This window comes from Pinus tabuliformis, chromosome Q (genome assembly GCF_031772625.1).
Source record: "Pinus tabuliformis cultivar Carrire ecotype Pingquan chromosome Q, CPIR1, whole genome shotgun sequence".
NCBI lineage: Eukaryota > Viridiplantae > Streptophyta > Pinopsida > Pinales > Pinaceae > Pinus > Pinus tabuliformis.
The window spans coordinates 1320879624-1320951712 of NC_142296.1; the positions used below are offsets into that span (position 1 = coordinate 1320879624).

Here is a 72089-nt window from a genome sequence, read left to right on the forward strand (position 1 = left end):
ATCACCCCCCCAACACGCAGTTGGCCTCCTCGTCTCATATGGCGGGGTTCGCCTACAGGTCGTAATGGCGCCACATCTGTGTTAAGCATAAAGCTTCATGTCAGTACTTGTTCACCCATAAAAACATCACATAAACATTCAAAAGCTAAAAAATACTTGAAGTACTTTCAAAAACCATTCTCACCTTGAGGACCCCAATTGGTCCTGGGCGGCAGCATCAAGTCAGGGTCACCGGTGAAGTCCATGCCCTCATAAGCATAGTCGTCAATCATCACGATCTGGCCATGAAGCCACTGGAAGAAATCTTCCTCGAAGAAATGTCGGATTGGTCCTCCTCCTGTGCAAGGATCAAGTGATGACCATCGCCCCTGTCTTAGCTCCCTTAGATCAAAGGGACCTAAGCTCATCCTTGGGCGCATAACAAGTACCCTCTCAAGAATGAATGATACTATGAGAGTACCATACCCAAAACTTTGTTGGGTTCAAGTCTTGCATGCGGTTAACTCTGCCTTCAACTGGCGAAGCACTGCTTCACACCAGTTGAACATCTATGGCTGGACACAGTCAACTGCAAGCAACAGTTGGGCCTTTGTCACAACGTGGGGACTCTTTGACCCCGCCAACCGCACAATCAACCATAAAATGGCCCTCATAGACCTGGACCTTATCCTCTCTATGGGGACCCTGTTGCTGACAAGTCCACTCTCAAGGATGCAGTAGGATTGCACCAACTCTAGGGTAGATCGTGGATCAGGCCTACCCCCGGTGAGGTTTTCCTGTGCCCCATGGCACGACAGACCAGTTAAAAAGTATATGTCATCACGGTCAATAGCCAACTCATGATCTACAATCCTGAACACTTGCTCGTGTTCATCCCAACGTTGGATAATCCATCTCAATAAATCCTCCTGCCCTTTCATCAGCTCCAACTTTGCATACTTCAATAAACCACAGTTGTGCAAATAAAGTATGCATGTTGGATCATTTCGCATCAGCAATTCCTGGCTATCATGGGCCTGTTCTCTCCATAGGCTAGTCATTATGGCCTGAAACCTATGCAAAATAACCCAAAAATCAGTCAAAATGGGGCAATACAACTTCAGGAATCACTGCATGAGGTTTTAAACTACGCCCTCAAGCTCTAACGCTCCCCCCAGTGGTACACAGGGAGGATTAATGCCCTCCAGCAAGTCGTATAGGGCGTTTAACGCTCCCTACAGACCATATAGAGGGCGTTAATGTGCAAATATTGCTTTAGGGCACCTCATATTTGCAAGAATCCACCCCATACACTGATAAGAAAGGTTAAGGAATGCATATAGCAAGGTTTTGGCCTCTACCTGGGATTGATGGCACGTCGAATGGTTGCCCGGATCTCCTGCAACGATCCGTAGAAAATCTGCTCCTCTTTGGCTCCAAAACGCTTTTACAGTTCTCAAATAGTGAAAATGGTGAATGTGAAAGCTCAAATAAGTTCCTTATATTTATTTTTGGAGACATGATTTTTTGAAATAATTAAAGAGGAAGTAATCCATTCCCCATGAATTTTTATCATGCATGAACCCATATGGATAGGAATTGTTGCTTTTTTATACTTTTTCTGCTTTTGATGAAAGTACCCTCAGGAATGAAAAGCAATAAAGCACTGCATGCAATTCTCAATGAGCCCTTTCTTTTATGGGATATTTTCTCACTCTCAAAAACTGAAAAATCCCCGAGTTTGTAATCATTGGACTCGTTAAACACATACGACGACGGTCCGAGAAACTCTTTTTCGCTCTTTTTCTAGCTCGTTAAATTAAAAAAGATCATTAAAGCATTCTTTTTAGGTGCTTTTTTCTCGCTCATAAAATCAGAAAAAAAAATCCCAAGTTTTTTCTTTAGGATTGTTAAACATTTATAAAGATGACCCGAGAATTCTTTTAGGTACTTTTCTCGCTCGTTAAACTGTAAAATCTCGAGTTTTTGTCACCAGGCTCGTTAAAAATCTACGATAGCAACCAGAGCACTTGCTTTTTTGGGACCAGTTCTCACTCTTAAATCAGAAAAATCCCCGAGTTTTCCCCTTCTTTGTGCTCGTTAAAATCTACGAAGAAGGAATGAGCAGTTCTTTTACCTCTTTTTCCTCAATTAATAAACTAAAAAATTTACTTTGAGTTTTCTTCATTTGACTAGTTAAAATTTGATGAAGGTATTGAGTTTGTTGTAGCGTGACTCATTAAAAATTCAAGACGAAAAACGAGTTTAGTCCATCTCCTCGTACTCGTAACAAAATGAGGTCAACATCAATTGAACATAGGTTTCTCTTTATCCAAATTCAATAGATTAACTCACGGAGAAGTAACTGATCCGGGTGTACTATTAACCTTTTGTCGCACCCGGTTAAACGACAAAGGGACCACCCTACAGTCATTCTTTACAATCATTTCGGACTCTCTAAATATGAAAAGACCACTGAGTTGTCTCATCTGGACTCATTAAATTAAGCATACAAGATATAAAGTTGCTCTTTTTACAATCCTTTTCAGACTCTCAAAACATGAGAAGATCGACGAGTTTGCCTGTCTGGACTCATTAAACTAATCAAATAGGGCATAGAGTCGCTATTTTTGCGGTCCTTTTCAGACTCTTAAAATATGAAAAGATCGACAATTTTACCCATCTAGACTCACTAAACTAATCAAACGGGGAAAAGTAGACAATACAACTGCATTCAGTATTAGAAAGCGTGGTTTGGCAGCGGTTGTTCCCTTGAACATGGCACTCCCTCAGATAAACCTTCTTTGTGACAGCCTCTCAATATGAATGCTACCATCCTATGAGTTTAGCCTAAATACCCTGATGTTATTGCATCTCTGTATCCTAACACTCTTTGGTGTTCATGAGTCTAGTGTTGCATGGTTAAAACCATGTTCATGCCTTCTATTGTTCAAGGGTTAACCTTTTGTTTCCTCCATCAACCCATCAAGCATATCCTTTCATCATTCCCTTTGTCGTTTAGACCCAATGCTCAAAGGTTCCTCAAAAAACAAATCATTCTTGTCCCGTTTTGTGTCAATTGATGTAAGACACATTATTGCCTACCTGTCGACAAGTATCTTCCTATCAACTTGAACACTCTATCTAGGAAGACAACCTTGAAACAAATTCAGTGGTTAGTGGCAGGTCGCATTGTGTTTGATCATGGGTTCTCATTATTGGCTCTTGGTTAGGCGATTCTACGGGTGTTCGATGACAAAAAAATCTTTTACACTCGTTAGATTGTACTGTGCATATTGGAGACCATCACCGTTATTGGTGGCCTTCCTCGCGTCTATTAACGGTCTCCATTATTAACTAGTAATCAGAGGATTTCGTGCATGTATGACAAAAATGCATATATTCACATGTATCAATCTATGTTGTTCGGTGGAGTGGAAATCAAGACTTTGGGAAGAGGCTTCCATCACTCAGCCTTGCTTCCTCTCCCAAGTTGCGTATATCGTTTTTTGAAGACAACTCGTTAGAATGATCCTATTATGACACCGGATCCGCATTATGCTTATTAGCGACCAACATCGTCATATCTCTTTTATGAGAAAATCACTCTGACATAGCTACTGAGCGTGGGAATGCTCGACTCAGGACATGATTTTAGTTGTTTTATATATGTGTTGTATCAGGTTTCTCGTACCCCCTGAAGCTCCGATCCTCTCCCTCTTTTTGTCGAAGAAGGAAAATTACAGTTAAGTAAATTATTTCAGCCACTGTCGCAGCCTCTTATCTCACACTTTAGGGGGCATATGTTATACAACAAAATGACCCCCTCATCATCTCAGAGGGGAAAGACATGATAGCTGAAGCAAATACCAAGATCACAAGCCTTGTTTCCACACTAACGTTGGCTGAACACTGACAACATGCTTTATAAAGCTTCTCTGTAAGCCTAAGGGAGCATTAGTGACCCTAATAACTCTACTTGTTGGTTTGGAAATAGTGTTAGTGGATCCTAATGAGAATCTAGAGGTCAAAGGAGTGAATTGACTCATAAATATCTCTCTATTCCCTCCTAAATATACTCAGAAAAGCAAGGAAACATCTAAAGTTCGACCTATTTGTGGGATTTCTAATCCTAATGAAGGAGGCAAATGGGAAAGAGCTCAAAAGCATGGAAACATCATTTCTTTTACCTTAAGAGACTCATGGAGGAACTTGGCAACCCTAACTCAATTGCTACATAAGCAAAGCTAGGGCTATGGTGAAGGAGTTCAGATCATTTTAAAGGATAGCTTACTTGATTGTCGAGCATAGTATCAAATCTAAGCATAAGAAGTTGGTAAGAAGGGGGAGATAGAGAGAGAGGAGCTAGAGGGGTAAGGGAAGGTTGATGCAACAGATGGTTGTAATCACTCTTCCGACATTAATATAGAACTGCAGTTGTATTGTCTACTCCATGGTGTTGGTACTATCATTCATTTAGTTGTTTGTCCAATACCTTTTAGCATGAGTAGCTTAGTTATGTGTAGCTAGATGTCTTTTATATATTCATGTATTAGTTATCAAGGTTGTATGTTGTGATTATGCTTGTCTCTTCTATGTGCAGGGCTTGATCTGGAGTTGGCTCGGGGGACTTCCACCTAGCTGCATTTTGCTCTCCAGCAAATCTACATGGAGGCTTAAGGTAATGAATTTGTCTTACTTTGATAGTTAGTTATTGTTTATGGACATGCATGTAAACTTTGTGACACTGCAGATAATCTTACAGTCTGCTAAGGGTCCCGAGAAGACCCTTGAGGGTATCTCTATTCTCCATACACCGTGCATTTTATCCTATAGCAGTCAATAAAGACACGAAGTTTACTTGCGAGTAGGATGCATTAGGGCATGTACTCAGCCAAGTCTATAGATATAAGGAGTAGCCTCACACCCAAGAGCCTCCCTCTTCATTCCCCCCAACCAAGTCCATGGCTAGTCAAAAGACTAGGGAAAGAGAATATGCTCAATGTTCTCGATCAGCAGTGTTCCCTCTCAAGTAGAGATGCATTATCCTACACTCCAAGTTGCTTTCTAAAGAATAAGAACTTCGTTTTCTGATGAGTGCCAGTATTGTAGCAAGGATGCCGCAACTCCTGGGCTACCAGCTTTACTTATCAACCAGGGGTTCGTACAAACTTGGAGGTGACAGTGCTATATGCATAAGTAAAAGTGAAGGTCCTGCCTATTGTCACTGTTCATCTGGAGAGAGACCCAAGGGGTTCCAAGCCAAACTTCTATAGAGTCAAAAGATGCTTGATTATTTGATGGAATAAGATCAAATCTACTCTAAGGGAGCTACTCCACTGCAGTAATGAAAAAAACAACATGTAATGCTAAATCACACCATATCCTAACTAACCATTTAAACAGTTATGCTAAGCAGAACTTCTAAATCAAGACTAACCTAATGATGCTATCTAAGTTATAGAAGTAAAGAGCATCAAACCATACTAATGTGTAAGGAAACTAAACTAAATCTGTTTTCACTTTTTTGGTTTTTTTGGTCAAATCAAGCATGCAATTTAATTGTTCTTGTAGATATGACAGGTGGATGGAAGGTGGTTGAGGATGGATAGAAGGTCTATGGAGTGTTTGGATGGTGTGGAAGGTCCTAGGAGGCCTTTTGTGAAAGGAAAGGCCACTGATATAGAATATCAGGCCGAGAACGAACTCATTGTGTAAATATTTATTTATTAATACAGAAGTGCAATTTTTGAGTTTGTGTGGTGTGTATTGAGTAATTGAATTATGAATTGTGTGTGGATTAGAGTAATTCTACATAACATAAGTGTGCAGGGAATTAAAAAAGAATCTGAGAGAGAGGACAGTGCTCAGAGGAGTATTGCGATGATTGGACAATGTTGGAGTCTGATTGAATAACCAAATCAAAGCTCAGGAGTGGTGGCGTTTAAATAATACACAGAACAAAGTTCGGAAAGGAGTCAAGCAAAAGAGCAATCGAAGATCGAAATCAGTGAAAGGAAGAAGTAATGAAGCAGCAGTGCACAAGAACCGTTGGATCCGTCGGATCAACAAACAAGATTAATGGAAGATGGGCAGCGGAGATCTTATCGCAGGAGATTAAGTTAATAGATCGATGGATCACATCAAGTCACGTTGATCTGTAAATGGGGAACTTAGGATTTTTGTCTAACTTACAATAACCTCTCCCACTTTTAAAGCTTATTTGTTCCCAAGTATTTATGATTAACCAATGCGGAATTAGTATGTGCTTGAAAATAAGGCATATGCTTATGTCTATTTAGAACTGTTTATGTGCTTTTAATATTCTGTTGTTTATGCTGATACAACATATATATAACAGTAAACAATGCAGCAATAAAACAAAACACACAGAGCAGCAATTTAATTAGGAGTTCACCCAAAACTCTTGGGCTACGTCTCTGTGAGCTCTATTCAACTCAACTAAGCTAGCTGGGATTATGGCAAAGTCCTTTTTACAGGCTCTTGGCTCAACTCCACTGTTTTACACCAAAACAATGGGTTTAGACACCATTTTATCCCTGGCTCTTGAAGCTCTCGGATTTCTAGCTCTCTGCTCTCGCTATGGCTCTCGACTCTGGCTCTGGCTCTAGCTCTTCAGCTCTGGCTCCGGCTCTGGCTCTTCAACTCTGGCTTCTTTGGCTCTCTGCAGCTCTCTAGCTTATCACTTAACCTCCAAGTGACTCCCTCGGCTGCTCTGCGCAGTAGCTTTGGCTCTCTCTCTGCTCTCTTCCTTCATCTTGCAACTTTCTCTCTCAATTGAGCTCTCTGCCTCCTTTGAGGTACTTTTCCGGCTTTTTGGCTTCCCTGGTCGTTTCTCTGCGTTTCATCATCTCTTTGTGCCTCTTCGACTTCCCTGCTCCTTGTATGTTCGACTAGACATCTCGCTTGGTGGCTCTGTGGCTTCTAAATGCATCATTGCCTATAAAAATTCCTGCTGCAGTGTGGCATGATGATTAGGAGCGGTTACAGAAGGAATCGGGGCTATTTCATAGGAAAAAACCCGAAAACTGAGAAAATCCCATCACACAAAGAAAGACTGCAAAATACACTATCAGACGTGTATTTCAGACGTGAAATTACATTCAATCGCCCCTAAATCCCTATCAGGTCCGCCATTAGGCATCATATCACATCGCATTAGTGTATTGGGTAAAATCCTAAATACATGGGAAAACCTTCAAAAACCCGACAAAATCCTTTTTATCGGATTTGAAAATATATCGCATCGACCTTATAATCATTTCGGGTCTGCCTTTGGCTGTAGTTGCAATCTCCACCGTTGATCTGCGGGATCTCTGATCCAACGATCCATATACGATCTCAGGCGGCTTAGGAATACGAAGGTTACCCGCCTGAAAAGGCGGTTTTCCTCTCTCCTCCGCCAGCCATGCATCGTTCACTGTATGGGATCGGGCGGAGCCAGCCTAAAACCGCTTTCCGCCTAAGGCCCGCCCAAAATCCCGCCTACGGAACTCAAATTTCATTAATCGCGCCTTTATTTCCCCTTCGGGTCCGATTTTATCGCTTTCAAGTGTTTTCCTTTGTATTTTGGTTTTATAGCGGAAATGCGTAAATACACAGAAAATCCCCTTTTACCGGATTTCAAATTTTATGAATTGCGCTTATGAAATCCGTCGGGTCCGACAATCGCCGATCCGATTTAATCCTAGCCGTCCATTCCTCTCGCAATCCAACGACTGAGATTTCCCATCGCAATCGCTATCGCATATCACGTCGCATACAGCCCAGGGGTTTTGTACATCGCCGATGTCGATTCACCGATCCAATCATCGGCTATCGGCGTATCGCATGATCGCAATCGCTAGGTCCAGGGTCTCGATATCGCACATATGTCTGCCTCTGATCTAATACATCGGATCGGCAGATCAGAGTTTCTTCCGCCTCCGCTTAAGTCTAGCCCTTTGCCTTTTTCCGATGCGATTTCCCTTTATAAGGGTTTTTTGCCATTTTTAGGGGATTTTGCCTCTTTTTCTAAGGAACAAAGGGCATCTTCTTTGAGTGATAACTTCTGCATCCTAAGTCCATTTTTTCCCATTCAAGTTGCAGTAGATTCAGAATGAAAAGATATCTGCAATGGGGCTATGTCCAGGAACTTCCTTGGACTTTCATTTTCTTCTGTGAGGAACACTTACACTTAAGAGTCTATCCAAAATCCATTTTGGATCACACATGTCGACAGAAGGGTGGAAAATGTGTGGAATGATGAAGCGGTCTTCGTAGGTGGTAAGCAATATCTCGCATGCCCTAAGCGTTGTAAGTGGTATTCCTAAATTTCACGTTATTAGCCTAAGTGGGTGACACATAGCACGGGAAAACCACTTTTCTCGCGCCCTCTCAATCGGATATCGGTCGTGCAAGAATTCACGCAAGATTGCGCAATAGTCGTTGGATCATGCGGGATTGATCAACGATGGAGGTCAACCAAGCTAGTTGGTGAGCGGGTGACGCGATAGTCGTTGGATCAAGCGAGATGGATCGATGGTGGAGATCGGCCAAGCTAGTTGGCGAGCGGATGACGCGATAGCCATTGGATCAAGCGAGACAGATCGATGGTGGATATTTGGAGAACCTAAAGTCAAAAGTTGAAATGAATATGTCAGCCATGTGACACGCGGTTGATGGTGATTGGTCAAGTTTGTTGTGGATCGAACGGTAAGGAAATCCACGGGTATAATTCGATTAAGTTGTGATTTATTAGCTTCCGCTTAAGCATTTCAATGTGTCTAGGGGAATTTCAATGAAAAAGGACAAAAAAAACTAGTGAGGGTGAGGGTGGACCAAGAGATGGTTTAGGTGCATGAGGTGAAAGATGGATGTTGGTGATGAAGTATAAACCTCCTCCTAAAGTACTTGCAATGCTTAAAACGTGTGTGTCTTCCAAGAACTATGCAACAAGATACATTCTCATAAACTAGAAAAGCATGAATCAGTTGCCCATATTATGCATGAAGAAAGTGCTAAAGGAAATGAGAATATGAGTGAGATCTTATTACAGAAAGAGAGTGATGGAAAAATATGAAAATGAAATGAACCAAGTACTAAATCAAGACAACAAACTCCAAAGCTCATGCAAGAACTAGAAATCTGTGTTTTTGGGGTTGCTGAAGGGTCTCTTCCTCAAGTCATGGTCCCAGAGGGAGGAGGTGAGGCCGAGACACCTGCTGACAACCTTATGGTGATCTTTTTCTCCTTGCTAACCTGCTAATTGAAAGAAGGCACAAATGGAAGCAAACTAAAACACAACCAATCTACTCTACATTGTTGTAATGGAAATGCAGCTACTTAAGCAAATGAACAATTAAACCATGAATCTATGCTAGCATACATGTACAATAAAGAGGATCCTTGGCTGCTAGGGTTGGGCCCTAACCCAAGAGCTTCATCCCTCTGAGTTAACTCAGTGTTGGCTCAAAACAAAACTCATTCTTATTATCAAAACCATGGATTACATCAAAAACTGTCACAAGTCTTGTAGCTCGAAAATAGAGTAGAGTTTTACAATCAAAAATCTGAATCCTACTGAGGTCCTAAGCCTCTCTACTTATACATTTGAAGTCTCCAATGACTTCCTTAAAATTAGGGAGGCTCGGCTCCCAAACTCGAGATAAATTGGTGCTTTGACTTTCACTTGCTCGGCTGCCTTCTAGTCCTCATGATTTGGTTGTTTGTACTCCGAGCTGATGGAGGAATATTCGAATGGAGGGGTAGTAAATGATGAGGATTTACCTGCTATAATTCCTCTCCCTTGTCCCATTCGAGTTTTGACCAAGGTCTTTGGCAGAATTCCTTGCTTTTATCCTTTAATCCTGCATTAAATGCACATTAGACCACAAAGCAAAATATCCAATTCTAACTCATCTCATAAATAAAATATAATCAAAAGTATGCAATAAGTTGTGAGAATAGTTGGTTTGACTAAGCTAGGAGGTGAATTGAGGCCCATATAATTACCTAATGATGAGGCTCATCACTTTCAACAAAGGCTTGGTGAGAATGTCTGCAACCTTCTCATCGGTCAAGATGTATTGGAGCCTCATTGCTCCTCTTTGTACCATGTCTCTAATGAAATGGTACTTGATCTCAATGTGCTTCGACCTCTCATGGAATATTATATTCTGTGAAATTTTGATCTGACTTTATTTCCACAGTATATCACATTCATATCTAGCACATGGTCAAACAACTTTGAAAAGAGCTTCTGCAACCACACTGCCTCACATCTAGCCATACTAGCTACAATATACTCTACCTCGGTTGTACTGAAAGCGAAAAATTAATGCTTCCTTCTCATCCAAGAAATCATGGTAGATCCAAAACTAAAGAAAAATCGTGATGTTCTCTTCTTATCGATAACATTCCCAGTACAATCTACATCTATATATCCATGCAGTCTCAAATCATCATCGGAGGCATATCTCAGTCCATAATTGAGCATCCCATGTAGATATCTCAACACATGTTTTACGACCACCCAGTGAGCATGAAAATGTTCCACCATGAACTGACCTAAGGTATTAATAGTAAAACATATATCAGGGATGGTGTTGAAGATCAAAGAGTAGTTTTTGAAAGGCAAACGAACGCTTATACATAACTATCTATGAGGACAAAGTCCCTGAAGGCATCCAAGGATCTGTGGTTCCTTATTTTTGGCTTTGTATGGCCTCAGTTCTACTCCCTTTGTGCCATCCAAACTCTTCTATGGAGCCACAGTGACCTGTAATACAGACCAAATCTGAGGTATGTAACATTATTTCCTTGTGGATATATGCGAGCTTTTTTTTTGTGTGCAAGCATATCTATGATATTGTATGAGCTTCCTATGGCATGCAAAGAAATATGGCATCATCCTTTGGTTACTTTATCAAAGCCCTGCAACACTCCATTATGCAATCTTTGTAGGTCCTCTTATGCGAAGATTTAAGGGCTAAAGAATTCATCGTTTAAAAGAATCTATTATGGATTAAGTTTTGGTATGTTTTAGTCCTATAAGAAGGGGGGCAAATTCTGTAATAAATCTCCTTTGCAATAACTCTTGAGGACAAAGGTCTAAACTTGTGATAGAGGACTAAGTATCCTCTGAGATGCTAGATTACCCCTATAGTACATTTCTATGCATTTTCTAATGCGAAGTCATGCGAGTTGTTTTGTGGTAATTACCAATTTCATTGGAGACTTAAGAAATGTGAAGGTCTATTTGTGGAAAATTAATTTGAGTTTCAAGTTTGAAGCCATAGTATGAGTTATTGAGGTGAAGGTCAAGGTGATATGTCCTTCTTTGAGGTAGATCTGACAATGGGAAGTCCAAAATAGTAAGTTACATTGTTTTGAGGAAAAGGTCGAAATCCTCCTCTATTGAAGGGTTATTCTGTGGCAATCTCAGGAATTAGGCCAAGGCTTACAATTATTGATCTAAAGTACCTTGTCAACTGTATCAGAGATCATATTCCTGTCTATTCTCTATGCATTCTATTCTTACCCTCAGCTTACAATAGTTGAGCCAAATCATGTAAAGCGACTTACTATGGCTTGGTTTGAGATCATTGTGGGAGGATCCAAATGGTTTATCCAAATTGAAAGAAATCCAATTTTTGCATAATCAAGACCATGGCCACAAGTTTGATCCTCTCAAATTCGAGGTTAGGAATGTGAATTTTTGGGTTTTCCCTCGTGTGTTTTTCCCTAACCTCAGGCCTAATTTTTGTATCTCTTGTCTTATGGTTTCATGGTTATTTTCTACTACTCTTTCATGGTTTACTAGTTAATATTTTCATCTGTATAACTACTTAATGGCCTTTGAATAGATGTTATGTGGAATTTATGCTAACGGTATCATTACAAGTAATTATCATGTAGAAGAAAATTATTTCTAATCTATTCCCTAAAAAATCAATAGACTTCGACCAAGATTTTTTCTGAGGAATTGCAGGGAAAAATTTGTCCCTTTGAACAGATTGTTGACTGGTAACAAATTTTTCAATTTTGAGTAGTTTTGACTTGGTTTGACTCTCATTCTCTTGGTAGTCAAAAGATTGACTTTCATTGGTTTTTGGATGTATTATTATACTATGTATCTCATGTTGAACATTGATTGATTAAAAAGAAGAAGACTTAATTCTAGGTTTCCCCCTTGTGGGGTTTTTCCCTGGTCTTTGACCAAAATTATTTGTGTCTCATTGTGCTTGGGTATATTCTATTATGCATTACTATTTATTATTCTATCTATAATTGCTTAACTGTTACTAGGGTGAATTAAATTGTTTTAAGTAATTATTGGAGCATAGAACATTGTTTTCCGGGTGTTTACCATAGGGTTGACTATTGACTTTGACAGAGTTGCAAGAGGTTGACCAAAATTCCACAGGCCAAATTTCGACCCTCTATTCTAGACTGCGATCATTGATCAAATTTGACTCTCCCATTTGACTGATTTTGTCTTGGTTGAGTTAGAAAGTCAAAGGGTTGAGTTGGAAAGTCATTGGTTTATGGATGTATCATTGGACCATGTGTCTCATGTTGAACATTGATTGACTAAGAAGAATAATAATTGATTATGGGTTTTCCCCCTTGTGGGGTTTTTCCCTAGACTTTGACCAAGATCTTTGTGTCTCATTGTGTTTGGTTATCTTCTATTGTGCATTTTTTTTTATTGTTCTATCTATAATTGCTTAATTTTTACTAGGGTGAATGAAATTGTTTTAATTTATTATTGAAGCACAGAATATTGTGAAAATTAACATTGTGTGTCTCCCTCGGTGACCCCTGGTCGTGTTAACTTGCACGCAGTTTGGCGGTGCAGAGCATTCTAAACCATGTTATCTCTCTTGTGCATGTCATCCTATCATTGATTTCGCACCTCGTGTGGTCATTGTTCTTGAATTACCACCAGAACCCGTCATTGGCATCGTCGAGTGCCCATTGTTGCACCTGCTAGGTGGCCTTCTGCCTAATACCCGCGCGCTCTGGTGCTATGGCTTGGCGTGCTCTCCCCTTTGGGCCATTTGTTTACTTTCGCCTTGGGCCTTGGGCTCATTTGGGGTTCCTTGACTTGTTCTTCAAGTTTGCTTGAGGCCTCCTCTGGATTTGAAACATTGAATAATAGCTTCTTAGGGGTGGTGCATTTTGGCATCAATAAATGGAAATTTCCATGGTTAATAGGAAGGTTTATAGTTTGTTAATTTAGGTGGACGCCTTAATAGACATTTTATCCACCTATCATCTACAGATTCATGAGCTCAACCTTGAACTCCAACGTCTCCAGCCTCAACTGCAATCTGTCCATACAATGAAGCAAGGAGAAATTCAAGGTCAAGGAATCCAAGTATCCTCAAACAATTCAATGCAACTAGCTCAAAGAGTTTTTTGTAATCTTAATAAATTAGAGCAATTTAATCATTATAGATTATTAAGAGACTAGTGAAGATTATAATTTATCATATGCCATCTAAAATTGGATATATCTTGGGCATTTTCTTCAAATTATATCTATATAGGCTCTTCTAGAGCATAGTAGTAGACAAAGAAGTAGTTTGCATGGACAATATATTCTAGCTTTTTAAACTTTTGTTGCATATAGCAACAAGAAACTATGGATGTACTCAAAAAGATCTTTTATTTTCAAGCCATGATAGATCTTAAATCTTTTCATTAAACTAACACATAAGACATCATCAAGCTCAAGAAGAAACTAATCCCATCTTTTTAATTAGATAATGGCACGTGGAAAGAAACCAATGTCATCCTTATAATTAGAGATATGGCATCATCGCCAAGCTCCCTCTACATGCTAGCCTCCTATTCTTAAACTTTATTGAACAATTTCTTGTTTAAGATTATGTATCCAAATGCTACATTGTCCACATACCACCCTATAGTAAAGACAATGCTAGTGGAAAGACACAAAACCATGGAGAAAGTTGTCTCAAGCTTGGTAGATAAATCATCCACTCCATCTAAATATTCTGCACTTCGTGCAAATTGTTTCTGTAATTATTACTTTCCCTTCCCCTTCTTATCTAGACACTAAATCATATTGACCCATCTTATGGCACGTGAATCACTTCACATGACTCAAACATTTCTTGCCCCAGTTCTAGAAACCTAAATTGTCCTCCTCCTAACCCTTCTTGGGACCTCCTTTCTTACCTCCTCTTCTCATCTTCACAATAAGGGAAATGCTCTAGATCTCCTTCAATTTGGCTAAAATTATCTCAACCTTGTTCCTTTTTTTATGAAAACCATCCCAAAGGTGGGTAGTATCTCATAATAAAATGCACCCCAAACAAAAGACTCCCATGTGTTGATGGTGTTGGAAATCTGCCAACCAAGGGGTATCCCCGATGTGAAGTCCCAATTAGACCTCACACCATTTGGAAAAGGAGCCCCATCTAGAGTATCAGGCCAACTGCCATGTATTCTTACACATTTTCCTTGAGTGCAAAGGTACTTTTGAAAAGCAAGGTGGTGTGCCTGGTGAGTATTTGATTGTAGGTGTGTCAAAGTTCTTCTATTGTGGAGGGAAAGAGTAAAGTGAGCCTCTAATAGAGAGGTAATAGTACCACCATAGAAGAGACACTCACAATCAAGAGGGATCTGTCTAACATCCAGCGAAATAGTCCACAAAAGATGCAACGGCCATTACAACCAATCAATAAGAAAGATTTTTCTAGTATCATGCAGAATAGTCCACAAGGATGGGACAAAAATAACAACCATTACAACACATTCTCAATAAGATAAGCACTAAAATAACCGAAATAGTTCAACTACTTTAGCACAGATGAAAGAAAACATGAAATACAAACATATGTAGAATAGTCTTACAAATATTCATAATCCATGCATGAAGAACGTGTTGGCCTTGAAGGCTTCTTATATTAAATAAAATTTCCAAGACACATGTATACAATGAACATCATTAGCTCCAATAGTGGAGCGTTGGATCCACTCCTTTCTCCTCAAAAGAACTAACTTATCTCTCTAATGCCCTGCCAGAGGAGCCAAGGTGAAAAGTCCCTTTCTCTTACAATGAGGGTGTATATATAACAATGAGGAAGTGATGTGTCATCTTCCTTATGACTCTTCATCTACCCTTATGACTATTTGACTTCCTATGACTTTTCAGCGTTACATGACACTTCGTATTCCATACATGTCATTTGGACTTCCACTTTACAATACATTTTCGAAACATAATTTGCATCATAAACCACAACGTTGTGGCATGTGACAACTCATGACATGACACTGCTGACATAGACATGCTTGATAATGTGGCAATGTCAAGCTATTATTGCTACTGTGTGTTGCAAGTCTTCTTCTTTTCACCTCCACATGGCTTGGTGATAAGGGATCTTCAATGATTTCAAGTCTTGAATGGTGATTGTGAACTGGTGTCCCTTTTCTTTCTCTTGATTGATCAGCTTGTGTACTCAACTACAAGATGGTCTTTCATCATGTTGCGCTCCTTCATATCCTTATTCATCATATCGCCATGGCATAATAAGGTACATGTGTCTGCAATTCACTCATGATGAGACGACATCAGTCCAAAACCCCCTAGTCTAAGATTGTGCATACAAATCCGTTGATTGAGCCAGATCCGAATGGAGATTTGGGAAAGGGGCTCTAGATCCAGATGAAGATTTGGGAAAGGGGCTTAGTGACTATGCAGTTCAAGCAATCAAGGGGAGCCTTGAGCCTTGAGCTTGTGCAGTGCAGACTTCAGGCTGGGCTGAGGGGACAAACTGTGTAGTTCTAAAGGTCAATGTGACAAGCTGAGGGGATGAGCACTAGGTGAGAAAATTTGTGCAGTTCTTGGAGACAAGAAAGGTTGGTCCATTCTGAATTTCAAGAGCTCAAGGATGAGCTTGAGGTTAGATACTACTTAGTGCACAATTAAGTTCAAGTTGGGAGAAAACTTTGCGCAATTTTGGGAGTCAAGGTTAGGGCTTGAGCACAGAAACTGCACAGTGCAACAGTCTCAGGAGGCAGGAACTGCGCATTTCGCAGTGCCAAGAGGCAAGGTCATAGTAGAGGAATAATACTACCCAGTGTGCAGTTCATGGAGGTCAGGGGAAGCTAGGCTGCTTGATCAGAAAGTTTTGAGAAAAATGACTAAGTGCGGGATCAGTGAGGCTAACGTGAACAGTGATAAAACTTCGATTGTGATCACACACTTATAATACTTGATGATGCAAAAGCATCAATCATCTAGGACACATGACAATGCATTTCCCTCTGTGCGACATCTTTACGATAACTTTACGACAAGTGTGACACTTAAGATACACTTTTCAACGACTGTGACGACACTTGTGCGACAGTGCTTAAAACTTTGGAAATGAGTGTGATAGGTGTTTACATGGTTAGAAAAACTCATTTACACAAAGGTGACCTCTTGAAATCACTAGAACATGCTTATGTACAGGATGCAACAGCCGACATGCGAAAAGACGACATTTTTCCTATCTTGCAAAGGGGACAAAAACTCCTCAAGAAAACACATGGAATGAGTTTCAAAGTTTGCAACAATAATGTACAAGACCAAGGAAGGCTCTGAAATTGAGTGTAAGCCAAAATTTTGGAGGGTGTTGTAGTAGCAACAACACTTGGTGACACACTAGTAGAATTCTAGCTTCTATGCCTTGGTTAACACTTATGTGCAGGGTCTTGGTTCTTCGTGGAGTATTGATTCATCGTGTAGATTACCTTGGTCTCCCCAATTGTCCCGTGAATAAACATGGTCCCCTCTATAACTCTCTCGGTTGAACACGCCATAAGATTCAACGATATCACAAAGTTTCGAGTTGGGAAGGGTGGTGAAGTTCGCGAACTTATGATTTTCAGAGTATGCATTTTCATCTCTAGCGTTGCTCCGCTGCCAGCAAGCCTAGACAGTACCCCGACAAAGTCACTACAGGAACACGAACATTGCTCTGCTGTCAGCAAGCTTGAATAGTACCCCGGCGAAGTTGCTTGCTTCACCTCTCTGCATAGGAGGTCTTTCTCTTCTTTCGCCTTTATTTATTTATTTTATAGGACTGCACATTGGCACTTATTCATTTTATGGGCAAAAGAGAGATCCCGACTTATTGAGAGAAGAAGAGGTTGTTCCTTTAGAGAAGCATATAGATACCTCTGATTTATGTTTTCTCGTTTAGATTTTTCCCTTTCTCCTCCTCTACTAAATGGATAGGCATGAAAACAATGAAACATAGAAATTGAGTGTGGGCGTGAGGTTTTCTTGAATAGATGTGGGTTCATGGTTTAACCAAAACTCTCCTCACAGATGGATCATATTTTCTATCGGAACTTCATCGACCAAAAGGTATAACTGACACAAGGAAGATGGACAAAAGGTCAGCCAAATGTTGAAGTGTCACAAAGTCCTTTTCTATTTTTCCACATTCCCTTTGAGCCAACAAAGCATCTCCATGCACAGTCTCACAAAACGAAAGGAAAGACAACACACAACAAGGAAACAAAACCAGAAGACAAGATAGAAAATGGATAAAGAAAAACATGATGTGAAACCAAAACCAAAAAAACAAGATAAACTATGGGAAATGAATGCAAAATGGATGTGTAGGTAAACTAAAATGAAACTAGACCTACTCCTAACCTAACCAGCTAGAAGTTCGGGGTCACATAAAATGGAATTTATAATGTATCCACCGTAATTGTTCATGACCTGCAATCACAAAGATGTGATCAATTAAAACAAATATAAAACAATGTGCAATAGAAAAGATAAGAACTTGAATAGCTCGCACAAAATTTTGAAGGTATTTCCTATCAGCAGAAATATAGGCCATAGCCACTGCTTCTAACCAATTTATATTCTTACCCTTTTGACGAGAACCATCATTCAACAAACTTCTGAAGCTTCCAGTGAATGTGTCTCCATCTGCACCAAACTCCTTAGCAAGCATGAGGAAAGAACGAGACTTGTTATTTGTGACAGAGCTTGCCAAGTAAGATTGTGCCAACCATTCCTCAATTGGATCATAAAATTCATGATAATCCTCTTGAAAACCCCGAAATATTTGAAAAGATGAATTTTCGATTAGAGGCACAAAATTACGATGGGAATCTTATGAGGGAAAATAGATTCTATCGTATTAGCAGTCATGTCAAGACAGTGAGGACCTGACATAACCATCAGCGAAGGTGGGAGTTCCTCAACTTCTCGACAAAAATCTAAAAAGTGAGATGTTGAACGATGAAAATCAAAGGATGTAAAACAACTATCATTGAATATACTTATGGGAAAATGATAATTTGGATGGAAGTCATTAGAGACAAAATCATGATTAGATGGGTTGATTAAAGCATCAGATTCCTAGTTTGTAATTAACAAAGATAAATCAATTTGAATAGCTCTGCGAATGCTTTGAACAATAGAACCAACTGTTTTCCTATAACTTGTGAAAAAAATGTACAAGCATCGTAATTATTGAAAGAATTTAAAAGGAATGTCAACACAACAAGCACATGAGACCAATCAGGACATAGTGAACAGAGAAGAATTTGATTCACGCAATAACTCATGCATTCATTATCACTCAAGAGGACTTCAGGTGTAATGAAGGGAAAGGTTTGTGATACAACATTCACAAGAAAAACTAGGAGCTGACTATTAAGAAATGAATCGGATAGGCATGGTCCCTTTGGCCAAAGATAGTATTTGAAATGATCATATTCGCAATTCCATGACTTTATAAGAGATACACATTCCAAACCTTGATGCAAGAGATTTTAATAAATATGAATCAACTGAAGAAGATTCTTGAATCCGATCATAAACCAAATCTTGAAAGTTTGAAAGATTACATATGAAATACCAAACATCTTTTAGAAATATATTTACATCAAGTGAAACCATGCAAAGAGAAGGATTGTGTGAGAGAAACCATATCTGACTTAGTTCTGGGGGCTTACCAGAGTCGTGAGATCCTGACATAATCATCAACAAAAGTTGAAGTGCCTCAACTCCCTAGCAGGTCCCAGAACGTTCCAGGATTGTAAAATCGCATTTTTGAAGCTTGAACCAGATCATGCATGGTTTGAGGACAGCGACTACCACTAGTTTGAATAATACCACTGCTCACCGGATGGTAGCCATCTCTGTCACTAACTTGACCGAATTTTTCAACTTCAACAACCATATTACTCAAGTTGAAAGATTCATCTGATCACAAATCTGAATATGTATGAATCAAAGAAATTTGATGAGCAAGCTGGTTTGGAGAGTTGTCTTCATGCAAGAGAAGAGATGATAAGGGATGGAAATAATACTCAATGATTTCATTGTTTTCATTTTCATCATGGATAATCTCATCGCCTTGTGTCAATTGAGAAGTGAACTCATCGAATGAAGAACTTGAAGAGCATGGAGTATCTTCGTCGCAAGTAGATGCATCACAAACGATAGAGCACAAGGGATAGTGAGATGAAGAGGAAGTTGCAATAAGGACATCTTCTAGATCTAAAGCAAAATCTTTGTGACAAACTGAAAGATCAGATGATGCACCTTGGCATTCGTGATTGCATACATTAACAGAGTCATCATCATCGGAATGATTGTTTCCCAAGGCTATGGATTGATTGAAAGAATTGATTGCATTTGATCCACTACCGAGATTATCATATTGAAAATCATCCAAGAATGGAAGCGCATCATCTTCACATGGAGGATTTTGGAAAAGGGAAGAAAGATTGAAAGCATCTTCACCTTCCTATTCCCCTACCTATGTAATGTGACTACCTTGTATCTGATCACAATTTGAACCAGCAACTCGAAAATTGAGAGTGTGTGAAAAACTAGTTGGTGGAGCAGGTTGATCGAGCGGATCATGGTACAAAGAGTCATGGCGAGGATAACATAACTCTAGATAATGTTCGAGACTAGAGTTATAAATAGTAACATCATCTTGTAGAATGGAGGAGTTAGTATTCACCATGGGCTTCATGAGCCATTATGGGATTTTCTCCATTGAATTTGAGTCATGACAAGCAGAAGAAAAATAAGAAGATGGATTAGGAATTTGATTTGCAGGTTTCCCAACTTTATTATCATCGCATGGAGACACCTTCATTGAAACTGGAAAAGGAGGACAATAGACATAAGGAGCAGTGAATTCCTCCTCTAAAATTAGAGGTGTCTCATGATTCGCAAGAGTTGGGGAATTAGAAACATCAAGGGGTTCAAGTTAATTGTGCAAAGAGACATGAACCAAACTCTTAAACTTTTTTTTAAAGAAATCCCAATCCGCATCTTCTTCGGGAAATTCATAACAAAGGTGAAGGATTCATTAGATAAATCCTCAACTAATTCATCAAGCTTCATTCTTAATTGATTGATTCTTTCATAAACATCTTGGTAACCATACATATCAAAGCCTTGATAAAGCTCCTTGAGGAAATTATGGAAATAATTAATGGAAGCAAGTGGCAAGGTATGGCACCACTAATTAACACGACCTTCAAGGGTGAGGAAGAAAATAACACAAGCAAACTCTTCCTCATCGATTTCGTAAGATTCACAAAATTTCAGAAAATCATAAATGTGCGCAGTTATGGATGTTCCATCCTCACCATCAAAAATTAACTGAGACAAGTGATAGAGAGGCTCACCAGGGATTGAAAATTGATAAATGGATAAATTAGAGAAACACCCCATGAGTAAGATTTGAGGATGAGCCATTTGAGATAAGATGTTCAAAACAGACTCAACAGGGACAACTTGTCATCTAGCCCTCCTTCTAGCACAATTTGTCAACGGTGCTGGAAATATTTCAACCAAGGGGTCTCCCCAAATTGAAGTCCTAATTAGACCTCACACCGTTTGGAATAGGATCCCAATTTGGAGTATCGACCCAGCTGCCATGTATTCTTATAGAGGAGTGAAGTGAGCCTCTAAGAGAGAGGTAATAGTACCACCCTAGAAGAGACACACGCAATCAAGAGGCATTTGTCTAACATCCAGCGAAATATTCCACAAAATATGTGACGTCATTACAACCAATCAATGAGAAAGATCTATCTAGTATCATGTGAAATAGTTCACAAGGATAGGACAGCAATAACAACCATTACATCACATTCTCAATAAGATAAGTACTAAAATAACTGAAATAGTTCAACTAATTTAGCACAAATGAAAGCAAACATGAAATAAAAAAAATCCGCAAAATAGTCTTACAAATATTCATAATCCATGCATGAAGAATGTGTTGGCCTTGAAGGCTTCTTATATTAAATAAAATTTCCAAGACACATGTATACAATGAACATCACTAGCTCCAATAGTGGAGTGTTGGAGCCACTCCTTGCTCCTCAAAAGAACTAGCTTATCTCTTTAATGCCTTGCGGGAGGAGCCAAGGTGAAATGTCCCTTGCTCTTAAAATGATGGTGTATATATAACAATGAGGAAGTGATGCTTCACCTTCCTTATGACTCTTTATCTACCCTTGTGATTGTTTGATTTCTATGACTTTTCATCTTTACACGACTCTTCATATTCTATACATGTCCTTTGGACTTCCACTCTACAAGACATTTTCGAAACATAATTTTCATCATTAACCACAACAATGTGGCATATGAAAACTCATGACATGACACTGCTAACATAGAATTGCTTGATAATGTGGCAATGTCAAGCCACTGTCGCTACTGTGTGTTGCAGGTCTTATTCTTTTAACCTCCACATGGCTTGGTAATAAGGGATCTTCAATGATCTCAAGTCTTGAATGGTGACTACAAACTGGTGTCCCTTTGCTTTCTCTTGATTGATCAGCTCACGTACTCAGCTACAAGATGGTCTTTCAGCATGTTTCACTCCTTCATCTCCTTCTTCATCATCTCGTCGTGGCATAATAAGGTACCTATGTTTGTAATTCACTCATCACGAAACGACATCGGTCTAAAACCCCCTAATCTAAGATTGTGCATACAAATCCATTGATTGAGCTGGAGCCGGATGGAGAGCTGGAAAGGGGCTCAGTGACTACGCAGTTGCACAATTCAAGCAGTCAAGGGGAGCCTTAAGACTGCGCATTGCGTAGTTTAGGTTGGGTTGAGGGGATAAACTGCACAGTTTTGAGGGTCAATGTGACAAGATGAGGGGATGAGCACTGGGTGAGCACATTACACAGTTCTAGGAGACAAGAGAGGATGGGCCATTGCATAGTTTCACAGTTCAGGAGCTCAAGGATGAGCTTAAAGCTAGAGACTGCACAATGAACAGTTAAGGCCAAGCTAGGAGATAAAATTGCGCAATTACGGGAGTCAAGGTCAGGGCTTAAGCACAAAAAATACGCAGTGCAGCAGACCTGGGAGGCAGGAACCGCACATTTCGCAGTGCTAAGAGGCAAGGTCGCAGTAGAGGACTTAGACTGTGTAGTGCGTAGTTCAGGGAGTTCGAGTGAAGCTAGTTTGCTTATTCGGGAAGTTTTGAGAAAAATGACCAAATGCGGGATCAGTGAGGCTGACTTGAACAGTGATAAAACTTCAACTGTGATCACACACTTAGAATACTTGACGACACAACAACATATATCATCTAGGACACATGACAATGCATTTCCCTCCGTGCGACAGCTTTACGACAAGTGCGACACTTAAGATACACTTTGCGACAAGCATGACAACACTTGTGTGATAGTGCTTAAAACTTTGGAAATGAGTGTGCCAGGTGTTTACATGGTTAGAACAACTCATTTACACAAAGGTGACCTCTTGAAACCACCATAACAAGCTTATATACATGATGCGACAGTCGACATGCGAAAGACAACATTTTTCCTATCTTGCATAGGGGACAAAAACTCCTCAAGAAAACACATGGAATAAGTTTCAAAATTTGCGACGACAACGTACAAGACCAAGGAAGGCTCTGAAATTGAGCATAAGCCAAAATCTTGTAAGGTCTTGTAGCAGCAACAACACCATGATAATGAGAAATCGATTAATGCTTGTTAGTTTTCCCTAAGCATAGCGAAATGATTAACATGCCAACAAATTTTTATACATAATTTTTATTTTTACTGAAAACCTAGAAAATTCAAATATGAAATCTATACACAATTAACATAGTTGAACTTCTAAAAAAGTCTGCACTACCAAAAGAAGAAATCCAATCACATACATTTACATAGCTTTTACCTTGGAAAACCCTGGTGTGGGGAAAAACTAGCAAAGAGGGATTTTATTAGGCTTCAAAGAATAAATCAGGAAAATATTACAACAACAATTCCAAAGAATTTATAGCCAAGAACAACCCTAGAAAATGACCCCTCTCCTTTGCACGGAACAACAAATAAAACGGCCTCTCACTTTGCAGCGTACGATCCCTTTCTCTTCAATGAACTCTACCTAGTACACAACCCCTCCTCCAGCATAGAACTCGGCCCTAAAGACTCAGCTAACATGGTCCCTTATCCTTAGTTTCTTGAACTTCCTTCTTCTCTCCCAAAGTGGCCCTCTTCTCTCTCACTTGATGCAAATTCCAAATTGTGTCCTTCACCCACTCATTCCAAAAAAATATCATTTCTCTTATAACCTTATTTCCTCCTTCAGATATTCATGTTGGAAATACTAAGAGGGGAGGTGAATCAGTGTTTATTTTACAAATTTTACTTTTATGCCAGTTAATATCTCTTATATAGAACACAAAAAGAACCCTAAAAAAATAAATACTTTTATTAACAAGAATTGACAAGGACTCCAATCCTCTTCACAACGAATCAATTGCAATAATAGATCAAGGATCCAACCTTAGATGAAGACTCCAATCTTCAAATGAACCAGGCTCCATCCTACACTTCATCCAGCACCAACTTGGTCTTCTTGAGGACTCCAATCCTCTAAGGCTCCAACCCTCTCAATTGGTTCAGGCTCCAACCTGGTATTTTTGAGGACTCCAATCCTCTAGGGCTCCAACGCTATGCTTTTTTTCTTCAATATAGGTTCAATACAACTTCAAGACTTCCTACATCATCTTCAACAAGTCCTAAATGATCTTCTCCAATTGGGCTCCAAAGGTATCTTCAATAGGACTACACGATTAGCTTCAAAGGGTCTCCAAAGATGTCTTCAATATGTCCTCCTCAGGTCATTTTCAATCTAGCTCTGTGAAAGTGTCTCCAAAAATGCTACTCCATATATGTCAATGGTCTGCACAGCAGATTCTCTTCAAACTGCTTCAATAAGCAAAAAAAGGTATTCAAATGATCTTCAATATACTGCTACAAGAGCCCTCACAGATGCTTCAAAGACCTATGCTACACAGGTTGCTTTAGAACATATCTCCAAGACTTTTCATCTACTTCAAATGTTATTTTGTAGGGCTACATTACTAGGTTATCTTCATGGTCCTTCAAAGTTATGGCACTACTCAACAATCTTTTCAAGGTGATATTCTAAATTCTTTAAGGATGCTTAAAGTCAGAAGCTTCAAATAGACTACAAATGGATTGCTTCCAAATCTCAATAAGGCTAACTAGGTGTATGCTCCAAAAGATTCTCAAGAGGTTAGCTCCAAGGTTGTCCACAAGCCTTCAAGTCATAGGTCTAAGTGTTATGAGGTTACAAAGCCACAAGAATGTTGCTTCAAATTCAAGAGCCTTTAATACTTCATCAAATAAGGATGCTTCATGTGGATGAGAACCCTGCTGCTACAGGAGATATTGTTGTTGTTTGTTCCAAATAAGATGTTCAACACAAGATAAGTTGCTTCAAGAGTGTCTTCAAGGGTTGGTTCAAAGATTGCTTCAAGGATATTTAATGACAAGTCTAAGCTACATTTTCCCAATGTATAATCCAAGATCAAGCAGTAGTGGTACAATAAGGTCTGTGCTCTACTTCTATGGAACTCAACCATGGTTAGGGTTGTTGTAGCAGCTTCAAATTATGGAGAAAAACTCTCCTATAGACCCTATATTCATGTGTTGGTGCTTCAAAAGAATGTAGCCTAATTCTAGCAGCCCACAAGGCTACTCAACCTCTCCAAAATAGGGCTTTGTCTAGCTATAACAACACAAAGATTTCAGCCAGTATTATAGAGAGACTTTCTAGCTCAACTACTTGAAATTTCTAGCCTTCTTCACAGAGTATCAATTATAAAGAAATTTGTCCTAATTGCACAGTGATAATCCACATAAATTCACCTTCTTGCACTTCCTTTTATCTTTACTTCAGGTTCGAATTTCTTTCTATATAATTGACCGAATTTCCTTACTCTGTTCTGCACTTAACTTTTGTGATCCAAAATAAATGCCTAACCAAACAACACAAGGTTTATATTTATAATTGTTTGTCATAATTGAAGGGTCGCGACTTTTGGAGAGGCATGTCAAGCCTACATAAGTCGACTTGGCAGATTGTCAATTTTTGATATATTTTAACTTTAAAAATCAATTTCTCTTCAATGTTAAGGAATTATAGGGCATATGAATACTCATTAGAAATGTTATGACCTCCTTTATAAGTTGATGTAGTATTTTCCCCAAGAATTGATCTCCATTATTGGAAATTTAATTTTCCTTTCAACATTTGCATATTTTTCATAACAAGCCTTATTGAAGAATTTATTTTATGGAATTAGAGCATCAAGTGGCTTAGGGTTTTTCCACTATTTTGACATGCTTGGAAAATATTTTTATAGATACATCTAGGGTTGCTTATCTAAATACCAAGACATATTCTTCAACAATTTTGGAGTTTTCCAATCAACCTTCTTGGGTTTTCCATCCAACCTCCATCATATTCATGGGTCATGTTTCAACACATTAGGGCTAGGGGAACATGTAGGCATACCATTACCTAGGGCTTTATCCATTTATACACTACTTAGGCCAACTTAGGCTTTCATGCATATTAAGGTTTCATCATATGAATATTAGGGCAAGGACCTAGGGTTTCATCAAATGGTTTTATGGCAACTTTTATACACCTAGGGTTTTCATCTTCAACAAGCAATGTTAGGGTTTGTACTAGGGTTTTCACTTAGGTTTAGGGTTTAGCACTAGGGTTTTCTCTTAGGGTTTGTTTCAACAATGCACTTAGGGTTTCCATCTTATTGACATCAATGACAACTTTACCAACACTTCATAGATAAGATCAAAGGCCAAAGTTTGATTTTATCACTTTCTTTGATTTTGTCAAAAAAGAAATATTAATTTTCAAAGTTATAAATTTTTGAAACCTGAGCTACAAAACCAATAATAACTAGGAAATTAATTATCATGCTTTTCCCAAGTTTGGACTTAGGAAGAATTAAAAAATGTTGAAATAAGTAATTTTTTAAGATATCTTCTACATGCTTGGACACAAGGTCTATGCAGAGACACTTATCCAAGCTACAATTTTAACACTCCCTTTTAGTGAGGAAGGTGTTGTGCACCACCCCCAACTTGTCCATGAAGAATACAAACTTTCCTTTCATCAAAGCCTTTGTGAGGATGTCTTCAACCTGCTCATCTCTATGTACATATTGCATTATACCTTTATGCACACAACCTTAGATGAAGTGGTACCCGATATCTATGTGTTTTGACCTATAATGAAACACTAGATTTTTTAAGATCTTGATGTAACTTTGATCATCACAGTGTATCACGGTCAACTCCAACTCCTAGTCAAACAACCCCATGAGTAACATGATGCCAAACTTGTATCCATGTATTTAGCGTCAGCAAAACTCAGTGCAATAATTGACTTATGTTTCATGTTGAACCAAGAAATGGCTCTAGACCCCAAGCTGAAACAAAAACTTGAAGTACTTTTCATATCAGCTGCTCTTCCTTCCCAGTCGGCATTTGAATAACCCACTAACTTCACTCCATATCCCCGAACATAACTCAACCCACACTCCACCATACTACGTAGATACCTGAGTATGTGTTCCGCTACTACCCAGTGCACTCACTTCAACTCAACTATAAATTGACTAAGTGTATTGACAGCAAAACATATATCCGTTCTGGTGTTGACCATATACATAAGAAAGCCAATAAATTTCCTATATAAAGTGGGGTCCTCTTCCTCTGACTTGGAAGCATCAATTTTCTTCCAATTGGTCACCATTGATGCAGTCATATGTTTGCAGTCCTGCATCCTGAATCATTTCAATATCTCCACAACATACTTTCCTTGTCCAAGGAAGATATGCCCATCTCTCTGCTACACCTCTAGCCCCAAAGAATAGTGTATTAGCCCCATATCCTTCATCTCAAACTCTGAAGCAAGATCCCTTTTCTAATATGAAATGACCTTATCTGAACCTATAAGAAACAAGTCATATACATATAACACAATAATGAGTGGCTCTCCCCTTACGAATATGAAGTACAAGTTTGAGTTGAGTCAGCATCACTCTTAGTGAAGTTCATCCCCAACAGATAGTTGTATATCCTGGAATATGACACACGTGGTGGTTGCTTGAGTCGATATAGTGCTTTCTTCAATCTACATACATGAGAATGCCTCCCATGAACTTCAAATCCCTCTAGCTTGCTCTATATAGACCTCCTCCTCAATCACACCATTAAGAAATGACGCCTTGACATCCATCTAATGGATCTTCCAACCCATCTTTCTAGCAATGGAAATCATGGCCTTGATGGAGGAATACATAGCTACTAGGATGAATGTCTCATCATTGTCAACTCCCTCTATTTGAGAGAACCCATTAGCCACAAATCGGGCTTTGAAATTCTCAACACTGCCATGAGCATCCTATTTGATCTTAAAGATCCACCTAGATCTGACCATTGATTTTCCTTCCAGTCGTGGCACAATCTCCCATACATCATTCTTCATTATGGAAGAGTAATCTTCCACCATGGCATCCCTCCACACCTACTACTCAGATGCCTCCTAAAAATTGGAAGGCTCGGCCTCAATCAACTCACTTAAAAGAGTCATGTAATTGGAAGTTATTATGGTGGTTTGCGCTCCCTGACTAGATTCCCAGGAGCATCCACTTGCTCCTAGGCTTCCATTAAGATACGATCTACCCAATTTGTCCTCTTCATCTTGGAAGTCTCGGCCTGGGTAAATGGAGCATCTTGCTCCTCCTCATGCTTATGGTGCTCATATTTTTCTAAAACAGATGGGGAATCAGGTGATCTGTCACCCCATCCAAGATGATCCTATGTGCCCTTGCTTCTTTCAGCGCATGAAGATCTAGGGCAAGAGAAAACAGTCAGAAAACAGTCGTCCTGATTCCCCATCTGTTTTAATCAATTAAAACTAAAATAATTAATAAATGAAGTACAAAATTAATAAAATAAATTAAACTTATTTGTTCATGATTAAAATAATTAAACCTGGAGGTAAGCTAAATAATAACAAGTGCATGATCTACACATGGAATGTCCCGAGGCATATCATTCAGAGAATTTCCACAATCTTGGACATCCCTGCTCAAAGGAACTGGACACATTTCATGTACCTGGGGTTACCATTAGCCAAGGAGACGATCAAAACTGAAATCTGGGTCAAGCTAATTGAGAAACTGAGAGGGAAGCTTCAAAACTGGGGGGTGTCTTGGCTCAACCTGGCGGGCAGAACAATTCTTATCAAAGCCATCCTTTCAGCTCTTCCAATCTATCAGTTTGCAACTACTCTCGCCCCGGCCAGCATTCATAAACATATGGAACTAATTATCAGAAGCTTCTTGTGGCAAGGAGGAAGGCAGGACTCAAAAAAGTTCAGCCTTGTAAAGTGGGATCAGGTCATCTTACCCTTCGAGAAAGGAGGGCTCGGAATAAGAATCCCAAGATTAGCCAACATGGCCATGGGCTTTAAATTGATCTGGAGAATTCTCAACGAAAATGGAGCCTGGTGGACAGAGGTCATCAAAAAGAAATACTTGAATGGGGCCAACTCCAATATCCTTTCAGAAACTATTATTGATAGGCAGTGCACCCCAGTATGGAAGCTTATCAAAAAAACTCTTCCTCACTTCAAAGCTTGTATCTCAAGAGTCCCGGGCAATGGCAGAAACATCAACATATGGGCGGACAGAATAATGGGCTCAGAAGCAAGGGAAGCTCTTCCAAATTTCAGGCCCCTGCAACGGTGGATGATAGAGGAAAATCTCAAGACCCTTTATGACATCTCTTCCTGGGACCAAAACAGTTGGATAGGCTGGAAGTCTATCTCCCTTCCTAACAACCTTAAGAATCTTTGGGTTGATCTTAAGATATCACTCATAGGCTCAGCTCCCCTTAACAGAATGTCAGAGGATAAATATGTTTGGGACTCCAATGGTGGCAGCTACACAGTCAAAGAGGGTTATAAAATCCTTCAAAATGCCTCAGCAATAAACAACTGGCCTCTCCACAAAGTGGCTTGGAATATTGAATGCCTACCAAAGGTAAAATTCTTCAATTGGACCCTCCTCAACAGCAAAATTCTCACAGCGGAAAATCTAAGGAAGAAGGGTATCCATGGCCCCTCAATCTGCTGCCTGTGTAGGGCAGCGGAAGAAAGCAGTAACCACCTTTTTCTAGAGTGCTCCTTTGCGCGAACTTGCTGGAAGCTCATCACTAGCCCGCTGACCATAGGCGATCTCCCCAACCAGATTGCACTCCTTCAGAAAAATTGGGGAAATAGCTACCCTCATCCCAAAAAAGGCAAGACCCTGGCTAAAAGGTTGTGGAACAGCATTCCCTCAAACCTTTGCTGGCAGATTTGGAACGCCAGAAACAAAAGCATTTTCAATAATAAGAATCCCAGCATCTCCAGCACCATGGCAAAAACAATTGCGCTCATCTCAGAGACCATTGGGGCGAATGGAATAACCCATGTTGACTCGGAACCGGGAGACCCAAGAGAAATAGAGTGGATGAGTAAATTCAGCTATGAAGCAAGAATCCAAAAAACAGTAAGCACAGGAAAAGGAAATTCTGATTGGAAGTTGAGAGGGACCAAAGAGGAAATCAAAGATTGGATACAAAATCAAAGGAGGCCCTCCCTTCAATTCGACGGGGCCTCAAAAAATAACCCGGGCCAAGCTGGAGCTGGAGGAATCATCAAAGACCTCCAAGGAAAAACCATAGTGACCTACGAGTGGGGATTGGGATCAATGTCCAACAACAAGGCAGAGGCTTATAGCCTCCTCCTGGGAACCTCTATAGCAAGAAAACTCGGCCTTCAAAACCTGCTAATTATGGGAGACTCAGCTATTATCATAGCTACCATGGTTTCTGGGAAGGATTTCAAGCAAATGGCCTTGAACAGCATCAAATACAGGATTATGGACAATATCAGGGAAATAAACGGGGTCATCTTCAAGCACGTTCTAAGGGGAAGCAATACAGAGGCCGATGAACAGGCCAACAAGGCAACTAGCAGACAGACAGGCCAGGTCAGAGAAAATGATGAAGTCTATGACAAAGCCATCCCTTAAGCAATTCCACCCCATCCCCTCTTCTCAGAATCCGAGTCACCTCAGGCATCACTCTCCTCGAAATTGGCTCTTCATCAAATCTCCTTATCCCCTCCAAAATCTCCTCGACTGCGCAAAACTGTACCTCAAAAACCAAATCCGCCCCCCTGCTATGGTTCACATCACCTCACTCAGCCACATCATAGAGTCTCATGCATTCCCAGCAGACATTTTCTGGCTTTGCGTTCTGGACCATCACCTTTGTACCCTCTCCGCTCGCAGTAAGATCTTTTCTGGGGATCTCAATCTTTTCAAGAGCCGACCCTCCCAGCAATGGTTCAAGCACCTGAGGAACCTCCATCTTTCTATATATAGCAGCTTGGGCCTCAGCGATCTCTCATTCTTCAGCGCTGCAAGGACTCTTCATTGCGCTCTCATCAAGCATAGGCTTCCTCCTGAAGCTGCTCGCAAACATCGGGAGCTCGGTCTTCGTTCCCCGACTGTGGTAATCTCAGGTTTCCTTACTGCTGTTTTAAAGTTTGCTAACGGGTGGTTTTTTGGTTGTAGCAGCGTTCCTCGAATCCCTCTGCTCCCTAGTCATTTCATCCCTCCCCGTGTTACTCCGCTCCCCTCTTCTCTGGGCTATCCTCTCCCTCATATCGCTTCCCTTCCTGGAACTTCCCCCCTCCCCGGAATTTGCCCGTTTCCTCATTTTGCAGACACTCTTCCCCAGTCCACCAAGATGGCGGATCAGCAGGACCAGCCAAATGCTCAGGAGCCCGCCAACAATCCTTTAGACAGGATCTTCAACAACAACGAGTGCACTATGTGCAAAGCGCATACATTCATGATCAACAGATTCGTCAAAAATTTCAACGAACTCAAGGATGATTACCAGGCAGATAGCAGATCGAAACGGAAGAAGCTGGAGAAGCGAAAAGCAGAAATCGAGGCCTTGAAGGAGAGGTGCAGCCATCTGGAGGAAGCCATAGAGCATATCAGAACTCTCACTCAGAGTTTTCAAGCGGAGGCTTCAACTAAAGCCAGCGCCAGGAAAGATCCCCTCCCCGATGACTCGGTCACTCAGAAACTTCCCTAGGAGCCATGGACTGTAAATTTTGTTGGCTTGGTGGTTCTTTTGTTCGGCAATATAGCCGTTACTTCTTTACTTTCAGTTATCATAGAGGTAGCAATGAGGAAAAAGGGTCTGCGAACCCGTTTTTGATCCTCATCGCTCAAATCTATCATATCTATGTACTAGAACTCTGTCCCTGATGTTTTATAATATACAAGTAACCGATTCTGTTAAAAAATAATAATAATAATTAAACCTGAACTAATAATGAATAATTAAATAATCAATTAAAAAGTTTTTATAAAACTATTATAAATAAAAAATTTATAAAAATTTTATAAAAAGGAAAATAATAAATAAAAATAAAATAATAATTAATAAAAATAAGAAATCATGTGTCGGCCTTTATAAAATTAGGGTTCTTGGTTTATTTATATCCAGGTCACAAGGCACACTTCTCTCAATAATCTTTCATTCATATTCTATCTGATTTGTCCTGATGATGGACCCCCTTTGGGGTTTGAAACGTCGGCAGAATGAACTAGAAACTGTGGATAATCCGGATCATGACACTACAATAATAAATATGTTTCTTTCATTTACATAAAATATGCAATGATATAAGTACAAAGATCATTATGAATACCGACCCTAGATACATTTTCTAACATCTCTTGGCTTCAGTTTATTTTGTTTTGTTTGGCCAGGCCAGCGACACAAGATCAATAGACATTGTATAATTCCCTTCAAGAAACACCAAAGATCAACCTCCTCCTACATCCTCTGAACTCCGCACTTCCAAAACTTTGCAACACCTTCTAACCAATGACACTCCCTAAGACCTAGATTGGCCATTCCTATAACCCTTGAAACACACCTCAACAAATCAAATAAATGGAGAATAAATCATATCAGAAACCTATCTCAAGGATAGATCTCCTCTCTAATCACTTGAGCACTAAGAGTATCACACCCTATAACCTCTCACAAGTCCAGATCACTTTAGTCGTTGAAGATTATTGGGCATCACACTCATTAAAACCCCCTAACAAAGGCGATAACCCTATCCAAACATGGATTCTTGGAAGATTTCAGCAAACACGCTCTCATACCATGATAATCTCAGATCATGGTTACCAAATTCTGCACTCTAAAAAACAAATCCTAAACATGAGAAAACTTAAAATGGATAACCCCTATCAAAAACTGTAAAAATTGAAAATTGAATGCTAAATTATGCTAACTTGTCGCACTGAAAATGCAACAGCAAGTACAGATCTCAACTTTCAATCTGTTTTTATGTTTAATTAACTAAAAAAAATTACAGTGCTTATAGATCAAAACTCAATCTCTTTCACTAGGGCATATAAAAAAGAAAAATAGGACCTGCCATCTTTTATAAAATAAGAAGGCCAGGGTTTACAAGGCAACATACTAACTCTAGGCACTCAGGACCGAGTGCCAAACTTGGGCGAGTGCATGCTTTGGACTCCTAGATGATTATGCCTGAACTAGAATAGGACAAACCCTCATTCAGTGCACCTCCCTCTAATTTAGGAACCTGCACCTTATGTAAGAATGGAATCACTACATGACTCATGTATACTTTTTCTTAAAAAAAAAAAAAGGCAAACTGCAAATAGAAAAGGTACTTGCTAATTCTGAATTGAAAAGTAAATCAAGAACAACAAACTCTACAAATATACTAACATTGGCACATGTATACACCCTTTAACTCTCTACATAAGCCTCCCAAAAGTAAACTTGTGTTGAGCCATCTCTGTTCTGCACAAAACCTGAGGTGTGATGGATCCGCTGAAGTGTGCCACTGCTGTACAGATCAGCCATCATTTTTGCACCATGCTGGAGGAGAATGCAGACTGAGCAACAGGGAAACTCTAACATAGACACCTTCATACATTGGAGTGGTTGAACATACCATCAGCACCCAACTAATCACAAGAGGAAGAAAAGCTAGGAAAGAAGCAAGCTGACAGGGAAGCTGAGCAGAACAAGGCGTTGGGGTCCCAGTGTTCACTAGCCAAGTGCCACTTTTCTTGTGAGGCTTTGCATCTTCAGTATCTTTTTTCAATGCATATTTCTAAGTAATCAATTTCTAAAACTGTGCCATAGTCATGACAGTCAAAGAATGAAGTTCGGGAAGAGTGTTAATTTTCTCCCCAGTTTGGCTTGCAGAAAGGGGAAAACGAGGGATCACCTCAACTCAGCCTTCTTGTATTAGCTGTACAGGTATGGCCGCAATGCCCAATCTTTTTTGAGTTCAAAGATAACCATTATTCTTTTAATTAAAAAAAGTCCCTTAGAACTCAAGACGTTATAAGCACTATAAGAGCTAATGATTACCAGTATAACATGCTGTGACAGAAGGTTACGGATCTTGCTATGAATCTTTCAGACCAAAGTTTGCTACGAACCATTTTTTGAAATTTGACTCCCTGAGTTACTACTGTCATTGCTTAAAGAGAATCTCAATGGCAACAGTTAAAATATTACTTGTAAGATTTGAACCCTCATATGCTCAATTATCCAACTTCATTTCCTCTTCAGTAATGATGAAAGTAGCACTGCGCTGCATAATACTAGAAATAAACAACTTGGAACGTTGCCTAAAATTGAAGACAAGGCAATTGATTCAACTTGGCATATTCAGTTAACGAAAAATACAATTAAAATGCATTATGAATCCAAAAGCATCCAAAAGTAGCTAGTCTTTCTGAACCTCACTACGTTCATAGAAACGAGATTTAATTAAACAAATCTCACGGAACCGATTGAAACCATGAAAAAGAAAATTGATGGACAATAACCTAGTCCAAATTTCATTCAGGGAATGTGTTTTTTTTTTCAGGTAAACAGATAATAAAGGCTTGTATATCATTGACAGTCAAATTGTCAATATAACATTGTTTTGTTGAAGACCTTTTTTATTTCCATTTGTTGATATTCAACTAACAGCAATTAAAATTGCCAAATAAAAAATTGTGCCACTATTCCTAGGAGTCTAGGACTATGCATGCCTCTTCATCAAGATGCACGAGTAAAAGAAGATCCACCAGTCAATATGTTCCCCTTAATGCATTCCACTTCAATTTTAGTAAAAACCATAGAGGAGAAACACCTGATATACCCCGAGTTAGAGCTGGATCAAAAACATTGAAATGCCTTTTCTGAAGGGAATCTAACAAAATCCGACAAGGTACTGCAGGTAAGAGCACAGGCAGTGCAGCCTTAGGTATCACACCTGAAAGTTCTTGAGCCTTTTCCAAATGTGCATTTGCAGTTGAGGCTATTTCAAACATGGCATTTTCCAGGGCTTCATTGTATTCTCCTCTGTATAGATCTTCTTGTGACAATCCATGTTTAGCAGCGATCTCATATGGAATGTATGACCGACGTCGACTAGCATGATATGCTGTGGCTCTGAGAAAGAGGACAAGGCCACTTGCTTTTCCAATATGGGAAGCAGCATGATCTGCAGCGGTAGACTGGATTCCCCCAGCCTGAAGTGTGAGGTACAAAAGGACAGAAGCAGTGTTTTCTGAATACTGTTCTAAGTCAGCAAGAGTCACCGGAGTGCTTTCTGTCTCTGAATCTGCAATCCGTGCCTCAATGGACCGTTTAAACCACTGTTTGCTTAGTGTATGCTCATGGATAATTGATGCTAAAGACTGTGCAATGGGATGCTCAACGAGTTTATTCTTATAAATATTATCTATTGTATCACGCCACCAAAGAAGTCGTATCAATGCCAATTTAGCATCTGAAACATTGTCCCTAACTCTTGCCGTTTCCACATTGAATGCGCGCAATGCAAAAGCTGCTTTTCGCAGGCTTGTTGGTAGGTGCAACAGGCAAAGATAATTTTCATAATCATATGAACGGACTTGTTGCACACAATATGAGAAGGCAGTTCGCAAACTGCTTGAAGGATAAGTTCCATTCATGAAATCAGCAAGAACCTATAAGAAGAAAAACAATCGCAAATAAGTTTTAGGTCTGAGAAATGTTAACCTCTGCTAACCAAACTGTTGATAAAGTAGATGATAAGACAAAATTGATGTCAGAATACTGACCACAGAGAAAGGACAGGAGAAACATATATACCCAAAGAAAACAATGAAGCAACATCAGTTATAGTTAAAATTGGGCAGGAATATTAATGAGCGGAAGAACACAAGGACCCAAAATTTACATGCACCTAAGCATCTACTGAGCAGTAAGTGCAGACAAACGGAAATGGAGGAGAAAAAAAAATCAATTAAAGAAAGGAGGTTGTAAACATAAAACCAAAAGACTAATGAACTAGGATAAGGCCTAGCAGCTCAGGAAGAAGAATCAGAAATAATATGGGTAAGAGCCCAACAACATTCACATACAAGAAAGTTGCCAGCAGTCAAGAATGCATCTGATCTGCCACAGTTGTATGCTCCTAGTTATTGTGAGACTCAACTTCAAATTCATATAGGTTCAAATGGAGCTCTTAAAAAGTGTACTGGTAAAGTTAAGATGGCAAGATGCCTTAATCTGCAAACAAGCTGTAACAAGTGTGTAAATTAGTTCTTGATGATCACTAGATGTACTCTGCAAACAAGCTGTAACAAGTGTGTAAATTAGTTCTTGATCATCACTAGATGTACTCTGCAACACTGACAGTAGATGCTATTTTCCCTTGACTGGGCAAAACATGCCTAAATATCAGAGATAAATGATACAAAATATGTTCCATAACAGTAACAAAACATATGGAAAAGCTTCATTAATCTTCATGTAATTATCACCATAACCATCCAAAAGCAACTTCGCAAAAAAAATATTTTCAAGCAAGCTCCAGACATTCCACCAAAAATATGGTGTTAGTTATCCTTGTGCTTCACCAATAGCTCAAATGTAATATGGATAAGAACTAGTGATGAACAAGATAATCTATAGGATTGCTACAACTTAATGTCAGAAACAATCTAAAAGCCCGCACTGGTAAAATCACAAAACATTCCTCAGATAATCTCAGTTCTTTTGGAGGGAATATTAAGATTACGTTCACACCCAGACACTTGTGCACATCATCAACAAAGAGCATGACCGTCAACCTTCCTATCTGCATCTTTGCTTTTGAATCTTGATTAAAACACCCAAGAACATCCTCTTCAAATCCAATGTCTCAAATCCCAAGTGTCATAAGCCTTAGCACAAAATTGATATACCAAATATCTCTGCCGTGGTGAAGAACACAGGCAATAAGTTGTTCAAGTGAGAATCTCCTGAGAAGGCAATGAACCATTCCCATTCAATCCTCTTTTTCCATTGGAAAACAAAAAAGCACTGACCTGTGACAGAGAGTGACCCACCTGATCCTCTCAAGAAACAATAATTTCTGCAATCCTCCGCATCATTATACCACATCTAAAAAAGGGATGCAACTATGTCTCCACCTCTGAAGAGTGGAGCATAAAAGCTCAATAATATTTGATTTCCAAAATTGGATTCAAATTAATAATATGTACAAATAAAATATGAATGATAAAATAATTACAATAATAATATTAATATCCTACATTCTATAGTTTTTTTTTTAAGACACCTTCCACGTAGAGCTATGTCATGTGATGCACCTTTTAGTAATTGTATTGATATCCCAAGTTCTAAAGTTTAGGTCTGTATATTAAGAATTATGTTTATTTTTATATACATAGCATTGTCTTTCCTTTCATAAATGATTTATCCTAAAGAGAACCTGGATGATTTTGTCTTCCATTGTGGAGAGTGATCTTGGTTTTGGATTTGTTTTCGAATATTTGTGAGTTTTTTTAGCAGATGATGTAGGTTTTCTAGCATATATAATTTGTAGTTCTTCCCTTGCCACTTGAATTCCATAAATCGTTCTTGGAGGTTTGTGCCATTGGTGCTTGTTACCCATCCAAATACAGGGGTAACCCTAGGAGAAAAAAAAAAATCATATATTACTGCTTGCCAACCAACAACCCTACCATGATTCTAGATAGCTAATAACCTCAAATGACTCTCATCCATGATCCAGTCAATATATTCATTGAATTAGCCTACTCATCCAATGAAGGTGGATCATCTATTGCTAAGTTACCAGGATTCGGATTCGGATACGGATACGGATACGGATTCGGATCTGGATCCGCCAATATTTTGAAAAGTCAGGATCCGGATACGCGAAGGAAACAGCAAGTACAAATAATATAAATATTTTTTTTATAATTTTAAAAATAAGAATTATAAATTTTATAATATATAGTTTATATATATTTGTAAAATGTAATACTTATATAAAATAATTAATATATTCCATTAATAAGCTTAGAATTAATATATTATTTATGTATTAAATAATAAGTATTCATACAAATTAAATAGTTTATAATTAACGTAAAACATAATAATAACTATTATAAAAATTATTATTATTATAGTTTATAAATTACCTATAAAAAAATTATTATAAATTAAATTAAAGAACAAAACTATTGAGATTCATTTATAAAGTGAATTGAATTATAAATTATCAAGATAAAGTATCGGAGACCAAACTCTTGGGAGCTGGGAATTTAAAATATTTAATTATTATAAATTAAATTAAAGTGAATTGAATTATAAATTATCAAGATAAAGTATCGGAGACCAAACTCTTGGGAGCTGGGAATTTAAAATATTTAATTATTATAAATTAAATTAAAGAACAAAACTATTTAGATTCATTTATAAAATGAATTGGATTAGAAATTTAATAAGATAAAGTATCAGAGACCAAACACTTGGGAGATGGGAAGTTAAAATCCACGTTAAGTGCTATGTGGGCAAAATAATTTTACGTGGAAACTGGAGGCTAACAATCGCGTGACACACATATGTTCCGACAGACATTTATCAATGTTAAATAATATGTTAAATGCCCATTTGAATAATCGTTTGACGCACATATGTTCTGACAGACTTTTGTTACCCAACTGGTCCAACCAACGCACCTTCATTTGCAGAATCGATCAAGCCGCCGCCATAGAACACATGATTTTGTAGGTTTGGATTTATTTACTACGAAAGGTTCATTATTTTTGAAAGTGACTCTTAAAGTGCACAGTGCGGATCCCAGTGGATCCGGATCCGGATCCGTATCTGATCCGGGGATCCGCGGATCCAACTACCTAGCCCCACGGATCCGGTAACATACATCTATTGTGAAGTACTTTGACCATTTTTGCATTCAAGTGCTTTCATTTAATGTTCAAGGCATTTTAGTATGGATGACAAGTTGAAATTTGATTATAGACCGCTATTGGGTGTGTGCTTGTTCCCCTACTTCACCTTGGTGGTTATCTTGTGTCCCTAGTCTAGCATGACCTTAGGGTCTTTTCTTTCACTGTCTAGGTGGGGCACAAATAAGAGGCTCTAATGGTAGCACTCCATGGTATTCATACTTAACATTTGTCATCATTCCCCTATATCCATTATCCCATCCTTTGATTGGTTGTTGTCAATCGCTCTTACTAGCTCATTGTTAGCCTTGTCCTACGAGAACAAGGGGTTGAATATACTTGAGGCTGAAGCAGTTGTAAGAAAAGAAAGAGTATGATCCAAATGTTAAAATGCAAAAGAATGACAAGGGGTGTAAAGCAAGTAAAAGCCAATGTTAGCTTTTACTTGTCACCAAGAGTATCCATGCATATCATGCCTATCAAAGTAAAAGGAACTCTCTATAAACATCCTAACCCCAATGAAGTGATAAAATGTCCATCATTAAAGGGGGATTGCATGATTATTATTGATAAATCCACAACGCTTGTTAAATGCAAATATTGGGGGCTTGGAAAAACAAAGGCAAGGGAAGGTACCTCAAGTAGCTAAGTGCTCCCTCTATAAAGGCACTCATGGGAAATGGTTTTTCATAGCCTAGTACAAGACTATGACACCTTTCTTGAAGTTAACCTCAAGCCATAACACCTACCACTTGCACCTATCGTCTAAAAATGTTAGCCTAGGCATTGTTCCTCCCCTTGGAGTTAGAAGCACCTAATAAGGTCATATGATAACCCTCCCATACTTAAGTGAGGTAAAGCTAGTTGGACATTTGAAAATGATGCTTGTGTACTTTGATGGCTTTAGCATTGAATATGGTCCACCTTGATGCTTTCATGGTTCTTGTACCCACAATGTTGATCTCACTTGATTCCTTAAGTATGTGCTAGATGATTCTTATCTATGCAAGCGAGATCCCTTGAAAGATAATTGATGCTTCTTCAGCACATTCTAGGGCATCAAACCCCATTCCATGATGACATAGAACACCTAATGGAGGACACTGAAGCTTTGTTGAAGAGCGTTGGCTTGGTTGATGACTTGACATTGATGATGTGACCCTCCTCCACCCCCTAGACCGCGAACATGATACCAAGATAAAGAAAATAAACCAAGACATTGGTGGATGTGTTTGATTATCTTTCAACTTAATCTTTATATAACTTTCAATTGTTGCATTTGTGCTCTAGTGACAACTTGTCTCCACAATATTTGTATTTGCCCTCCCTTCATCGTTGGGCTTCCAAACTATAATTATTTTCTTCTCTTCGAATGTAGTGAAGGATATTTTGAGTTTCTAAATTCGTGGTTTGAGATAGTTATTACCTTGAGTACACCTTGTCAAAGTTTTGGTTTGACTCTTTTCACTTATTTTCAATGACTTTTGCATACATCAAGCCTTTTCTATGGTTGTAATAATATGCATTAATAATTCATTATTTATGTGTGCCTGTGATTTGTGCATGTAAGTCTAAAGTAGTTGATCATCTAATAAGTTGTGTTGCCAATGCTTCCTATTCATGTATGTATTCCTCTACATTTCCTTTTTGTTGTATTCTAGTGACTTCTGCAAAAATTCTGCTAGACACAACAAAGGCGGAAACAGGAGATCTGAAAGATCAGCCTTGAATGAATATATTATTCACAATGGTACATATTTATACAAGTCTAGTGACCCTTGGTTTCATATTCCAAGTGATCTCTTGGACTCCCTTTGACTGTTCAACTTCCACATCAACCCTTAGAGGATTAGGTGTCCAACATTTCCCCCCTTAATCTGAAGGGGTATGTATGAGTCCAAGAAGAGAGTTGTACTACAAAATGTGCAAAAATGCACTAGGCTGAATGTTCTCTCTGAGATGTTGGTATAAGGTGGTGGTTTAAGGATGACCACCAACACTGGAACACTTAGTGCAGTTCCCGAAACTCTTCCAAATCTGGCAAGAAGCTGAAATCTTCAGCTAGAGGAAGTGTCCCTAATGCTTTGGAGAGGGAGACCTCACCCTAGAAAAGGGAAGTCTACAACTTGCGGTGGTTTAAGGATGACCACCAACTTTGAATTGCTTAATGCAATTGCTAGAACTCTTCCAGAACTGGCAAGAAGCTGAAGTCTTCTGTTAGAGGAAATGTCCCCAATTCTTTGAAGAGGGGGAAGCTCAACCTGAAGAGGGAAGTCTCAACCCCTGCATAGATGGTTTAAGGTTGACCACCAACCAAAGGCATGCTCAAGGACATCTCTGTCTCTGGCTACAACTTTGAATCTGGATGGCAGGTTGCGGCTCACGCTCGCTTGATGTGGCTTTGAGGCTTGTATATTGCCATCACTTCCCCCCTTGTCAGATATAAGGTGAAAAGATGGAGAAAACTCAACTGCAAGATTGTTCAATACTCTAGAATAAGTTCTGATATATCACTGAAATATCTTCTTGGTTGTTGAAGCCCATTGCCAAGAAGTGATCCATCCAAGATGAATCTTTGTTCTTGCAAGAGGCTTGTTTTTGAAGCATATGTTTAAAGAATGAGTGGTTTTATGACAATGCTCACATGGATGGAGATCAAAACAATGAACTTTCATATGACCAACTCAATCACAATGTTGCCATTTAACAATCTCTTGTGGCTATTGTGGAAGAGGAGCAGAATCTGGAACAACTGAAGGTGAACTGTCATGAAGAAATCCAGCACTCTGAAACGAACAATGTTTTAAAACTCCAACTCGGGTTTGGAACCGGCCGAGGGTCGAATCCAACTCAGACTCCAACTCGGTATCAACTCGGTCGTTTGATTTCAATGACTCGGTCGTTGTAAAAAATACATTAAACATTTATTTTTATGAAAAAAACATAATTTTAAAGATTTTCATTCATGTTTCCAAACACAAAGCACTAGAATATAGAGATAAGACAACATATGATCAAAGGAGGCTCATGAATATATCCATTATATCAAAATGGCACCCAGTGCACTGTCCAATACATACATGATATAGAGATCAAAACAAAAACATATAACCAAGGAGGATCTAAATGGCCTCTACAACAAAAGTAAATTGTAAAACATCACTAGTCATCAGTACTACTCGCTACTTTTACAGAAGCCAACATCATCTGGCTCAAACTCTGAATCAGAGTCAGGCAGGGAAACCCATGGCTCCTCCTCCTCCTCCTCATCACCATCTAAGCTCTTGCCTCCTCAATGTTGCTCCAATGGCTGCCCAAGAAGCTCCTCACTATTGCTCCAATGATTGCCCAAGACTCCTCACTGTTGCTCCAATGATTGCCCAAGACTACTCACTGCTGCTCCAAAAACCAACTCCACAACTCTTCACAAACTCCTCACAAATTCTCACACAAATGCAATGAGATAGTTGTGAGGAAATGTGAGGGGGTTGGGTAGCTTTTATAGGCTTGGGAGAGGTAGATGGGCTTCAAGAAAACATAAAACCAAAAACTAATTGTGTTTGGGGTCCGATTTTCCCTCCAAAAAGCATCGTTGGGCATCTTTGACTGGTTCAGCCAATTTAATACGGACTCAGTCGATCCGGACAGTTTGCTACCGAACCAGCCGAGTCGATCGATGACCGGTTCGGTAACAAACTAGCCATTGAACTGGTTTATCTACTGAGTCGGCCAGGCCAGGGGTATGGCTCGGTTGGCTCGGTCGAATCCGATTCGGTCCAACCGATTTTGAAAACACTGACTATGAAAGAACACATCCTTGTCATATCCAAGACTGGTTTTGTTTCTGTTATTGACAAGTTCTTCCCAAGGTTTGATGATGGGCTTGGGAAGTGTATGCTGAATTTTTTGCTTCTACATTCAAATTTGCTCTTGCACTGGGCTTAGTGATCTGAACAATTTCTGGTTGTTGATTATAGTCAACTTTGGACTCAAAAATGGGATTATTCTAAAACAAAAACAAGTTCAGAATCATGACTATGTTGTTGTAGGTCCTCTTGTTGTAGTAGGGATTCAAGCTGCAAAAAATCAATTTTCTCCTGTGCATTTTGCAGACATATTCTAATGTCAAAAAGAGTGTCCTTGCCAATTTTTACCATCCCATCTTCAGTGGACTGTATTAAGGTATTTAATAAATCTAATACGTCACAAATTAGAGCCATTTTCTCCAGTTCAAATAAAATCAGCAAAACTACTCTTGGGCCCAAAAATTAAGAAATCTTCTCAACTGTGAATCAATGCCTTCAGACAACTAAGGACTTGTATCCCTGCAGTGAACACAAGAGAAGTTTAAAAAATCTGCTTCTCTCTACTTCTCTTTGTTGACCGCAGCTCAAATAACAACTCTTGAAACAACTTCCCAGCTCTTACATTAAGTGTCGGTGACTTATAACAAGCAGAGACAGGCCAAGATGAAAGGAAGGTGCAATCCAAAAAAGAGCTGAGATTTTCTAGGTATTGGAAAAAAAAAAAAATTAACGCAAGTTCTTCAATTTATCTAACCTTATAGTTCCAAGCGCTCCACACACAAATCAAATTGAGTTGTTTCAGTAGCTGTACATCGTTAAATCTTTACATCGCCAATCTTTAATACAAAGCTGCAAAAACCAAAAGCACAGTATCAAAAGGAAAGAAAGCCTGGCGAATGCAGTAACTAATCTCAAGGATCTAATGCCTTCCCCCTCGACATCATGGGTTCAAATCACCATGCTTCAGTTTTCCTGTCGTTGTCTTCGAATCCCTGTTGTTTAGAGGTATTGTTGATGGATCTGTGTTTGATTCTCCTCCCACCACAACCTCGCTTGCACCTCCCCGGATCAAGGCCAATCGAAATCAACCATATCAGCTGAGGTTTGTGAGAGAAGTAGAATGCTTTCTCAAGAGAGACAGATTGCTTTGTAATAGATTTGATTGCTCCAGAACAATCAATAGAATACCACATCAAGCAAGCAGGTTTTCCTTGTTTGGTTTCCTGGAAAAAATAAGTGTCTCAATTTGTGTGATGTGTTTTTATCTCTTTGTTTATATTCCCTTACTTATGAATTGTTAAGAGACTCTGTATCTTGGTGAAAGTAAACTAGGTTTTAGTTTTCAATTATTCATCTAAGTAGTTGCAGAGTTTCATGGAAATTTAACATAGAGTGGCATTTCAACTCCTTATCACTGTTATTTTTGCTAGGAGATGGAGCACCACACCTAAGGGAGTTCCATGTGACCTAGTGAGATGCATCACTATTTTTATCCAAATAGATAAGTGCCCACCTTTTCGGCTCAATATTGTTGACTTTTGAGACAATCATACTATTTTTGGTCAAATAGTGAAGTGCATTGGTTAAGGAAGGTTATCTTGTGAAGTTTCCTTCATTAGAAATTTTGCTTTTTCATCCAAGTAGAGTGCATGGCATGAAGAGCTATCTGTATAGTTGATGAGAGAGATTTAGAAAAGACGCTACTTTCAGCAAATGATGGAGCGCATGGCTTCAGGAGAATTCTTTTTGGGAGAATACCTTGATTATACTTTCTATTTTCTCTTAGAACTACAGCACATGGACTTGGAGAGGCTTTGTCGGGAGACTTGCATGGTTTATTCAACCTATTTTCAATAGAGAAGTAGAGCATGTGGTTTCGAGGAGAATTAGATTTGCTTTATTTTGGATTATTATCCTTTTATTGCGCGGCGCACCGTCTTTGAAGGGATTTTTTCTTGGCAAGTTACATCTTTTACTTCTGTTGATCATTGTGGATATTTTGGTACCCCATGCTAATTCTATAAAGGCAAAGGGGATAGGGTGATAAAAAAGATGTTGTTATTCACTAGTGATTTTTAGCTTGATTTCTAATCTCTTCACACCTTTTCATTTAGAGTGACTGTGTGAGAAGTAGAGAAGCTTGTATTTTATTCATGTGATTATACTCCTGAATGCTAGTGCAAGAAGGTGCTTCAAAAGTTTTTGGATGCTCCATGGAGTTCTTGTAGGTGAAGCTTGTATTCCTTCAAACTTTGTATTTACAAGATTGAAAATAAAGGTAACATCTATTCAGTGACTATATCTCACTGATTTATTGTCTTCTGCATTACTTTGATCTATTAAATTGATTAATAATGGGAAATACTCCCCCTCAATTAATGTTCTACACTTTGTAGCCCATATGACTCAAAGCATTTAAATTTTAAACCATTAATTGTTAATTTCCCCATTTATATTCGCTATTTTTTACATTTTTGCATCCAGACTAGTGCTTTTAAAAGTAGGTTTCGTGCCCTGATTGCTGATTTGCAAGTTTCCCAAGGCAGAAATCTATTGTAGGGCATAAATCTGTGCCTTGGCTTGCTGTTTCGTGTGCTTTCCTGCATATTACGGATCTGATAGTTCAAATTACAGTAAGCTTTTATTGCAGTTTGGCAGTGTGTTTTGGTCCTTAGGGTTCATACATTGCTTACAGGTGCATAGAGATCCCCTGGTGGTTAGCAAGCAGTAATCCGAGGTGCAGGAAGACTGTACAAAGTGACTATGTACGTTCTCCAGTTACCTTTTAACTTTTCCAATTACAGAGTTGATGTTGGAACCAGTCGGTTTTGAGTTTTAACATGTGTCAAGGATGCTAAGAAGCTAGGTAATTGATATGTGCACAGACTGTAATAGCAAATGAAACACCAACATAAGAGATTAATTTGCTGCACTCGTACATATTGTACACGTAACACTGTATTTCAGAAGTACAATCAGTGGATGGAGAATATTTTATACAAGTTGTAGATGAGTGATCATCTTTGACTGTCTCCTGTGAGACGTACAAATATAATGCGTCATTTAACCACATTAACTATGGTGGATGGAGAATATTTTATACTAGTGGTAGATGAATGGTCATCTTTGACTAGACTCCTATCACTATGAGATGTACAAGTATAGTACATCATTTGACTAAGTCAACTGTGACCAAGATTCAGCATACACTGAGATCAGACTGAAACTGTTTGTAATGATTTTAGGACAATACTTAGTAGTTTAAGGAAGCAAGAAAGACATCATGTTAATGTTTTCAAGCAGCCAAAAGTTGCTAGAAGAACTGAAAAGGTATTTCTTGTGAAACACATCAAAAGGAGTGCATAAGTAACATGGGTATAGAGAACAGAACGTAGCTGTAAAGTATAGCCAAACTTTAAACAATAAGAGGTATGATATCCCTGACACTTATCATGACCCCAAGTCCAGACTAAAAGTACTGACATGTTCAAATGGATGCAAGCATGTAACGGAGAAGTGCTTTCGAAAAGCATGCATCTTGTGTTGCACTAAAAACGATATGACTAAATCAGAGATATCATTATTTTATTAGGTAATAGTCAATTGGCTGCCTCTCCCAATACATTTCTGCCTTGGCAACAAAATCAATAGAACCTATATCTTTACTACACATGCACATTCTGGCTGTCATGACTCATTTGTGCAGAAGTTTAGAATGCAGTCAACTCTCCAAGGCAATGGCGGGCAGATTCATCATGTAAGGTTGGCCTTGCACCCTAAAATCCAAAGCAGAAATGTTGAAGTTACAGCCAGGTATGAGCAGCTGACAAGTGAAAGTGATTCAAGAGCTGGACCAGAACTGAACTGTGAACCAGTTTGTGAACCGTTCTCCTAAAAGGTACATAAAATTTGAAAAATTAATCATATATATATATATATATATATATATATATATATATTATATATATATATCGAACCAATTAGACAACAAAATATAAAGTTTTCTCATTTTAGAGTTTGGGAGGAATGGGTATCGTTTCTTTCTCGTTTCCACCCCACAGGAACTGTCACTGGTCCCACTGGTCTAAACCGACTGGTTCAATACCGAACTATTCCCCCACCCCAAGGAATAAGTCATAACCATTGATCCCGCCAGTCAAAACTAGTCGGTTCAGTGCTGAACTAGCGAGTTCAGTGTTGAATCAACCTCCCAGTCCTATTCAACCACCAGTTCGGGTACTGAAGAGTCTGGACCATGTGTCCTGATAATATTGCATAAAATATCCACGGCCAAATCCAGCTTCACAGAAGTAAAGACCATAACAGGAATCAAGGCATGAGTGATTATCAAGAACTCTTAGTACAAGATGTAACAATAAATATTCAGCTACCAGCTCGGGTACTGAAGAGTCTGGACCACGTGTCCAGATAACATTGCATCAAATATCCATGGCCAATTACAGCTTCTCAGAAGTAAAGACCACAACAGGAATCAAGACATGAGTGATTATCAAGAACTCTTCGTACGAGATATAATATGCAAATTATCAAGCTATTGAGTAGACTTGCAATGTAACTGGAAGTGCTCTCCCATAGAGCTATGGTTATGTCCAAATTCAAGCTTGTCCTTTTCCAGGTACTCCTATTAACGGGTTAGAAGACGGTAGTAGGATGGGTCTTAAATAATCTAAATTACATGTCCCCTAGAAATATTATCACAACAAAAGGTACAAATCATGTAGTAATAGTTAGTAAATATAATACAGTCACAACCATAATTCATGACCATCAGTTACCTATCTTCCATTCTACTATGCTATATATATATATATATATGGATTAGAGGCTGTGTGCCTTGTTCCGTAAATGTCCCAAATTCAAATGGATTCCCATAGTTGCCATCAAATAAGCTAAAAGTGGTATCAAAGCATCTTAGTTTATGTAACCTCTCATTCTGCTATTCTCCTTTTTCCTTCTAATCACTATTGCAATTTGTCTGATACCTTCTTCAAGTACGTCGTCTCTAATGCGTCTTTTCTCCTATGTCCCCTTCTCCCTCAAAACCACAAACACAAAAATAATAGAATATATATAAATATATGCATAATCTGCAGTATCTCATTCACCCTAACTCCCTCATGTTCCACTACATTTCAACACCACTCCAGGTTTTTACTTCAATTCCGTTTAGCTTTCATAACCCCCTACCTGAGACCATTGAAATTTATCCTCTCTATTCTTGCATTGTCCTGTAAATCCCGTATCATCCACCATTTGAATTCTTTCCACCATTTTTTGTTCTGCAGGCTTGACTCCTCTTTAAGCTATAGATTAAGGAAGCCCCAAGACTTCTTCCGTTTCCATTGTCCCTCTTTCGAGGCACCCCTCTAGGGCATTTGGCTTTTGATCCTTCCAAGCCAGTCTCTTGCTCATAGAGATCAGATCTTAGATTTGACATGTTTTTCACTTTTGGTTTTATATAGGAGTGGCCATTGCACTCCCATGCACTGTATTGCTACTATTTTACTTAGCGATCCCATTCCCATTTACTTATTTCACCTATCTTATCTTCTCCAAGTCACCTCAGGAGTTGAAGGGCTCACCAAGTTGGTTTCAATTTCGAGTTATGCAGTTTTGGTCCAAATTTTGAATCTTCTAAATTAATTCTTAAAGTTCAATAAGCATATCTGTGTCTACAAGAAGTTGTATTGGCCATCGAATAAGTTTATGTGAGTGACAAGTTAAATGGAAATGTCAAGGAGAGGGTGTACATCAAAATTTATCAAAATTTATCTAAATAAGGAGACAAAATTATAAGCTTTATTTTAGCTGTTCGAGCATAACCATTTTTAAGCATGTCCACCTCCAATGTCACATGGTTCGGGTTTGAGTTTGGGTTCGGCAATGATTAGGTTCAATTTCAGTTCAAATTTTTTGATGAGGTTCGCCATTAGGTTCATATATATATATAATGAATTATAAGATAAAATAGTAAGAAATAAACATCAGTAAGCATCAAAAATGCTATCATGGACATGGAAACTGTAAGGATAAATTAACGCTTGAGTTGTGACATAAAGTTACGAGTTTTGATCTTTGGACTCACTGAATGGCTATGAGGTTCGATGAGGTTCGCCAAACCTCAAATCTTTTTTCAAAATTCGAACCTCAAGGTTAAAGTTCGACGAACCTTGTGAGACAGTCCACCTCTATGACTAAGATTAGGACTACAAATCTAAAATCATTCCCAATGGTTCCTATCAGTGTTACTTGGGAGCAGGAGCGAAAACGGGTGCGGGAGAGACATTTTCAAAGGCTCCCGGTTAGGGAGCGAATCCCGGAGCGCTTTTTATATATATTTTTTGATACATATATGTCAACAAAAACATGTACAATAATGAATTAGATATTAAAAAACATAGATTGAACCATATAACAACAATCATCTAGAAGTTATAATCTTCATCAACCACGTCCACAAGTTAGTAACATAGTAACATACAACATATTGAGTCTCATGATTCATCAATCTTAAAGTTTCAAGCTTTCAAAATTCAATATATAACATTTATCATCATGGATCACCAAAGTTGTACTTGTAAGCTAAGTGTAACCATTACAATAAATAATATCTAACATGAAATGAAATGTTATAAAATGAAATGAAATGAAACAACTTTCAACTTTCATGAAGCATCATATTCATAATTCATTACTAATGAGTTAAAATTGCCAACTTCAAACTTAAATTGTCATATATTGTTTAAAAAAATATCATAATAAATATGAAAGAGTCAATAGTTATAAAAACTACTAGAAACTAGAAAAGACAAGTAAATCTATTATCTATTTCTTATGCTTGGGCCTCTTGCCACCACGAGAAATGTCTAATTTTTTAGTCTTGTTGGAAAATCAGGACCTTTGTCATTAATATCACCCTCTAAGCATTAACATAAGATAGAAAAAGCATAGCATGTCAACTCAAGATTTTGTTTGAGTGATGTGTACATTTTTAGGAGGGTCATGATAGAGGAGCTCGACAACCAATGTCACTAACATCAAGGTACATAGAGGGATTGGTGCTCTTGATTAAATACGAGTGCCATACCCTAATACATGACAAAATTCAATGGAAACATTGCAATCCCCCAATCCTGAAATCCTAAAAAAGTGACAAGTCTACTGGATTTTGAATGAAATCTAAAATTCTACTTTCTCCATATGAAATCCATTGAGGTCGGAACCACTCTCAAACATCCTGAGTCATTTCATGGTAATGTTAAAAATTTAAGTAAAAGTGGCATTCTCCTTAATCTTCATTTTCATGAAAATGAAAATTAAGGAGAATGTCCCTTTTACTTTAAAAATTTAACATTACCATGAATAGCATATCAGTACTAGGGCCATAGGCTTGATCATTAAGCTACCCCACTCAAAACTTATTTGTTCCTTTGAAAAAAAATTGCATTTCGAACATTACTGCAAAAAAAAATTTGCAAAAAAGGCTAAACGCTCCCGAAAAGGCAGGGAGTGAAATTTTTTTTAGGGAGCGTGCTCCCGAGTCGCTCCCACCCCGAGCGTGGATTGGGAGCAGGATCGAAGAGGGGGGGCTCCCCCCACAACACTGGTTCCTATCATACTACCAGAGCTGAATATATTGGTACACGGTTACTATATACATTAGTTTATTTACTTGATCAACTCTGGTTCAAGCATGGAGTCTGTCAACTGAAGTTCTGCAACATAGATGCATGGTTTGTGAGATTACAAGAGATTTAAAGCAGAAGTAAGGAAAACAAATTTGAGTTTATGATTCCTGCCAAAGTCTGCAGAGGAGCTTCGAGAAAGCATAATGCAAAATTGCAAATTGTCCATATCACTGTTCTGTTAATTTGTAAACAGGTCTGTTATACAGTTTTAAGTCTCCACTCATTGCAATTGAGCAACTATCAAGGAAGCAATTGTTCTTGATTTTATGGTGAGGCTAGTTTGTGAAACATTTTGCAATTTGCATGTATTCCCCACAGGGACTTCATATTGTTGACAAATATCATATCACGTTCATTTATATAGGGGGTTGAGGTATTTAGAACGGGAGATGTGAGGTAGGGGGTGGATATATAGTTATTGAGAGGTATAAAAAGGGGTGTTTCGTAAAAACAGGAGATATCTATTAAAAATAATAAAGGTTATTTTTGTTAAAAAATGTATTGGGAGGGAGGTTGAACGTGGGTTGAACAAAAGGAACTGGGAAGATTTTTTTCAATATCTAGCGAAATTAGAAGTATTCTTTAATATCCCACGAATGTAGACATTATGACACAAGTTTGCTAAGTGGAGAAGGTATTCCCATCCATACATTTTTCAAAGGCTAATGCTTTCAGCATTGTTCTTGTGATGTTACCAGATGCATGTAGAATTTAATGATTTCTGCCTCATAGGTAAGGAAAGGAGCTAGAACTTATTCATTGTTCACATTTACCTGGGTTATCATTTCAATCAAGATAAAATCAACATGTGGGAACAACAGCAATATCAGTCTCCTGAGTTCACAGAGAAGCCTGAGTTCACCAGTCCATGTTTTTATGCCCATGATGGGTGCTGCATGTTTTGCAAGTTTTTTTTAACGCAAAGAATTAAACTCACTATCAAGTATTATCAGTAAGCCCTGCTCATTATCAACCGATCTGCGTTCTGGACACAAAGCAACTACACATTACCATGAACAAGAAACAAGCTCACCATATCACTTGGGATTCAGTCTCAGAATAGTAGACAGTTCCCTTTCCTTTCTAGTTCTCACTGAGAGTGCAACATAGGTTGAGTAGCTCTAACCCAGCTTATAACATGATTTGCTTTTCCTGAGATAATTGTTTCTAGGGTTCTTCATAAGTTATGAGGAATTGGAATGAGAAGTTACATGTAAACAAAAAAATATATAAATAAACTAAACCCAATGAAAACCTAAGATATGCTTGGTATAAGCTAATGCACCTCAACGAAGAGGATTTAGACTGGGTAAACATTGACATGGAACTAGCCACATGCCTAGCGACATTGACATGGAACTAGACACATATCCAGCAACATTAAGGACAACCCGTTGAAATAAATCCTCCAGCAACATTAAGGACAACCAGTTGAAATAAACTCTTAGACTATATATAGCTACAATTATAATTCCCTTTAAGATATTAGCCCATGAAAACCAGAAAGAACTTAAATTTCATAACCGAGCAGATAAACCACATAAATGAGATTTTTAAAACCCGACACTTTTGCTCATACCCGGACCAAATTCGGATCAAATTCTTTTATCTATTTTAATTCTAAGGGAATAGGTCCTATAAGACTAGGAATGTCTCAAAAGTGAATAAAAAAGTAAGCAAACACATAACACACTAGACAGAAGACTTGCACCCCAATGCCTGTAAAAAGTCATTGAGAAAATTAATGTCTTGCCTGCTGATATGACAGGAACAATATATCACGTAATTCCAATATACAGCTAAAAAGAGGGAAAAGAGGATGAAATAAACCATGTGGTTTAGACAGGTCAGAAGGTCAATCCCTACTAACTGCCCACATCAATCGCAACGCGGGTTAAATCCCATCACAGGCTAGGGTGTCGAATGCCTTCTATTTGCTTAGCGTTTTAATTTGCTTAGCGTTTTACCATGTGCTTAGCCAAAACTGCTTATTGGGTTCAGGCAAAAATTGCAATATAATGCAGGCTTGCTGTTATATTCAGCATACTTAAACCCATGCTAATTCAATACACCTATACCACAAATGCCAGTCACTTACTTGAGAGCCAGACGTCTATTAGCTTGAAGAAGAAGCTCAGGCCTTGGCTGACTTTCTACTCCAGTCCGACCTTGCTGTTACTCCTGTGACGGATACTCACCTGGGGAAAGAACGGATTTTTACTTCTCTCCTGTTTCGAACGTAGAGCTGGTGGTCACATTGCCAAGGTCGCTTGCAATCCCTTCGAATATCATATACAGGTCGCAGGTTCGATACGTCAGATTCTCCCGCACTCGATGAAGGTGAGGGGCTATTTGATTTCGTGTTAGTCTGCGATATCAGTGTCTTCGACGTTAAAGGATGTGGTCACATGGCACTGGTGTTCGCAGTTATGCAACGACATTGTCTTGTGAATTTGCATTTCAAAGTCAATGGGTAAAGCTTAAGTGGCAAAAGCAGTGCATAATGTTAATGTTAATATAAATTGATGTTGCCTTGAGCATTAGCTGGAACTATGTGGGAGGAGTTGAGTTAAGACATTGCTAATTAATCATTTATGTTTGACATTCCGAATTAAGAATTTATGTTTAAATCATGGAAATGTATTTTAATTAATCCAAGGTTGTGGTTTTATATTGGTTTTTTGGTTTTATATTGGTTTTATAGGAGTGGGTATATTATGTGTCATTGGACTTATCGACATTTAGTTTTTTTGGGTTTAGTTAGGCAGCAATAATGCAAAAACATGAGCTTCTTTTATTAAAGAGTAAAGAGTATTGACTTAAAGAGTAAAAATATTAGCTTTTTGTTTTGTCGGGTCTTATAGTAAAGAGAAGTTAAAGTTATTTCTCTATTACTTTAATAATTGGTCAGATTCTATAAAGTTTACTATGGAAATTGAAGTCGATGGTAGCTTCCCTTTCCTTGATGTTCTCATTTCAAAAAAGGAAGATGGTTCTTTTTCTCACCAAGTTTTTCGGAAGAAAACTCACACAGATCAATATCTTCATGCTAATTCCCACCATTTCCCGGCTCAGAAACTAGGTGTTCTCAACACCTTAGCCACCCAAGCTTTGCGAGTTTCTAATGATAATCATATCGATGATGAAAAGACCCACCTCCTTAAGGTCTTTAAAAAGAATGGTTATAGCAAATCCCAGGGTCTGAGAGCTTTCCATAATGCAGAAAGAGGTCCTAAGAAGAGGATTGATCTCGAAGATCGAACTTATGGGGTTCATCTTTCTTTTATTCAGGGGACCACGGACAAAATTGCTAAGATCCTGAAGAAACATAATATTCCTTCTTCCTTCAGACCCCTTTGCATTATTCGAAGTTCTCTTCGATTGGTCAAGGATCCTGTTGACCCCAAGGATGTGAAAGGAGTTTATGTTATTCCTTGTTCCTGTGGGACTCCTTACGTTGGAGAGACTGGTCGATCAATAAATCAGAGGATTTGTGAACATGCTGCGGACATCAAGCATGGGAGGTCGCACTCCTCAACCTTGGTATAACATGTTGAAAAGACCAATCATCACATTTGTATAGAAGAGGCTGAAGTCATAGCTAAGGTTAACCATTTTCATCATCGTAAATTTAGAGAGGCCTTGGAAATTGAAAAAATGCTCGTTAACCTTAACAGAGACGATGGTTGGAACATCAGCAAGTGTTGGATCCCTGCCCTGGTCTCTTAAAATAAATAAATAAATAAATATATATATATATATATATATATATATAATAATATCTTTATTATAATAATGAAATTAAATAATATCTATATTATAATTTTATTTAATAAAATCCCAAACAAAAACAATAATAATAATAATAATTAATTTATTCTTATTATTTTTTTTACAATTATTATTTGTTTTTTTTATTTATTTATTTTATATTTTAATTTAAAAAATAAAATAATTAATAATAATAATTAATTTATTATTTTGTTTTTTACCATTATTATTTGTTTTTATTTATTTTATTTTTAACTTAAATTGATTTATTCAAAAAATAATAATAATAAATAAATAAATAAATTATAATAATATTATTAATAATAATTAAAATTCTTTTAACTAAAAAATAGAAATTTAAATATATTTTTTCAAACTAGCTATTTTTTCTAACGGCTAGTTAGTTGCTCTCTTCATCTATTTATTTCATTGCCTAGATCTGATTCATCATCTTGTCCTAAAGATGAACCACACTGGATGGTTCGAAACGCGTTGACGAAATTTCTCCTATGTGATTGTTTCCGAAAGAATTTGTTATTATTAATATGGATCACAAAAGTCTAAACTCAGGAAGTATTGACTTATGTGGAAGTACCACTAAGTAAAGGCATTGTTAATGAATAAATATCAAATTTAAATTTTAGAGAGGTTTTCTAACTACAATAGCATCGTAGTCTCATGATGGACACTATAGGAATGCGTACATTGTGTGTAATTCGAAGAGCCAATGCTTGGTCTTGCCTAGGGGTAACCATATAAACCCATGAAAGGATGCTCCCTTTTTATAAGATGGAGGCATTTGTTAATTTGGAAATATTTTTTTTTTAACAAATACGAGAGAATTTTTGTTATATAAAAGATTGTGGTCGAAGAACATAGAAGTAATACATAGATAGGAGATCATTTTATGGCCAAGGTGGTTCAAAGACTAAAATTCACTTTCATACATCCCATACAAAACCCAAAAATAGTCCCATGTCCATTGATTTGAAAATGGGGCTCTTATGCTTCTTGTCCAACTGACAAGAACCTCTCCCACTTCCAAAGCTTTAAATTTTCCCGTCTTATTGATTAACCAATGCGGAATTAAGAAATGCTTGAAATTATAAGTGTATGCTTGTAATTATTTTTTACTGTTAAGTGTTGTAATTACTGTTGCTTATGCTGATATTTTAAATACAAAGAATAGTAAATAATGCAGTAAGTAAAGCACGCATATAACAACAATATTAATTTGGAGTTCACCCAAAACTCTTGGGCTACGTCTCCGTGAGCTCTAGTCAACTCAACTAGGCTCTCTGGGATTATGGCAGTAGTTCTTTTACAAGTCTTTGACTCAACTCCATCGGTTTACACAGAACACGATGGGCTTACTTTACCATCTCATCCCTGGCTCTGAAGCTCTCGACTTTCTGGCTCTGGCTCTTGGCTCTCGCTCTGGCTCTTGGCTCTGACTCTGGCTCTTTGGCTCTGGCTCTGGTTCTGGCTCTCGGCTCTCACTCTGGCTCTTCGGCTCTGGTTGTGGCTCGTGGCTCTCTACTTTGGCTTCTCTGAGCTCTTTCTCTCGGCCTCTGCGTGCCTCTATGAGTCGCTCGACCTCCAAGCAACTCCAGCAACCTTCAGCAACAATACGCTGCTGTCAATTGAGCTCTCTGGCTTTTCACTCGACCTCCGAGTGACTCCAAAGACTCTATGCGCACTCAGCTCTTGCTCGTTGTTCGCTTAGCCTGCTCTCTCTCTCTCTGTTTACAGCTCTCTCTAGGCTTTTCACTTGAACTCCAAGTGACTCCCTTAGCTGCCTTTTTGCTTTTGTGTTGCCTTCTTCGCCTCAGCCTCCTGCTTTGGCTTCACTTTCAGCAACAAAAACAATCAACAACAACAACCAACCAAAGAGAGCCCTCATTCTGTTGTTCTGTGGCTTTTTAAGCCAAATCGGTGCTGCCTGTTCATTTTCCCTTTCGAGCTTCCTATCTTCCAGCCTTTGTCCACTCAAATCCCTTCTCTGAGCATTAGTAATCATTGCTAAACGCCCTCAGGGATGGCGCCCACCTGTGCTGTAACAGAAGGGGAAATCGGCGCTTGAAATCCTTCAAAAACAGTCATTCTCTGTTTACACAGAGAACACTATAAAACACAGGAAAATCCGTAGAGAACATTGTTCATCAGACTTCAATCCCTATTGATTCCGCCCTAAACTCCTATCGGGTCCGCCCATAATCGCTATCGCAAGTCGCTTTGGCCCGGTTCCAAGGTTTCCCTTTGTATTTCAAAAATACATTAAAACATGGAAAATATCGCAAAATTGGCTTAGTGCGGACTTGAAATAATATTCATTTGCATTTCGAAACTCCATCGGTTCTGGGTAATCACATCGCGCATATATATATGTCTATAGCCGCTCCTCTGTGTAGCTTTGATTGCGATCTGCTGATATCGGCAATCGCGATATTACATCGCCCGGGGTCCCGCCTTTCCCTTGTGGTATAGCCGATTGCGATCCACCGATTTCGACGATCGCACCATCGCATCAGCCCGGGACCTTTGCCTTGGGTATACACTGTCTGCCTCCGATCTGACCCGTCGCTGATCATCAGAGGTCACTGATCAGGGGTGCCTTCTGCCCGACTTTAAGCCTTGGCCTCATGCGATGCGATTTTCCCTTATAAGGGTCTTTTGCCCATTTTTAAAGTATTTGTGCCTCTTTTCCCAAAGAACGAGGGGAGCTTCTCTTTGTGATAACTTCTTTATCTAAACTCCGTTCTCTCCCATTTAAGTTGCATTGGATTCAGAATGAAGGGGTCTTTGCAATGAGACTATTTCTGAGAGCAGCCTACAACTTTCATTTTCCTCTGATTTACAAAGGATGTGTGCCATTTGGCACCTTTCACCTCTTATATGAAGTCTTTTAGACTTAGAGGTTTATCCAGGATCCATTTTTGGATCAATTATCTTTAGATACAAAAAAGTGTTGATACTAGCAGGATTCTTAAGCAAACACAAAGTTACTTTTTGGGGTGGACCAGATTGCTAGGAGGTACTTTCATAGCTATTAGAGATTGCCCCTTTGTAATAGAGGAAGAGGAAGTATCCATGCTAAATCCAAAGAGAATCTTACCAATGCTTAAGGAAGGATGAGAAGATACTTTGCCTGAATTCATGTGTGTTAACTAATTGTTCAATATAACCAATTTGTTATTTCAAATTGAGGAGGATGCTCATTAAAACCTCAACCCCAGAGCCTAAATTGCCCTCAATTGTTGTCGGAATTTTTCCAATGCTTCCATTTCTTCACTTAAATCCTTGATTGCTAAGGCATGTTGATGAAGGGAACTGTGGGTTGCTCACAGTTCCCCATAGTCTATGTTAACACCTTCCTTAATGTTGAATAGTCAAGCACCAGAGAATGCCTCCCGTGGAACCCACAATGAGAAGTAGGTCTTCCCATTAGTACATTTACAAGAAGACAACTCCAATTGGACACCAATTACACCTAAATTTGAACTCTCCAACATAGGATGGGCCATGAATAGGCCATATTTATCCCACAAGCATTGTGTAGGAGAAGATAGAATGGATTTTCACCCAAGATGTTGAGAATATGGGCCATAATGGTGAGAGGTAATAATTGAATGTCCTTATTTCTTGGTGTGTGTGATGTTATAGCCATCAATTCTCCCTCGTGATCATCATTGACATGACATTTGGAGAGAAATTAAGGTTATGGAATAGATTGGTTGACAGGTCCCATTAATTAAATACACCCCTTTTTTGCCTAAATTGATGGCCAAGTTGGCTTGTGATGCAACCAATTTGCTGTTTTGTCTTTTCACATGGAATCATTCTACCATGCATTCCATGATTTCTACTAGATCATAAATTTTGTTGAGTATAGATTCAAACCTCAAGTCTTTAACCCTAATCCATTGTACATGTGTCTCAAAATGACTAAAGAGTATCCAAAGATGACGAGATGACTTGGATTGTAGGGTTGAGCTAGAATAATCCTGTGTAATTGATCTTAAATGGAGCAGATTAGTAATGTTGTGCTAATTCCCCATTCAGAATAAAACCCAAGATGTTTATCATTTTCTTATCAAGTGCTTAAGAATTCACCATGTTTTCTTAATTCACTGATTCCCATCAGAGTTTCTTATGTAAATGTTATAAACAATTTAACATAAAACATATGTTGAACAACAGCGAAATAACAACAAAGTACATCAAAATGCAACATAGAGATTTGATGAGGAGTTCACCCCTCCTGGGCTACATCTCCTTGGTCCAACTTCCAAGCTTGGGCTTCTCTGTTATGCTCAAAATTACAACAAAAGTGTGTTTACAATGCTCAAATGCTTATAAAACCTGTCTCAATGAGTTCAACATCCTCAAAAATGACCATCTAGCCTCTTTTTGCATCCAATTTCGATAAGAAGTGAAGAAGTTATGACTTCTCCTAGTTCTCCCGCTATTTGTTCCACAAATTGCTCCAAAACTGACATAATCCCACAAATTCGCTCCAAAATCCACTACTAATTGAGAATTTGGTTGCGCTGCGGGCCATAACCTGTCGGTCATATCGCAAATCGCAATCGGCGAGGTTTGGCAAGTTGAAGGTCTTGTTAACACGGCGGAATGTTGCGATAGCGATATTCCAAACCTCACGGAAGTATAAACTGTGGCTCATAACATCTCGCGTCCGAAAACTTATCACTCATCACAATCGACAATCGGCGCGGGAACATAATTGATGGTATCGGTGAACCCGGTGACATATAAACTACAACACATAAATGTATCGCGTCCGAGTAGTCTATCACAATCAGAACTTTATCGTTCATCGCAATCGGCGTTAATCGGTGGTAACATAAATATCAGCGGGGTTTTGGTGTAATATGCAATTGCGATTATCACAAATCGCAACCTAACCTGCCAGGGGCTGATTTTTGTAATACCTTCCTACCTGCGACTGTGATTTGTGAAATGTGGGGGCCAATGGCATCCTGCCACTTGGCACCTCCTCATTCGCTGAAGACCTTGCCACGTCATCCCAATCTTGCCATGTAAACAAGTCAAACTTGAACTTTGACTTGCTCTAACTTCTGCAAAAAAAGCTCGAATTTGAGTGTCGTTCACACCGTTGGATTCAGAATGACGAGTTATTTGATCTGAAGCTCAGTTTGACAAAATTCTGACACTTTGATTTTTGAGCATAAACTTGAGCTCCTGATCACTCCTCCCCACTGGAAGCCTTTTGGACCCCAAAAGATTATATTCAGCTATTGAATATATTAGTTTATTATTCCCTCACCTTCCCCTCTTCAATCCATTTGGCTTTTTATGGATTTTTACCTTTGAGACCCACTCGAAGATAATCAAAATTTCCCCTCTTTGATGACCTCATTCTTCTGTCAAGTATGGTGTCTTGCTTAAGCTCATCAAGAAATTATGGAGAAAAATCTTCAATTGATGGAATCTGTACACTTTCTCCTTTATCTTCAATAAAAGGAGGTTCATACAATCTCGAATTTTCAACATTAACAACGGAATAAATTTGTATATATGAAGGCAAATCAAGCTTGAAAGCATTATTACCAATCTCTTCTAAAAGTTTAAATGGACCATAACGGATTGGTTTCAGATTTTTACCTTCACCTTGAAGCCTTTCGTTTCTAAAGTATAGCCAAAATTCATCACCTACTTGAAACTGATGATCCACACGATGTTTAGCATGCCTTATCTTATACTTGCTTTGACTCTTTTCTAGTTGTTCTTGAACTGTTTGGTAAATCAACTGAATTTTCTCAATTAATTTCTTTGCTTTGTTTATGTCACTACGTCCATCTACGACTACATCTTTCTCAAAGATGAAATCCAAAGGCAATTTAGGCAAATAACCAAGACATTCCTCAAAAGGAGGAGTTAGAGTAGAAGAGTGTTTTGTTGAGTTGTAAGCATGATGAATATAATGCAACTATTTATCCCACAACTTAGGATGTTTGCTGCAATATCCTCTTAGAAAATGAATAACTGTTGTGTTAACCACTTCAGTTTGACCATCTGTTTGTGGATGGAAGGTTGTACTTTTCTTCAACTTGGTGTCCATCAAGTTCCATAAACTTGACCAAAAATTCCCAACAAATTGGGAATTAGGATCACTTACAATAGAAGTAGGCAATCCAAAATGAACCCATACATTTTGGAAGAAAAGTTGAGTTGTTTGTTCAGCTGTAATTTGTTTTTTACAACGCATTAATATGCACAACTTGTTGAACCTATCCACGACTACGTACAAATAATCATGACCTTTTCTTGATAAAGGAAGACCTCCTACAAAATCCATAGAAACACTCTCCCATGGGCGTGAAGACACTGTAAGTGGTGTGTACAAGCCTAGTTTCCTATTACTAGGCTTACTGGCAGCACACAATGAACAACCTTTGATAAAGCGTGACACACTTTCAAGCATGCGAGGCCAATAAAAATACCTCTGAGGATTTGCCATTATTTTACTTACATCAAAATGTCCAGCAATAAGAGAAGTGTGCACTTTCCTTGTGAAATTTACTCTCTCTCCTTGTGGAACACAAAGTTTTCCCAAATGATACAACAGATTATCATGTACATGGTAGTCTAATTCCTCAACTTGGTGGCCTTGACTCAAGTTTGAATATACCTCTTGAAAGTCAGCATCATGTGCGTATTGTTCAACATAACTTTCAGGCAAAACATAATTATTCTTGAGTAAAATGGCTACATTAACAACCGATCTAGAAAGCATATCAACAACTTTGTTATAAATACCTTTCTTGTACCTGATTACCAAGTGGAATTGTTGTAAGAATCCCATCCAACGAAAGTGCCTTGATTGCTGCAATTTTGTTTGAGATTGCAGATATTGCAAAGGTTGATGATTGGTGTGAATAATGGTTTCTTTTCCCATCAAGTAATGCTTCCATTTCTTCACACTTTGCACCAATGCGTAAATCTCTTTATCATATGTAGGATAGTTAATAACAACACCATTAAAAATCTCAAAATGAAATGAAATGGGCTTACCATGTTGTAAAAGAACTGCACCCATGGCGTAGTCACTTGCATATGTTTGTATTTCAAATGGTTGTTTCAAATCTGGTAATGCTAAAATTGGGGTTGAACTGATCTTTTGTTTTAAAGTATAGTTTTTGTTGTTTGCCTCCCCACTGGAAGACAAATTTCACGCTGGTCAAAGCATGTAGTGGAGCTGCTATGGAAGAAAAATTGGAAATGAACTTCCTTTATTACTGCGCTACTCCCAGGAAAATCCTTACTTCTATGACTTAGTTGCGTATTGGCCAATTCACAATGACTGAAACTTTAGAGGGGTCAATCTTCAGCTCACCTCCTCCAACTATGTGGCCCAAATACACTAAGGAAGTTTTCCTGAATTCACATTTAGACATATTCAGAAATAACTGTTCTTTTTTCAAGACATCCAACACTTTCCTCACATGCTTGACATGCTCTTCTCGTGATTTGTTGAATATCAAAATATCATCTAAATAGACAATTACAAACTCATCAAGAAAGGATCTTAAAACATCATTCATAACTCTCATGAATGTAGTTGGAGCATTGCAAAGACCGAAAGGCATAACCAACCACTCAAACAATCCTTGTTTGGTTTTAAAAGCAGTCTTCCAAATATCCTCCTCATCTATTCTAGCTTGATGATATCCACTTTGCAAGTCTAATTTAGTGAAATATTTTTCATTCTTCAACTAATCTAGCAAATCATCTATTGTGGGCAGTGGGTATCGATTATTTATGGTAATTTTATTCAAAGCTTGATAATATACACACATGCGCCAGGTTCCATCTTTCTTGGGTACCAAAACAAATGTTGAACCACATGGCGAAGTAAAGGGACGAATTACACCTTTATCTAACAATTCCTAGACTTGTTTCTTAATTTCTAAACTTTCCAGAATTGATATTCGATACATACCGGTGTTTGGGAGTGGACAATCTTGCTATAGCTGAATTTCGTGGTGAATTCCCCTTTTTGGTGGAAATCCCTTTGGTTCTTGAAACATCTCTCCATATTGATTAACCATATCAACTAATTTGGCTTTCATCTTCACGTCATAGACTGCAAAGGATTCATGCTTTGTATCATTCTTCTGCTTAATCATAAGGAGCACACGATTCTTGTTGGAATTGACCAGTCGCTTCATTTGCCCCGCGCTTGCTAAAGACAGATTAAGCTTTCTACGATGGGATCTCACCATATACCCCACTTTGTCTTTGAACAAATGATATTTGTTCTCAAATCTATGGAAAACAACTTTCCTGTCATATGGATATGGGCTTCCCAACACAATTCCAAAAATATCTAGTGACACCACATCTAATTTGATTTCCTCAACGAAATTGGTAGTAATTGCAAACCTGAAAACAAATTTCTATGTGACCTGAAGATTGGCATCCTTCGTTATCCAACCCAATGGATACGGTTTATGATGAAGAACAATTTCTAGATTCAATTTCTTGACCAAATCTGTAGAAATTAAGTTTGCCTGGGATCCACTGTCAAACAGCATATCAATCTTGGTGTGTTTGGAAATAACTCTGATATGGAACAACTCAATTCTGTTTTCCTCATTTGAAACGTTGTCGGAGTTATTTGTTGTGTTGGTTCTTGCCACTACTTCCTCTTTGCTTGCTTTTGCCATGGCTTTTCCTTTAGTGATTGTGGCTGCAATCTTTGCTTCATCACCTGAGTCGGAACCCAAGTCTTGTTGTACAACAATGTTGGTCTTTTGTTTCCCTTTATTGTTAAATTTCTTCGGTCATAATTCAAGATGAAGCTTCCAGTAATGTGCTTCATCATGACCCCCTTTGGAACAATTCTTGCACACGGATTTCTCCCCTTATTTCTTAACAGAAGCATTTTTCTTATGCTTTCCTTTAATTTTTTTCCCTTTTTCACCACTCTGAAATGACTTCTTCTTACCTTCTTCTTGTACCTTTTTCTCTCTTACTTCGAGTTGTGTAGCTTGAACACAGACCTCATCAAGATTCATGGGATTAAACATAAGAATGCTATGTCGAAGATAGCTATCCAAACCTCTTATATATTTCAGCAAAGTATCTTGTGACTGCAAGTCTACTCCTAGCACAAGAGCTCTTCTCCTAAACTCTTGAGTATACTCTTGCACATTTTGACCTTTTAATTGTCTGAAATTTTGCCAATTCATGATATCTTTTTGCATATGGGCTAAAGGGTAGAATTGTCTTTTTATAACAATAATGAAATCAGACCAAGTAATAGAGGTCTTACCATGTTTTTTAATCTTCTCCTGGGTCTTTGATTCCCACCATACAAGTGTTGCACCCTCCATTCTCAAGGAACTAATTGAATCTTTATGTCATCCTCTTGAAGGTTCTGAATTCTACAATACACCTCCAACTGATGAATCCAATTATCAAGCTTCTCTGCATTCACTTCACCATTATACATGGGCAACTCGAATTTAACATCTAGTTTAAGTAGAGGTGATTTTCCAGTTCCCTTTTAAGAATGATAATGAGTATGAGCAAGGGTTGTATTAGTGGAAGAGTGTGAAGATACTTGTGAATAAGAAGATGAAGAAGATGGTGGAGAGGGTGTCTCCATTCCCATTACCTCCTCTTGAAGAGCCTTCTCCTTTGGGAGGTTTGGAACTTTCTCCTCGCAACCTGCTATTCCTCTCTTCATAGAGGACCTTTACCATCTTTGTCATATCAAAGAAAGCCTTTCTGAAGGTCTTCTCATCTTCTGTCATGGTTGGTTCTCCTTCATGAGACATGGACTTTGAAGACTCGACTGCAACTTGAGGTTGAACTAGTGTAGAAGACTTTGGAAACCTTGCTCTTCTTCCCCTTGACCCAACTTTAGGGATTCCAACCAGCTTTCCTTCACCTCTTTTGAGTTTTAACCTTGTTAGCATGACACAAAACTAACAAACAATTAAATCCTTCTTTGCACAAGCAAATCTAGTAAGAAAAAACCAATGCTCTGATACCAACTTGATCTGAAATGGAGCATATTAGTATGTTGTGCTAATTCCTCGTTCAGAATAAAACCCAAGATGCTTATCAAGTGCTTAAATATTCACCATATTTGCTTAATTAATTGATTCCCGAAGTTTCTTATGTAAATGTTATAAACAATTTAACATAAAACATATGCTGAAAAACAACAAAATAACAGCAAAGAACATCAAAATACAACACACAACACAGAGATTTGATGAGGATTTCACCCCTCCTAGGCTATGTCTCCTTGGTCCAGCTTCCAATGCTTGGGCCTCTCTATTATGCTCAAAATTACAACAAAAGTATGTTTAAAATGCTCAAATGCCTCTGAAACCTGTCTCAATGAGTTCAACATCCTCAAAAATGGTCATCTAGCCTCTTTTTGCATCCAATTTGGATAAGAACTGAAGAAGTTATGACTTCTCCTAGTTCTCCCACCATTTGTTTCACAAATTGATCCAAAACTGACATAATCCCACAAATTTGCTCCAAAATCCACTAACTGAGTGAGAATTTGGCCATGCCACAATCTATAACTTGTCGATCGTATCGCAAATCGCAATCGGCAAGGTTTGGAGGGCTGAAGGTCTTGTTAACATGACGAAATGTTGTGATAGCGATATCACGGACTCGACGAGAGTATAAACTGTGGATCATAACATCTCGCGTTTGGGCAGTCTATTGCAATCAGAACTTTATTGCTCATCACAATTGGCGTTAATCGGTGGTAACATAAATATCAGCGGGGTTTTGGTGCGATATGCGATTACGATTATTGCAAATTGTAACCCAACCTGCCAGGGGCCGATTTCCGTAATACCTTCCTACCTGCGACTATGATTTGTGAAATGCGGGGTCCAATGGCAGTCTTCCACTTGGCGCCTCCTCATTCGCTGAAGACCTTGCCACATCATCCCAATCCTACCATGTAGACAAGTCAAACTTGAACTTTGAATTGCTCTAACTTCTGCATACAAGCTTGGATTTGAGTGTCATTTGCACCATTGGATTCAGAATGAAGAGCACTACGATTTGAAGCTGAGTTTGACAAAATTCTAACACTTTGATCTTTGAGAATAAACTTGAGCACCTGATTAGTAATAGGTGCATATGCCTATGCTAAATTGTTGCAAAGCACTCCTAGTTTTTAGGCAAATTGTCATTTTATTATTCCTCTAAGGTAGAAGACTACCCCCTCACACCTATCTTTCTATTATTCCTTTAGGATAAAAGACTACCCCTGATACCTGCCTCCCATGGGTTACCTTCCAAATCTCCATCAAAAAAGAGAACATGCGAGTCTTGTGAAGTCCACCATTTATAAAAATATTTTGGTTCCAAATGAAGTTGCCAACATGATTTATTTAACTTAAAAGGAGGGATCATGGTCTTCAAAATGTTTACATTGATTGAGTGAGATTATCAGGCTTGTTCTATTTCATCCATTGAGGGATTAGCTTGCAATGAAAATCATTAGGAGAAGAATTCCTATTAGAAATTGAAGGCCTTATTAGCAACACGCTCTGGGAGATAAACTATTTGGTTAAAGATGGCATTGTTATGGGCAAACCAAATCTTCCATAGATTTTTTTTTTGAATTGACATGCAAAAAAAATTAAAATTTGATTTGTCATGAAAAATGATAATGATGGTGCTAGTTCACATATGAGTCTCCCCATTCTTTTAGGAAATTGATCAAGTGGAGTAGACTTTTGAAGAAGAAATTCCAAACCTATTTAGCACATTGGCATTCTAAAAAGAGATATTTTACTGATTTAAAGGATGCAAGATGGAGCTCTCATCTCGAGGTCCCCTGGATTTCAATTTTAATTAAACTATCTAACTATAATATTTTTCCATGAGCTAATGTCCAACGGAAAAAATTAACTTTTGGGGGGGGGCATTAGTAATCCAAATTTTCGTCTAAAAAAACATATTTAGGAGGGATATCTAGTTGCATTAATTTCCAATCATAATCTGCTTTACAATGTAAGCATAAGTTCCCCAACGTCGTCTGTATTCTTTTTGTATCGATTAGGAGCATAACTCATCAAGGAAATTTCTAAAAGATAAGTTAAGGGAGTTAATTTTCCTTAGGAGTTGTCGAGATTCCATTTGCACCACATACCAACTAAGTCCCAAACTGATATATACATAAAAGTTGATTTTTTTATATTATCCAACCACTATTATAATGGAGCAAAGGATGCATATTTTAGCTAAGAGGATTCCACATGATGTTGTCCATTCATAATTTAATGTGTCTCCCATTTCTAGGATTTCAAGAGAGTTTGGACTTGATAATGGGAAGAGTTGCCCTAAGTATTCTCTAGATTGGAGAGATTGATCTAGGTGGATATTGGTGGCCATTCGCCTATTCCACTTGGACCCCCAACACTATCTTTTTTAGTTTTTCGGTTTCCTTAATTGTAGCACAATTTACTATTTTTGGTAGTTTCTCGGGTCCTGAACTTCTAGAGTCGTTTTGAGGCCCTAAACAACGTTTTAGGGAAAACAAAGAGACTAAAAATGTCTCAACCAATTTAAGCATTTGTTTTCGGCCTCCTCTTCAAGATATTCAAAACGAGGTATTATGATAGGCAAATGGAGATCGTATGCCAAAGTTATGACCCCGGGAAGTTGATGTACCAATTTACCCAAACGAGGCCCACAATTTTGGCGCTTCATCTCCTAGGGTTAGGTTTTTGGATGTTTAGGGTTTTCATTGTTTCTCAATAATAAATAGGCCTTTGAGCCTCATTGTAACACAGTTCAGAGGCATGTAGCCGCCACATCTCTTCTTAGAGATAAGCTACCATCGCCCGAGCTAGTTTATTTCCATTCTATTTGTAAGCATATTTCAGTATTTTGATATTAATGAAATGAAGTGTTATTTCTGCTGCATTTATGTATTTATGGTTATATGTGTAATTTGTTGTGTTCTTGTTTAAGTTCGTATCATTGGTATCAGAGTGGTTTGCTCTTTCTTTGTTTTATTTGCATGTCCCCAACGAGGTCAAGGTATAAGGAGTTAGGGCTCGATCTGGTTGAACCTTTGCAAGACCAGCCTCGCAAACCTTGACGACCTCCCATGGTGGAAGAAAAGAAAGATGAGGGGGCAGGAGATCATTTCAAAATATTGTTTGACGAAGCCCTCGAGCGATAGAGGAACGCGATGATGGATAACTTTGCCTAGATCCTTCGACGACTACCCACAGGCGACACATCTTCATCCAGAAACCACTCTGGAGGCGCCACTCCTTTTAAGGTACAAGTTAACTTCGATATTCCCGTATTTGAGGGCCAGATAGATGTAGACGTCATAGATAAATGGTTGAATCTATTGGAAGGATATTTTTCAATTCATGAATTTTCTAATCGGGAAAAGATTACTTTTGCACTTCTCAAACCCTCCCCACACATCAAGGACTGGTGGGAAACCTACTATGAACAAAAGGACGAGAGGGAATCCTCATTGTTTTTAGCTGCATCCACTTGGGATTCTTTTCGAGATGCCATCAAGGAACAATATTACTATGTTGAGAGTTATGAAGATAAATACATAAAGTGGACCACGCTATGGCAAGGAAGGGACCAAGATGTGCCAAGTTCACAAATGTTTTCCATACCCTCTGCACGAAGTTTAGTATCAAGGATTCTGAGTGGAATTTAGTACTCATGTACCGTGACTTTCTACACAAGTACATCCAGGACGAGATGGAGTTCCTAGACATCTCCTTGCTTGGCACGAGATATTGATACAGTATCAAGATTGAGCAGAAGTTTAAGCAGAAGAAGTGAGACTTTGGAACTGTGAATCTGAAGCAAGGAAAAGGCTCCCCCAAACCACAAAGCAAAGGCCAAATCCAAGGTGGGGTGACCCAGGACAACCAGCTGAAGCCGCAAGCAAGAACAACACCACGAAGACAAAGAAGGACATGGGAAAATGGTGTGAGTTTCATAAGAGCTCCACTCATGACACAAGTGAGTGTCAGGCCAAGCAGTCATTAGGGGCTGAGCTGAAGGCTTCTGAATCAGACGCATGTTCTGAATCTGAGTTAGAACCCGACAAGGGGAGTGACAAATAGAAGGAGATCACTAATGCGGAGCCCAGTGCCACCATGGTCACCACCAAGATCCAGAAGAATGAGCCTGAAGATTCAGAGGAGGGGGGACGCCTCTTCCACTCACAGATGTGGGTGAAAGGTTCTCCGCTACAATTCATTGTCGACAACGGGAACCTAAAGAACCTCATTTCAGCAAAGGTCATGAAGCGGCTGGGCTTACCAAAGATAGCACATCCACAATCATACACCATCGAGTGGCTTCACCGAGGATGAGATCTCCATGTCAGCTAGCACTGTCGCCTTCCCTATAGCATCAAGCCCTTCACATACGAGGTACCATGTGATGTTGCTCCTCTTGAAGTTTGTGATGTATTATTAGGACAACTGTACTTGTGGAAGCGGCATGTTGTATATGAGTCTAGACCTCACTCTGTGATTATTACTTTGGGTAATAAGTTGTATAGGATACTGGAGGTAGCCCCGCCTATAGCCATCTCTTTGATCACTGCAAAGCAATGTAGTAGATCATTTCCCAGACCAGGAAATTTGCTTTCCTTATGGTTTTCCCTTAGGGCAAGAAAAATGTTGTGGCCATGATTTCCACATAGGGCTCCTCCGCACAACAGCAGTAGATGGACAAGGTTGTGAAGGAGTACAGGGACATTTTCGCCTCACCTATAGGGGTACCTCTACATTGTCAAGTCAAGCACTCCATCAATCTGACCCTAGGCGCATCGCTACCCAATGGACCGATCTATCAATGCTCTATTATGGATAATGATGAGATCAAGAGGCAGTTTTAGGAGTTATTGCAGAATGGGCACATCAGGCCAAGCTCATCACCCTGTGGGAGCCCGATTTTATTGGTACAAAAGAAGGACGGGACCTGGAGACTTTGTATTGACTATCGGGCGCTGAACAAGATCATTGTTCGAAATAGGTACCCAATCCCACAGATTGATGACCTTTTGGACTAGCTCAAGGGGGCCAAATATTTTAGCAAGATTGACTTGAAGTCTAATTATCACCAGGTTCCTATCGAACCCTCTGATGTGTGGAAGACTGCCTTCAAATCGAAGGAGGGCCTTCTCGAATAGTTGGTCATGCATTTTTGGTTGACGAATGCCCCGCAACCTTCATGAGATTGATGGACGAAATCCTGTGACCCTTCACCAATGCATTCATGGTGGTGTATTTAGATGACATCTTGATCTTTAGCCAGAGTTGGGAAGAGCACCTCCACCATATTCGATAGGTCCTTCAAACCCTGCGACAACACAAGTTGTGTGCCAATTTGGAGAAATGCACTTTTGGCATGACCCAGGTTTAATATTTGTGGTACATCATTGATGAGTAGGGTGTGCATGTGGACCCAACCAAGATACAAGTCATTCAGGATTGGCCATCCCCAACCACTCTAATAGAGCTCTGTAGCTTTCTAGGTCTTGCCAATTTCTATCGCAGGTTTGTGTTGGGGTTCTCTCATATCACTTGGCCTTTAAGTCAAGTCACCAAGGGTGAAACAAAAGAAAATTTTTTTTGGTCTGAAACCCAACAAAAAGCATTTTTCGAGTTGAAGCATCGCCTTTGCTTTACACTAGTGCTCACATTACCAGACTTGCAACAACCATTTGAGATTGAGACAAATGACTCCAACTATGCTATTGGTGCAATTCTTACTCAACAGGGGCATCCAATGGCTTACCACAGTGAGACACTTTTAGACACGGTATGAAAGTATCCCACTTACGGTAAAGAAATGTATTCCATTGTGCAAGCATGTCGGCAATGGAAGCATTACATTCTGGGGAAGGAAACGGTCATCCACACAGACCGCCGACCCCTGCAGTTCATATAGACATAAGGAAGTTGCAGAATGATTACCATCAAAAATGGTCAACACACCTGCAAAAATTTAATTTGAACATTAAGTACAAGAAGGACAACACAAATAATGTTGCAGATTACATCAACCAACAACCAGTTATGGCACTGATTACTGTGTTCAACTCCTATGGGCACGAGACTTCGGGGTGGCCGCATCTTTACGAGAGTGATCCAGAATCAACAACACATACCAGACACTCCTAGAAGGTAAGAAAGTTCAAAATTTTCACCTCTAGGATGCATTGTTATGCCACCTGGGACACATCTATGTTCCTTCAAGTGAGCATGCCAAGATGATTTGCAAGGCGCATTACAGTTGGGTTGTTGGACATTTTGGAGTAGAGAAAACAGTGGCAGTACTACAGAAGTATTTTTATTAGCCGAACCTTCGTTAGGATGTTGGGAGGTACATTAAATCCTGCACTACATGCACAATTGCCAAACCAAACATCAAGAAGGAAGGCCTATATGCTCCTCTACCTACTCCTAGTCGGCCTTGGGAATCCATCTCCATGGATTACATGTCAGGCCTTCCTTCTACTAAGCACAACAATAATTGAGTTTTCCTGGTCATCGACAGATTCTATAATATGGCCATTATGGCGGTCTGCAAGAAGAGTATCACAACAAAGGCCACTGTTAAGCTCTTCTTTGAGCGAGTGTGGGTACACTTTGGGATCCCACAGCCCATTGTCTTTGATCGAGACAATAGATTCCTAAGTGCATTTTTGGTCAAGTCTCTGGTTAATGTTGGATACCAAACTCACTGAGTCCATGACTTTCCATCCCCAAACTGATGGCCAAACAGAAGTCGTCAACAGGATGATCGTAGACATTCAATGCATGTACAACTCAAAGCATCCACGCACATGGGATGAAAGCCTTTTCTATTTACAGCACAACTACAACAAAGCTCTCCACAACTTAATGAGCCACAACCCCTTTCAGGTAGGGTTGGGATTCCAGCCATTATGTCCCATTGATGTGGCCATACCATTTGTTGCTACTCATGCAGATTCGGCTCATGTCTAGTCTGAAGTTGACAGGGCTAATAACTTCATTGAGCACATTCAGCACGTCTGCCAACAGGTCCATGATATATTAGACAGAGTCAATGCTAAGTGCAAGCAGCGCCATGATCAGCATTGGGTGCCGCACAAGTTCCAAGTGGGAAACAAATTTTGGCTACATTTACAGAAGGAGCGCCTCGCTGGACCCCACCACAAGCTTCGTCCGCTTTGATATGGGCCATACACCATCACCAAGGCTATAGGGGACAATGCCTTCGAGCTTAGCATTCCATCATTCCTTGGTCTACACCCAATGTTCAATGTAGACTGCCTTCGGCCATACTTTCCACCATTGTTGGACACATCTGACATTGCAGAACAACTCACACCAATAGAGTTAAACCCAGACTGCATGGAATATGCCACAACTGATCAGATCATGGACACACAGATCAAGAACACTTGCCAGCAGAATATCCAACTATATCGGGTTGTCAAAGCTGGCCAACTCCTTCACCAAGACAAGTGGCTCACCAGGGACCAAGTTCAGCAAAAGTTTCCCCATCTCATGGAGGCACTCAACATAATGGGGACCATTGCTTCCTAAGGGGGGAGGAATGATCCAGGTGGATATTGGTGGCCACCCGCCTATTCCACTTGGACCCCCAACATTGTATTTTTTTTTTGTTTTTCGGTTTCCTTAATTGTAGCACAATTTACTATTTTTGGCAGTTTTTCGAGTCCTGAACTTCCAAAGCCATTTTGAGGCCCTAAACAACATTTTTAGGGAAAACAGAGAGACCAAAAATGTCCCAAGCCAATTCTCTTATCTTTATAGGTCTTCTCTTCAAGATCTTTGAAACAAGGTGTTATGATAGCCAAACAGAGATTGTATGCCAAAGCTACGACCCCATGAAGTTGATGTACCAATTTACCCAAACAGGGTCCACAGTTTTGGCGCTTCATCTCCTAGGGTTAGATTTTTGGATGTTTAAGGTTTTCCATTGTTTCTCAATGATAAATAGGC

The 72089-nt window shown here is 38.9% G+C and overlaps 1 protein-coding gene across 1 annotated transcript; it reads right to left on the reverse strand.

Moving 5' to 3' along the window:
• Positions 1 to 34322: 34322 nt before the first annotated feature.
• On the reverse strand, positions 34323 to 52684 carry LOC149224689 (Terpenoid synthases superfamily protein). The gene is made up of 2 exons (XM_089386221.1): positions 52370 to 52684; positions 34323 to 35498 (listed from the first exon to the last, which is right to left on the reverse strand). The coding sequence occupies exon 2, from the start codon at positions 35481 to 35483 to the stop codon at positions 34596 to 34598; it is 888 nt and encodes a 295-aa protein (XP_089242347.1). The 5' UTR covers positions 35484 to 35498; positions 52370 to 52684; the 3' UTR covers positions 34323 to 34595.
• Positions 52685 to 72089: the final 19405 nt, after the last annotated feature.

What these genes read in the sequence shown, in the direction of transcription:
- LOC149224689 (XM_089386221.1), bottom strand. Translation starts at nt 35,483, where the DNA reads ATGAATGGAACTTATCCTTCAAGCAGTTTGCGAACTGCCTTCTCATAT.